Source organism: Leptodactylus fuscus, chromosome 2 (assembly GCF_031893055.1).
Source record: "Leptodactylus fuscus isolate aLepFus1 chromosome 2, aLepFus1.hap2, whole genome shotgun sequence".
NCBI classification, from domain to species: domain Eukaryota; kingdom Metazoa; phylum Chordata; class Amphibia; order Anura; family Leptodactylidae; genus Leptodactylus; species Leptodactylus fuscus.
The window spans coordinates 10,882,528-10,954,616 of NC_134266.1; the positions used below are offsets into that span (position 1 = coordinate 10,882,528).

Below are 72,089 nucleotides of genomic sequence, written 5' to 3' on the forward strand. Positions count from 1 at the left end.
TCCAGAAGAGCCTTGTGGCCTTGTCTTTTTGGCTAGAATTCTTTAACCAAATGGACACCACCAAGAATTTCATGATCCACCAAGCTCTGAAGGGATCTGCTCCTTCCCTAGATATCAGAAGACTGGTTTCATTTCAGTGAATGGAGGACCTCTCCCTTAAAGGGGTTGTCCGGCATAAATTGTAAATGAATCCCTATACTAAACCCCCTCTCCCGCCTAACGTCTATTTGACTTCATGAAAAAAAAATTATATATATATATATATATATATATATATATATATATATATATATATATATTTACCTATATACAGGGGCAGTCTTGTGACCACCTCAGGCAAATTTTCTGATGATCCGGTGACGTTCTGTTTCCGCATTTCCAGAAACAAATCATCACCAATACTCCCATCATACTTACTTATCTTCAGTCTTCAGCAATGACTACACTGCCTGGCCAAAAAAAAAGTTGCGAGTGTTAATATTTAGTTGAGCCACCATGAGCGTGAATAACAGCACGCATCTGTCTCAGCATGGAGTCTATAATGTTCTGTAGTGTAGACTCAGGGATTTTGATCCAATTCTCGAGTATCAGGGAGCCCAGGTTACGCAGATTTGTTGGGGGTGGTGACAGCGCAGGTTCCTTTCCAGCACATTCCAGTGTTTCGTGTGCTTTTCGTCGCACCTGGACATGACCATCACTCTGGAACAATGTGAAACGTGATTCATCTGACCACATGACCTTTCTCCACTGCTCTAGGGTCCAATCCTTATGGTCTCTTGCAAATGACAGGTGCCGACGTCTGTTGGTCTCTGTCACCAATGGCTTTCGTGTGGCGACACAACTGTTGAGACCCATTCCTTTGAGTTCTCATCGCATTGTTCGCTCCAAAATGTGTCGCTCCGCGAGTTGAACATCTGTGTGAGCTCAAAGGTGGTTTTCCGGTGGTTATTCTTCACCAGTCGCTTTAGGGACCTACGACCTCGAGTTTCGAATATAGTCTTACGCCCACACATTCCACGGTTGGAGGGGGGTTCTCCACCATCTCGCCATGCTCGTATGATACACTGAACAGTTCTCTGTCTGATACCAGTTACTTCGGCTATCTCCTTGGTCGATTTGTTGGCCTGATGCAATCCAATGACTTGCCCCTTCTTGAAGGCACTAACATCTCTTCCTCTGGTAGCTCTTCCGTTGGTAGACATTGCTTCGCACCTCTAATTATGATCTGCACTTGACAGGCTACAGCTCAATTATATATATTCAAGAATATATGCAAATTCCTGTCATGAACAGTTCATAATGTATCAGGGGTGGAACAGTACCTTGTTGCACAACGCAACTTTTTTTTTGGCCAGGCAGTGTATCACTTTCTTCGCTTCTGCCGGCGCCTGCGCAATACAGCTTTATTGTCCGTAGAAGAAGATGCTGGTGGGACCAAAGGAAATGATCTTCAGGACACAGAAGACAGGTAAGTATGATGAAGGGGGGTTGGGGTAGTTGGGGGCTGAGTTAGGTAGGTAGATAGGGCTAGGAGTCCGCGGGCTTGCTAGGGAAACCGGGAGGGGTTGTAAGAGGGGGATCATGGGAGCTGAAGGCTAAGGAAGCATGTAAACAAATGCACAAGATGCCAAGAGCTCCCAGAATAAGCCAAAAATCACTCAAAACACTGATAAAGGTATTTCGGTGCAATTAGTAACCCATGAATAACCCTAAAATGCCTTTTTTTTTTTTTTTTCATTCAAAGTTTTTGTGTCCAGAAAACCCCTTTAAGTTGTTAGAGGTTTGCAAAGTTGCTTACGAAGCCGTGTAACGCAGCATTTTCTCTTGCATCTTATGGGGTTTTCCAGGTTAGTGAACTAGTCAGCTCCTCCGGAATAGCTCATGATGGTGCGGGAGCATGTGACAGTGCAGAGACATACATTACTCGTCGCTCTCAACGTTGTAAAACTGATCAAGATGGTAAAGGGTCCATTTTTCGGCTATTTCAGGTTACAGGTTCATGGTCTTCCCCAGTTCAGTCAGTATGGGAATTCTTACCAATGCAGCACTATTATATTCTATACTATTATATTGACACATAATTCTGGCAGGGCCCTCTCCCATTTTCAATTTACTGCAGTTTTTTTGCAAAGTTTTGAGAACACTGATTATAATTCACACTCCTACCGCATTAGTTCAGAAACCGTGGCGGCTCGGTGATATTTCCCAGAGTCAGTGGTTATGTGGATTGGTCACCATGAGTCCAGGCAATATTGTCTTTATGTCCATCCTCAGTTGCTGTAACGCCATCCTCTTTTTTGTGTTTTCTGTTTGGTCTCCAGGTTGTCGGCTTCGTGGACCCTTTCTTTCAGATTCTGCCATGTGTCTGGATCCTAGGGCACTCCTATATTGACCGGGGAGCTATTGGGATGGATGTTAGGCCCAGCGATAGTCAGGCTTTTCTCGCAAAGATGCATTGCTATGTTGGATAGGAGTGAGGGGCAAGTTATGGAGGGGGTTATTCTCAACTAATCCACCCACTGATGTCCTGGTTATCCATGCAGGGGGTAATGACCTCAGCATGCATGCATCCCAGGAATTAATAAGGGACAAATGTGATATCCTTCTGGTGTGGTCACTGCACCCTGTCATTGTCTTGTCTGAAATTGTTGCTCTAATGTTCTGGTGTCACGTCAGAACAAATGAAACAAAGCCAGGTGCAAGATTAATAACGTATCCCGCTTTTCTGCAAGTAATGAGAGTTGGTTGTCCCTTCTGGCTGGACAGGATTATTCTCCTGGTTCTGATCTGCCCTGTAAGGTAAGTTCTGGTTCGGTTTCAGTTTGTAGAGAATTTATTACCTGTACAGTTACTGGTGGTGACAATTCAGACCGTCAGATTCTGCAAAGTCCATCTGGCCTTGCAGACAAGGCCCTCAATCCTATTGCGCCAGCTGCTCACTGTTTTGCATATTTTGTGTATTCTATAAACCCTCAAATGTACAAGTGAAAAAACTGTAAAAGTCCAAAAGCCACATCAAACAGCATCATGCATTTTAACTATACCATGTGAACGTGCCCTTACAGCTGCCTCTATGAGATACTCTGGCTCAGCACCAGATTACGAATTTCCCGACTTGAAACTGAGTCCCCGCGTGGCGTTACCGTCCCTGCAAAGTGGACACATTGTAGAAAAATCCGTGGTGTAGGAATGCTGTGATTTGTAACTGTTGCTTTCTTGGAAACTGCAGCATGTGCAATTATACAAGTGGAAACGCCAGTGGTTTCCTCTGTGGTTTTTCCCGCAGCACTTTTTCGCTGCCGCCTGCTACATGGGGTCTTAGGCTAAAGGCAATCAGGCTCACCTTTCCCCAGCGCTTGGTTGTGCATTCGCGATCGTGCCAGGGGCTCATTGCAGTCCTGGGCCTCATGTGACCGATTAGTAGAGGTCACCGATTGATCTCAGCAGTCATGTCAGGTGAACGACTTCCAACAAGGCCCCAGCACAAGCCTGAATGAACACTGGCGGACAACGGAGAGTGACAGGCAGGTCATTTTTTTTTCCCTTTACACAAGTTGCTCAAATGTCTAGAGAACCCCTGTAAATAAAGGAGACAAAACAAATTCCAGGACTATGAACATACTCTGATATAGTCATGAACTGCCTCACTATAGGACACCAGACAAACACATCTATCTATCTATCTATCTATCTATCTATCTATCTATCTATCTATCTCCTATTTATCTATCTATCTATCTATCTATCTATCTATCTATCTATCTATCTCCTATCTATCTATCTATCTCCTATCTATCTATCTATCTATCTATCTATCTATCTATCTCCTATCTATCTATCTATCTATCTATCTCCTATCTATCTATCTATCTATCTATCTATCTCCTATCTATCTATCTATCTATCTATCTATCTATCTCCTATCTATCTATCTCCTATCTATCTATCTATCTATCTATCTATCTATCTATCTCCTATCTATCTATCTATCTATCTATCTATCTATCTATCTCCTATCTATCTATCTATCTATCTATCTATCTATCTATCTATCTATCTCCTATCTATCTATCTATCTATCTATCTCCTATCTATCTATCTATCTATCTATCTATCTGCTATCTATCTATCTATTATCTATCTATCTATCTATCTATCTATCTATCTATCTATCTATCTATCTATCTCCTATATCTATCTATCTATCTATCTATCTATCTATCTATCTATCTATCATCTATCTATCTATCTATCTATCTATCTATCTATCTATCTATCTATCTATCTATCTATCTATCTACACACACTGTATATTAGGTTATTTACAAACACAACCATTACTGCCACCTGGTGGTCAGTGAGAACACTGCAGCTGCCCTCTGACGTCATCAGCACTATTACAGGGAAGATGAGGTCACAAGGGTTGTTGTCTGGGTTTCTGGCTGGGTTGGGCAGGTCTTCACCGCACCCTTTATGTGACAAGTTGTCGGTGCTCCTCTCGTGATGTTTCATGTGTCTCTCCATCCATACACGGCTCTGTGGTACTTGTACTCCCGGACAATGTCTGCCATGAAGGGTCCTCCGGGTTAGGTTCTGGATGTAGATGAGGACGGAGCACAGGTTCATGGCGGCTTCAGGATGTCCCGATGTATCCTGCCAGCCGTGTCTGTGTTCTGGTAGTAAATGGGGATCTCTGAGTGGTACGACCTCATAGGACGCCCAATGCACAGGAGCTGCGGCTCCCACTTCAGCTGTGACTGCCTCTGCTTCTCACAAAATGGCGGCTGATGAGAAGGACAGGTCCTGTCAAAAAGCCCGCCAAGCTGATCACGGGCAGCATGCGCAGTAGCACGCGGCTTCTACTACGGCTACTGCGCGTGCGCCCGGGCTATTTTTTTTTTATCAGTGTCCGCGAGCAAGCGCTGGAGGAGGACGGGACCCAAAGACGTCAGAGGAAGAAGAGGCGGGGAAGAAGATGAAGACACACCCAGAATGCCCGCCCAGGGTGCACGTTCCGCAAGTAGAGAACATTCTTTTTTAAGTTATTATTTTAAAACGGGGGGGTGGGTGGGTGTAGTTTAATTTAACTTTTACGGTGCCTGAATAGCCTTTTTAAAGGCTATGCACGCATATGTAGGGCTCTATCTGCAGGATTTTGCTGATAGAGCCCCTTTAAGTTAATTATGTTGGATTCAAGCCTTCTATTTGTATTTGCTATAAGAGAGACCATTTTATTTTTCACTTTTCTGATATTCTATCTTCTGATACATCAATAGGATAATGTCTTCAGTATGAAGGTGACCTTAAAAGAGTTGTCCCATCTCAAGGATCTTATCTATACTGCTAGTTTATGTGGATTCAAATCTTTTCCTAAATACTTTGCTTCAGCAAAACTGCTTTGTTTGGCCGCTATCTGAGATTATTCACTTCATTGTTTACACTGCGTTTCCATAACCACAGACCTGGGGATGATCTTATCTCTCCGGCCAGGACAAGTGACATAGCTCCCTGTTCTCAGGAGGGAGGGGGAGCTGAGTGCTCAGAGTGAGCTGCTATTTCTGAGCTGTTTATCTCCGGCTCTTCCAGCTATCAGGTTGGCTAATTGATTTTTTCGGATAAGGGCTGAGACAGGGAGTCCGTTACCTCTGTATGTAAGCACAGACCTAAAACGGAGTTTATTGCAAGCTGACTCTTGGTCCTGCAGCATGTAAGTTTGTTTTTCTCTCCCACCCTTCTCATTCTCATCACCTATCAAATCCAGCTCTGCTACATCAGCTTCATATTGTGCATCTTCCAGTGATACTGTGCTAATTCATTTACAACCATCCCTCGTTACTGACTGCAATCATGTACTGCTATGAAGAGAGCTAGCAGAGCTGGCTTTGTCTATGGGACTGCCCACCAATTTGCAGAGAAAACCAGGAAGTGAACAGAGCATACAGCCTGCATGTTGGTGAACAGGCGAGTTGGGAAAACCCCTTTAATGTTATGTATTTAAAGTGTGTGTGTGTGCATCAGGTAGATGCTTGGTAGCAGTGCAGGAAACGGACACAGAGGCTGGGTTGCACTCAAGTTTAGTATTTATTCACTTGTGCATAAACTGCCTTTGCAAAGGCACAAATAAACAAAACAAAAGCCTTCTTGGCTGAGAACTAACTATAACAAAAGAAACTGTTACCTGAGTATACAGGAGCCTGTTTGCCAGACTCTCTATCTGGTAACTACACGCAGGTTTCACAGTACCTGGTTTGTGGGTTCAGTTCACACAGGTCAGCTTTGTCAGTGTGGTGCCACTGCTTCTAGCACTAATACACAACCTAATATCAGGCCTTGATTACACAGCTGACCTCCTTGGTGTGGGTCTTTACCATACACCCTTTAGCTGCCTGGCTTCAGCTACATAACCATTTTCAATCAAAAGATGTCTGGACTGTTGTCCCAAACAAGCTCTCTGACCTCTTGTGTCTCCCCATCTCCTCATAGAGTGTACGCTCTTGTACCCAGGCCCTCACTCCTGGGCATCATTTATATCAGAAAACTGGCATAAATGATAAATCTGATGGGGCGCCTGTGACGCCTGTAGCGGTAGGGTGGGTCCCTACAATCAGTTCCACTGATGGGCCCAAGACATCCCATTCCGACACTGTATTGATATCAAATGAAATCAAAAAAAGCTTTATTGGCACGTCCGAATAGATATTTGGCATTGCCAAAGCTAGTAAAGTGTGTGTGTGGGGGGATTTGATCTCGGGTGGGTGAGTGGTGGGGGTGGGGTGGATGGTTTGGGGTATAACAGTCCATGGAGTCTCATCTTCCTCTTCGTTGGTGACCGTTATATGGGGAGGTGGGTCGATGCGGTTGGTTTGGGGTATAACTGTCCGTGGAGTCTCATCTTCCTCTTCGTTGGTGACTGCTATATGGGGAGGTGGGGTGGGGTGGGGCGGGTGTTTTGGGATAAATATAACAGTCCGTGGAGTCTCATCTTCCTCTTATTTGGTGACAGCTGGACACGTATTGGGCAGCGATCTCCACAGTGGCCTCTTCTTCTCCCAGTAGGATGTAGAGTTTCCTCTTCTCGTCTGCAGATATGAAGTCTGGGATGTGGGCAGAGAGTCTTTGGTAGTAGACGGCCCTCACAGCTGAGTATTTGGTGCAGTGTAGCAGGAAGTGGGTCTCGTCTTCTAGGGCCCCCTGGTCACAGTGCTGGCACAGTCTGTTCTCCCGTGGCTTGTACGTCTGCCTGTATCGCCCCGTCTCTATCTCTAGGTTGTGGGCGCTCAGTCTGTACCGGCTCAGGGTCTGTCTGTGCTTGGGGTGGCGTATTCTCTCCAGGTAGGTGGCCATGGTGTAGTCCCTTTGTAGGGATTGGTACACGGTGAGTTTCTTGGAGTTATTTATTTCGTTTCTCCATTCTTCAATGTACCGCTCTCTGCGGTCGCCTTTATTTCGGCCTTGGTTATTGTCTGTTGGTGTTTTTGGTTTGGTGGTTGGCTGTTGTTTGGTTGGTGAGTGTCTGGTTTGCTCAGGTGGCTTAGCCATGCTTGGTGGTGGTAGGAGTCGGGCTTGCTCCCCTGGATGTGTGCCTGGAAAGCTAGCACCCTCTTCTGTATGGTGAGCCATAGGGGGAGTCTGCCTAGCTCTGCCCTGCAGGCCATGTTGGTGGTGTTGCGATGGACATGGAGCAGGTATTTGCAGAACTCCAGGTGGAAGTTCTCTGTTGGGCTGGAATCCCACTTTGACTGGTCTGGGTAGGTGGCTGGGCCCCAAACCTCACTGCCATAGAGAAGGATCGGGGAGATGACAGCATCAAATATCTTCATCCAGACCCTCACCGGTGGTTTGAGGTGGTACAGTTGTCTTCTGATGGCGTAGAAGGTTCTGCAGGCTTTTGCTTTCAGGGTTTCTATTGCTGCTTTGAAGCTTCCTGATTGGCTGAGCTCCAGCCCCAGGTAGGTGTAGCTGTTGGTTTTCTCCAGTGTGGAGCCATTCAGTGTGAATTGTGGGGTGGTGGAGGCTTTATTGTGGCCCTTCTTCTGAAATACCATGACTTTGGTCTTCTTCTGGTTGATGGGTAGGGCCCATGTGGTGCTGAATTTTTCCAGCACTGACAGGCTTTCTTGGAGGTCTTTCTCGGTGGGGGCCAGGAGTAGGAGGTCGTCGGCGTATAGCAGGAACTTCACCTCTCGATTGTTCAGGGTGAGGCCTGGGGCTGGTGAGGCCTCCAGGGCTGTAGCCAGTTCATTGATGTAGATGTTGAAGAGCGTTGGGCTCAGGCTACAGCCTTGTCTGACCCCTCGGGCCTGTTGGAAGTATGCTGTCCTTTTCCCATTCACCTTCACACTGCACTGGTTTCCGGTGTAGGAGCTCTTGATGACGTCGTACGTTCTTCCTCCTATTCCACTCTCTAAGAATTTCAGGAGCAGGCCTGGGTGCCATACTGAATCAAACGCCTTCTTAAAGTCTACGAAGCAGGCGAATATCTTGCCTCTTCTGGTGTTGTGGACGTGCGTCTTGATGAGGCTGTGCAGGGTGTAGATATGGTCTGTGGTGCGGTGGTTTGGCATGAACCCTGCTTGGCTCTTGCTGAGGACCCCGTGTTGTGTGAGGAAGGTGAGGATTCTGTTATTGATGATGCTGTTGAACAGTTTCCCCGGCGTGCTGCTGACGCAGATCCCTCTGTAGTTGTTGGGGTCATATTGGTCCCCATTCTTGTAGATGGGGGTTATGAGGCCTTTGTTCCAGTCTTCGGGGAAGTGTCCAGCATTGAGCACGAGGGTGAATAGCTTTGCCAGTGCCGCGTGTATTGCTGGAGGGCTGTATTTGATCATCTCTGGTAGGATGCCGTCAGGGCCACTGGCCTTTTTGCCTTTCAGCAGGGCAATTCTTTCCTGTATATCTTTTATGGTGATTGGCGAGTCCAGAGGGTTCTGGAAGTCTTTGATGACTTTCTCCATGTCCCTCAGTTTGGTGATTATCTGTTGCTGTTCTGGAGTTAGTTCTTCTTCTGGGATGTTTTTGTAGAGACCTCTGAAGTAGTTGAGCCAGATATTGCCATTTTGGATGTGGAGAGAGTTTTTCTTGGGCTTTGTGCCCATGTGGTGCCAGGTCTCCCAGAATGAGCTGTCCTGGAGGGAGTCCTCTAGTTGCTCTATTTTGTGGGAGAGGTACCTCTGTTTCTTCTCTCTGAGGGTGCCCTTGTATTGCTTGCATAGATTGTTGTAGGCTTCCCTCGACTCTCTGTTGTTGGGGTCTCTGTGTTTCTGGTTGGAGGCTGCCCTTAGAGAACGGCGTAGAGCCTTGCAGTCGCTGTCAAACCATTTGTGAGACTGTTTGTTAGTCGGTCTCTTGGGCTTTGTCTGTTTCAGGCCTGCTAGTTCTGCCGTGGTGTACAGGATGTATATTAAGCTCAAAAAAGTTTGATGGTGGGACAATCCCTTTAAGCTCCTTCCAGTCTCCTCATGAGTGGTGAGTGATGTTTCCTCAGAGATTCCAGGAGATGATCCTTGTCTTCATTTCCCCAGGATTCAACGTAACTGAGGAGCTCCCGCATCTTCTCCTGAGAGGTCTTCAGGCTGCGCACTCTGTCATAGGCCTCACGTATCAGCAGCTTCCTCTGATAGAGATCATCCAGGATCGGATCCACCAAAGTCACCCGTCTGATCAGGTCAACGCGATGTTTGTCCACAAAATGCTCCTTCGACATCTTCGTGCTGCTCCCTCGCTCATATAATTTGTGTATCAGCTGATAGAATTGATATGAGATCGGAGTCATCATATTGAACAGGTCTTCAACAATCTTGTGAGCTGTAATAAGAACATAGAACATGTGAGATTTTCTATCATACGTGTTTTTTATAAGCAGCCTTTATCTATCTGTATGTGCAGACATCGGTCAGGATGGAGTTGTGCACCAGTCACCTGTAAACCTTCCACAATGATCTACAAGAGAATCTCAATAAATTAGATCATCCAAAAGTTTTTTTTAGTAATTGAGTCATTACAAACAGAGGTAACTTTTTCAAGTGTTTCTTTCTGTTCATGTTGAGGATTATTTGTTACAGCCAAGGAAAACCCAAAAGTCATTATCTCAGAAAATTAGAATAATTAACCCAAAACAGCTGCAAAGATTTCCTGAGCGTCTTTAAAGGTTCCTTAGGCTAAGGCCCCACGGGCCGTATCCGCATCACTAAAGTGCGGTGGGAAGAACCATCACTGATAGGACCTCCCCCAGACTCAATAACTCCTAAGCATAAAAACGACACAAATACATGTCAAGTTATACTGAATCTCTTGCCATAAAAGTATAAGTCAATCTGCTCGGCTCCTCCTGCTCTATAAGATACTGCCTGCTATTGCATTTTCATGGTGACCGGTTCTCTTTAATGGTGGGACAGTCCCTTTACGTACCTTCCAGAGACATGATGAGCAGCGGATTATGTCTTCTCAGAGATTCCAGGAGCTGATCCTTGTCCCGCATCTTCTCCTGAGAGGTCTTCAGGCTGCGCAGTCTGTTATAGGCCTCACGTATCAGCAGCTTCCTCTGATAGAGATCATCCAGGATCGGATCCACCAGAGTCACCCGTCTCATCAGGTCAACCAGATGTCTGTCCACAAAATGCTCTTTTGAGGTCTTCGTGCTCCTTGCTTGCTCATATACTTCGTACATCAGCATGCTTCTCTCAAAGTGATTCCACAAGACCAGATTCATCAGATGTAAAGAGTATTCAAAATTGTCAACTGTAATAAGAACATACAACACGTGAGATTTTCTATCATACGTGTTTTTTATAAGTAACATCAATTTATCTGTATGTGCAGACATCGTTCATGATGGAGTTGTGCACAAGTCACCTGTAAATCCTCCACAAAGATCTGTATATACAGTTCTGTGTAAATGTTTTAGGCAGGTGTGAAAAAATGCTTCAAAGTAACGGACAGTCACTAGTACAGGGAGTGAAGGGGACGTTGTAATAACATAGTCGGTTATTTTATACAGCTCTGCTGTCCGTCTGTCTCCCGCTCTACACTGTGGTCCCCACTGATGTGCCGTCTCCTCTTGGGGTCCTGACTGAATCCATCCCTGGCTGCAGCACAATACAGCAGAGGGGGAGTCAGGGTGGAAAAATACTTGGTACCCCACACACTGTTAGCTACATAAATTTAAAGGGATTCAATCATTAAAATTCAATTTTTTCTCCCTAACACATAGGAATGCCCTTTCTCTCCCCAATGCTGCAAGAAATCTCCTGCATCACCTCCATCTTCGCCTGGAATAGCCTCTCGCTGCGTCTTCTTCGGACACTGGCTTTGAACATCCAGGCATGTGCAGTCGGCTCTGTCGTCGGGTCTCGGGCAGAGCTGACTGCGCATTCCTGCGGCCATTTTCCTGTAGCAAATTACACAGTAAACTGGTGTAAGCGGCCATTTTCTTGTGGTTGCTTACATAGTAAGCTGGGGTAAGCGGCCACAAAAAAATGGCCGCGGGCATGTGCAGTTGGCTCTGCCCGAGGCCTGATGGAAGAGCCGACTGCTCATGCGTAGAAGTTTGACTCCCAGTGCCAGAAGAAGACGTGCTGGAGATTTCTCTTGCAGCATTGGGGACGCCCCCAGTGCTGCGAGATAACTCATTTGCATACCAAAGAAAACCGGGATTTCTACCGAACGACAGTGCGGAGAAGACAACTAAAGGTAGGAGAAGAATGGAGGATTATATACTGTAGATATTCTGTTTTCCCTTAGCCCAAACAGCAGCACAAGATGGAGTAGTCCTGCCCCTGTGTACTGTTAGGACAGATGGAAGTTTAATTAGCTAACAAGCTTTTCCCCCCCTATAAGAGGCCAGAGAGACCTCCTTCCCCCTCGTGTTAGTCAAAAAGTATAAAAATACATAGGCAATATAAACATACATCAATCACCATCAATACAGGGAGGGAGCCTTGTGCTGCTGTTTGGGCTAAGGGAAAACAGATTATCTATATAATCCTCCATTCTCCCTATGCCCAACAGCAGCACAAGATGGGGAATTAACAAGTAGATATCCCCTTAGGGATACAGCAGAGGCACGGTGATATGGTAGCCACTTAGGTCCTGAGCAACTCTCATGGTTAAAAACTTGATATGTTGGAAAAGGGTTAAAGTATATTACAATTTTTTTACTGTCACCTGTAGTATTGATTTGTGACATAAATAAAAATGGTAAATCTTTAAAGGGAACCTGTCACCATGAAAATGCAGTTTAATCTGCAGGCGGCAAGTTATAGAGCAGGGGGAGCTGAGCAGATTGATGTGTAGTATTATGGGGGAGGATTCAGTATAACTTCTATCACAACAATGACATTTATCCATCTATTTGTCTGTTCTTTCTATGCTTAGAAGGTGTAATGGAGTCCAGGGGGCGGTGCTAACAGTGACTGACAGCTTTCTCTGTATGCCCGGTCACAGATGGAAGGCTGTCAGTCACTGATAGGACCTCCCCTAGACTCGATAACTCCTAAGCATAAAAACAACACAAATACATGTCAAGTTATATTGAACCTTTTTGCCATAAAACTATAAATCCATCTGCTCTGCTCCTCCTGCTCTATAATATACTACCTGCTGATAGCATTGCACTTTCGTGGTGACGGGTTCTCTTTAATGGCAGGACAGTCCCTTTAACTACCTTCCAGAGTGTTGATGAGCAGCGGATTATGTCTTCTCAGAGATTCCAGGAACTGATCCTTGTCTTCATTTCCCCAGGATTCAACATAACTGAGGAGCTCCCGCATCTTCTCCTGAGAGGTCTTCAGGCTGCGCACTCTGTCATAGGCCTCACGTATCAGCAGCTTCCTCTGATAGAGATCATCCAGGATCGGATCCACCAAAGTCACCCGTCTGATCAGGTCAACGCGATGTCCGTCCACAAAATGCTCCTTCGACATCTTCGTGCTGCTCCTTTGCTCATATAATTTGTGTATTATCTGATAGAAATTATATGAGATCATATTGAACAGGTCTTCAACAGTGTCATCAACTGTAATAAGAACAAACAACATGTGAGATTTTCTATCATACGTGTTTTCTATAAGCAGCCTCCATCTATCTGTATGTGCAGACATTGGTCAGGATGGAGTTGTGCACCAGTCACCTGTAAACCTTCCACAATGATCTACAAGAGAATCTCAATAAATTAGATCATCAAAAAGTTTTTTTTTTTTTTTAGTAATTTGATTGAAAAAGTGAAACACACATATTACATTGAGCATACCTCCCAACTTTTGAAGAACCGAAAGAGGGACAAAATGTGCGGTGCGCATGTGTGCCCCCAGTTTCATGTCCCCCCTCCATCTCTGCCCCCAGATTCATGTCCCCCCATCTCTGCCCCCAGATTCATGTCCCCCATCTCTGCCCCCAGATTCATGTCCCCCCATCTTTGCCCCAGAATCATGTCCCCCCATCTCTGCCCCCAGATTCATGTCCCCCCATCTCTGCCCCAGATTCATGTCCCCTCCATCTCTGCCCCCAGATTCATGTCCCCACATCTCTGCCCCCAGATTCATGTCCCCCATCTCTGCCCCCAGATTCATGCCCCCCCATCTCTGCCCCAGAATCATGTCCCCCCATCTCTGCCCCCAGATTCATGTCCCCCCATCTCTGCCCCAGATTCATGTCCCCTCCATCTTTGCCCCCAGATTCATGTCCCCCATCTCTGCCCCCAGATTCATGTCCCCCCATCTCTGCCCCAGAATCATGTCCCCCCATCTCTGCCCCCGATTCATGTCCCCCCATCTCTGTCCCCAGATTCATGTCCCCTCCATCTCTGCCCCCAGATTCATGTCCCCTCCATCTCTGCCCCCAGATTCACGTCCCCCATCTCTTCCTCCAGATTCACGCCCCTCCATCTCTGCCCCCAGATTAATGTCCCCCATCTCTTCCCCCAGATTCATGTCCCCCCATGTCTGCCCCCAGATTCATGTCCTCTCCATCTCTGCCTCCAGATTCATGCCCCTCCATCTCTGCCCCCAGATTCATGTCCCCCCATCTCTGCCCCCAGATTCATGTCCCCCATCTCTGCCCCCAGATTCATGTCCCCCCATCTCTGCCCCAGAATCATGTCCCCCCATCTCTGCCCTCAGATTCATGATCTCCCATCTCTGCCCCCAGATTCATGTCCCCTCCATCTCTGCCCCCAGATTCATGTCCCCTCCATCTCTGCCCCCAGATTCATGTCCCCTCCATCTCTGCCCCCAGATTCATGTCCCCTCCATCTCTGCCCCCAGATTCATGTCTCCTCCATCTTTGCCCCCAGATTCATGTGCCCTCCGTCTCTGCCCCCAGATTCATGTCCCCTCCATCTCTGCCCCTAGATTCATGTCCCCCCATCTCTGCCCCCAGATTCATGTCCCCCCCATCTCTGCCCCCAGATTCATGTCCCCCCATCTCTGCCCCCAGATTCATGTCCCCATATCTCTGCCCCCGATTCATGTCCCCCCCCATCTCTGTCCCCAGATTCATGTCCCCTCCATCTCTGCCCCCAGATTCATGTCCACTCCATCTCTGCCCCCAGATTCATGTCCCCCATCTCTGCCTCCAGATTCATGCCACCCCATCTCTGCCCCCAGATTCATGTCCCCCATCTCTTCCCCCAGATTCATGTCCCCCATCTCTTCCCCCAGATTCATGTCCCCCCATGTCTGCCCCCAGATTCATGTCCTCTCCATCTCTGCCCCCAGGTTCATGTCCCCACATCTCTGCCCCCAGTGTCATGCCGTCCTCTCCTTCATCTGCCCCCAGTTTCACGTTCCACCTCCACATTAAACTTACCTTCTCCTCGTTCCCCCGCTGCTCTCTGCGCGCCTCTCTCTCTCACTGGCACACAGTTGTAGACGCGATGTGACGTCATCACATCACGTCTACAAGCCAGTAGCCGGCGGCGGCCGGCGGCTTGCTTCAGCCGCGTATGTGTTCAACTCAGATCTGCGTCCTCTGGACGAGGATCTGAGTTGAAATCGGGGCATACCTCCCTCCAACCGGGACCGCGGGACATGTCACCGGAATCGTGAATGTGCCGCGGAAAACGGGACGGTTGGGAGGTATGCATTGAGTCATTATAAGCAGAGAGAACTTGTTCAAGTGTTTCTTTCTGATAATGTTGAGGATTATTTGTTACAGCCAAGGAAAACCCAAAAGTCATTATCTCAGAAAATTAGAATAATTAACCCAAAAACAGCCACAAAGACTTCCTGAGTGTTTATAAAGGTCCCTTAGTCTGGTTCAGTAGGTGACACAATCATGGGGAAGACTGCTGACGTGACAGATGTCCACAAAGCCGTCACTGACACTCCACAAGGAGGAGAAGCCACAAAAAGTCATTACTAAAGAAGCGGCTGTTCACACAGCGCTGTATCCAAGTATAGTAATGGAAAGTTGAGTTAATACACAGGTACCTACTGGGCCTATTACTCTGCCTATTAATGTCAGGGATTTGGGGTTATTAATTTAGTTTTAGTAACTCCATGTGCCTCACATTAATAGCAGTTAACCCCATCATGTCCCTCATATTAACCTCTGTGTCCCCCATATAAGGGTTACTAATATGTGAGACATATGAGGGTACTAATGAAGGGCCTTAATTATAAAGATACCTAATTATTACCTCCATATGTCCCACATATCAGTAACTCTTAAGGCACACAGGGGGTTAATGTGAGGGACATGATGGGGTTAACTGCTATTACTATGAGGCACATGGAGTTACTGAGCTGTAATGTACATGACCAGACTTTATATCTGTAATGGTGGATTTCCTCCCCTAGGCTTATACTCGAGTCAATTTGTGGTAAAATTAGGGGCCTCGGCTTATATTCGGGTCGGCTTATACTCGAGTATATACGGTAATATAATATAATATGAATTAATATCTTTTTGATGATATTCTAATTATTGAGATGCACTTGTATATGTTATATATATATATATATATATATATATATATATATATTTGTTTATTCTTATGTGTAATCTGGAGGGGGGTGAGGTTAATTTTTGTTTCTTTTTTTATTTTGTGTATATATATATATATATATATATATATTACTTTTAAACTCCTATACTTCTATTACAGGCTGCTTGGCCTTCAATAGGCTCCAAACTGTCTAGGCAATGGATCACCGCCCCCAGATCTCATTACAAAGGATCGAGACCCTAGCCAAAATGGTGGTGCCATTGGCATCTATAGGGCTAGTGCTCACAATCAGTGTAGGCACTGATTACAGAATTGCTGCAGAGTCTGACCTGCAAAATACAGCAGAGGCACGGTGACTATGGTAGCCACGTAGGTCCTGAGCAGCTGTCATGTTTAACCCCTTCAGGATCAGGCCTAAATGTGCCTTAAGGACCAGGCCTAATTTTTCAAAACTGACATGTGTCACTTTATATGGCAATAACGCTTTAACTTACATAAGCGATTTTGAGATTTGTTTTCTCGTGGCACATTATACTTCATGTTAGTGGAAAACACAAATATTTTTGTGTTTATTTATAAAAAAAAAAAAATAGGAAATTTGATAGAAATTTGGAAAAAATGGCAATTTTCAAAACGGATTGGCCATTTTGGTGCCCAATACGTTGCACCCACTTTGTGTCATCAGAGACATGCACTCCTAAAACTATTAAGTGGGTTATCCCGGGTACAAAAAAATTATATATGTGGGTGTAAACTGCTGTTTGGGTACAAAGTAGGGCTCAGAAGGGAAGGAGGACTGCGCTTTTTAGTTTTCGGATAAAGATTTAACGGGACTTTCTGGGCACCATGTAGTTTTTACAGATCCTGCAGGTGTCAGTAAATTGGAATTCCCCAAAAAGTGACCACATTCTGTCGGGGCAATTTTAGGGTATCTTCAAATGTCCGAAAGCACATAGGGCTCCTTCACATCTGCGCCCTGTTATGTGCGAAAACGGCAGTGTATGCCCACATGTCTGACACTGATGTACCCAGGATAATGTACTTAATGCCATATGTGGGTATAAACTGCTGTTTGGGCACATAAGGGAACAGAAGGGAAGGAGCGCGATGAGGCTTTTGGAGAGCAGATTAAGGGTTTGGTATCTGGACGCCATGTCATGTTTGTCATGAGCCTGTAAGGTACCAGAAAAGTGGAATTCCCAAAGAGTGACATTTTGAAAACTGCACCCCTCAAAGAATTTATCGGGTAGTATAGTGAGTATTAGTATCCCAGACGTCACTGCACAGCGGACGGTGAAGAGGGAATATATAAGCAGTGCGGAGGAAATTGCAAACACCAAATTCCCTACTATGTCCCAGTAACTCCTATAAACAGGAAGGGGGGGGTCACTTCTGATATATTTTCCTTCTAAATCTGGGGTTCCCCCGATATACCACTTATATATTCGCTTCCTGCCGCAGCCAATTGTGTTCTAATGATTTAGTGATTTTTGGGGGTTTTTTTGTCTTCATATTGCTAGATGTTATATTTTTCTTAATTTTCTGGTGATGTGGCCATATAAGGTTTTGTTTTTTGCAAGATGAGATATATTTTGTAATGACACCATTTTTGCGTGCCTACAACTTATAGAATACATTTTATTAACTCTTTCTTGGTGGATTAAAAACCCCCCAGAAATTCTGGCATTGCTTTTTACCTTTTAATTTTTTTTGCCATGCAGCGTACAGTATAAGTAACATGTGACCTTTATTCTGCGGGTCGGTACAGTTACAGCGATACTTCATTTATATTATTTTTTTATGCGTTAGTAATTCTGCAGAAGAAAAACACATTTGGTGACATAAATCAATGTTTTTTGCATCGCCATCTTCCGAGATGTGTAACGTTTTTATTTTTCTGTTTTCAAAGTTGGTTGAGGGCTTATTTTTTGCGGGACAACCTGTGCTTTTCATTAGTACTGTTTTGGGGGTATATATGAATTTTTGATCACTTTTACAGCATTTTTTTGTAAGGCAAAATGTGCAAAAACCTTTATTTCTGGTGTTTTTTTCCGTTTTTTTTTCTTCCTGTCGTTCACCATGAAGGTTAAATATTGTTTCAGTTCTATTGTACAGGTTGTTACAGAAGCGGTGATACCAAACATGTATTTTTTTTTTATTAATATTTAGTGTTTTTTTTTTTTTTATATAATGCATTTTTTATAAGAAAACTGAATTTTTGGGGCTTTATAACTATATAATTTTTTTTCACACATTTTATTATTATTATGATTATTATTATTACTATTTATTTAACATTCTTTCTTTGTCCGATAAGGACACTAGAACCAGCAATCAGAGAGGATTGTTGGTTCTATACTAGACTCGCAGTACTATACACTTGTACGCATAGGCTCACTTCCTCCATTGCAAGGTAAGATCAACAGGTAACAGGAGGTCTTAGCAGCCTGGGGTCACTGGCCAGACCCTAGGCTGCAAATTCTAGCTGTTGGTACCCCCCATCTCGCTGTGGGAGGGTGTGTGTGTGTGTGTGTGTGTGTGCTGGCAGCAACAGACAGAACTCATTGGATGCCGCTGTCATGTTTGACAGAGACATCCAAGGGGTTAAATCCCCCAATCGGAGCAGAGCTCGGATGGGGGGTTAAGGAGCAGAATGTTAGCTGTAAGTTACAGCTAACACCCACTCCTGATGCCGCCGGCAGCATTCATTGTCACTGACAAACCCTTAAGATGCTGCAATCTCTATTGATCATATCATCTTACTAGTTAAACAGTGGGGATCGGTGTAATAACGGTCCCCGCTGTTGCAGCGGGAGCCTGACTGTCGGATACAGCCGGGCTCACATGGTGATCGCATGGGCTCTGAGACTGTGCGATCTCTCTCACGTACATGTACATGAGAATGCGTGAAGGGGTTAAAGACTCGATATGTTGGGAAAGGGTTAAAGTATATTACAAATTTTTTTACTGTCACCTGGTGACAGGTTCTCTTTAATGGTGGGACAGTCCCTTTAATTACCTAGCAGATTAATGATGAGCAGCGGATTATGTCTTGTCAGTGATTCCAGGAGATGATCCTTGTCCTCATTTCCCCAGGATTGAGAGTAATTGAGGAGCTCCCGCATCTTCTCCTGAGAGGTCTTCAGGCTGCGCACTCTGTCATAGGCCTCACGTATCAGCAGCTTCCTCTGATAGAGATCATCCAGGATCGGATCCACCAGAGTCACCCCTCTGATCAGGTCAAGGCGATGTCTGTCCACAAAATGCTCTTTTGAGGTCTTCGTGCTCCTTGCTCGCTCATATACTTCGTACATCAGCTTGCTTCTCTCATAGAGATTCCACAAGGCCAGACTCATCAGATGGCAAAAGTATTTAAAATCGTCATCTGTAATAAGAACATACAATATGTGAGATTTTCTATCATACGTGTTTTCTATAAGTAACATCCATTTATCTGTATGTGCAGACATCGTTCATGATGGAGTTGTGCACAAGTCACCTGTAAATCCTCCACAAAGATCTGTATATACAGTTCTATGTAAATGTTTTAGGCAGGTGTAAAAAAATGCTTCATAGAGGGGCCACACGGTGGCTCAGTGGTTAGCACTGCAGCCTTGCAGCGCTGGAGTTCTGGTGTTCAAATCCCACCAAGGGCAAAAATCCATCTGCAAGGAGTTTGTATGTTCTCCCCGTGTTTGCATGGATTTCCATCCCATATTCCAAAAAGATATACTGATAGGGAAAAATGTACATTGTGAGCTCTATGTGGGCTCACAATCTACATAAAAAAATTAAAAAAAATGCTTCATAGTAACGGACATTCACTAGTACAGGGAGTGAAGGGGATGTTGTAATAACATAGTCAGTTATTTCATACAGCTCTGCTGTCCGTCTGTCTCCCACTCTACACTGTGGTCCCCACTGATGTGCCCGTCTCCTCTTGGGGTCCTGACTGAATATACCCCTGGCTGCAGCACAATACAGCAGAGGGGGAGTCAGGGTGGAAAAAAATGCATGGTACCCCACACACTGTTAGCTACATAAGTATATGTATGGGGTAGATAAAAAAGATATGGGGTAGACAAAAAATGAACCCCAGATCGGAACCCTAAATTAATTTTAAAAAAGTGATTTAAAAATTCATAACAACCTGAAATTAAACAAAAACAATATTTGAATGGAATGGTGAATATTGTAAAAAAAAAATAAATAAAAAATAAATAAATAAAAAAAACGTCATAAGTAGTGATCAAACAGTGACTTATAACCAATAATGGGGCCAAATAAGTCCTAAGTCAGTTCCATAGAGAGAAAACAGAAAGTGAAGACGGTGATGCAAAAACAATTGCTTTTTTTTCACAAAATAGGTTTCTGTTTTCCAACAATTACAAATGCAGAGAAAATGTATAAATGAGGTATCACTGGAAAAACAGCTTCGAGAAATTTTTTAAAAAAATGTTAAAAAGCATTGCCAGAATTGATGTTTTTTTTTCTCCCTCAGAAAGAATGTAGTCAAGAACGTATAGGCAGCCCAAAACGGTGTCATTAGAAAACGCATCTCATCTGTAAAAAACAAGTCTTCCTATGGCTAGAGCGCCGGAAAAAAAAATACAGTGCAATGCAACAAGGACAAAAACAAAACCAAAATTGTCACTTTAAGGGCAAAACTGGCTAGAGAAGGAAGGACAAGGGGTTAACGGTGGTGCAAGTGTCTATCAGGTTATATCCCATATTTAGAGATTATGGGAGAAAGACCCCAGAATACAACCCCAACCCTAGCGCATTAACATCTGGGAAATGCTCAATACATCCTTGATAAATTCTTTAAGATTTTTTTTTTTTTTAAATAGGGTCACTCCATAGGGAATCCCACTTTACTGGCTCTTCAGAGGCTCTGCAAATAGGACATGGCTTCCAGAAACCAAAAATGTAAGTCTGTGCTCCAAAAGGTCCCTATATGGGGGTTAAATGGTCAAAACCGGAGCGTCTGCTGGGATAAGGCCCTTAGGGGCTGTTCACACATGGAAAATGAAGAATTCCTACTAATTTTCTGACCGCCATCACCCTGAAGAGCATCAGCGTTCTGTTTCAGCTTTCAGCAGCTGATTGGTCCCAGATGAATTCTCTCCCAATGACCCCAGCCACGTTTCCAGTGCCCACTTTCTCCTACGTACCCTCCACGAAACTAGCACCACTGTCTGGGTTAACCTGCTTGAAGATAGACTCAGCCTCCTTTTTCTGATCTTTGTCCAGGGCGTCTTGCTCTGTTTTTACCATCTACAAAAAGACATAGATATAATACAACGGGTGCAAAGGTGGTCACAATAATGGTGGGGGGTCTACAGCATAAAACATATCAGGAGAGGCTTAAAAAATATTGGTCATGCGGCAGGATTCCTTAATATAAACAAATCACTAATATATATCATGTTTAGCTGATTTATCTTCAGGCCACATGACCTCATGTGTGACGTTTCATCTGCAGGATCCACACAAACATTGAGGCCTTCAGTCGAAACGTCACTGTGGTGTGTGACCTGTGCTGAGCCATTGCCCTCTATTACATCATTTGTAACCACAAACAAGTATTCTCTAATTTCATTTATTAAACGCTTATAAAAACCCGTTTGCCTTCACCCCCTTATATTAACCCCTTCCCGCCATGGGCATTTTTCGATTTTCATTATCTGTTGTTGACTTCCTCCCCTTCCAAACCCTATAACTTTTTTTTATTTCTCCACTCTGAGTCATATGAAGTCTTAATGGGTGCGGAACCAATTGTTCTTCATGATGCCACCATTAATTATTCTGTACAATGTGCTGGGAAGGTGGAAAAAAAATTCGGAATGGGGTGGATTTGAAGAAAAACTGCATTTGTGCGACTTTCCTACGGACTTCGTTTTTACGGCATTCACTCTGCAGCCAAAATGACCTGTCACCTGTATTCTATGTTTCGTTATGATTGTGGGGATACCAAATTTGTATGGTTTTATTTACATTTTAACCCTTTAACAAAAATCTAAAACTTTGGCAATAATGTTTTTTTTCTTAAAGTCGCCATATTCTGACACCCGGAACTTTTCTATACTTTCGTGTACGGGGATGTCTAGGAAATGGTGTTCTACCATTTTGGGGAGTGTCTATTACTTTGATCACTTTTTATTTAAATTTTTATCAGAGGCAAAGCATTGAAAAAACGGTGGGTTGGCACTTTTGAACTTTTTTCCCGCTACGTTATTTATTGTATGGGACAAATATTTTTAGAGATATGTAGTGCGGGAGTTTTCGGACACAAGGATACCTAATGTGTAGGTGTTTCATAGTACTTAAGTACTTGTATATGTGTTCTAGGGAAAGGGGGGTGTTAAATGGTTATTTTTTTTTTTTACTTTTTTTGTTTTGTTTTGTATTTATTAGGACCCCCAGGGGTTCTGATCACTAGTGCAATGTATTACAATGCTAATGCGTTGCAAAAAAAACGTCATTTCTATTGCAGGTTACATAGAGTAGCCTGCAATAGAAAGCATAGAATGACAGGCTGGGAAGTCTTCACAAGGCTCCCGGCTGTCATAGGAAGGGGATGCAGGTCCCGGAGCTTGCTCCAGGTGCCTGTGATTGCCAGAAAAATGGCGGCTGTTGGTATAATGGTGCCTCAGTCAGCTTTGACTGAGGCGCCAGAGGGGCTAATGCCTGCCAACATTGTGGGCACTGACCGCAGGCATTAGCACATGGGGCTACTTCTATTAATGTCAGGAATTTGGGGTTATTAAACTAGTTTTAGTAACTCCGTGTGCTTCACATTCATAGCAATTAACCCCATCATGTCCCTCACATTAACCCCTATGTGCTTCACATAATGGTTACTGCTATGTGAGACATATGCAGGAACTAATAAAGGACCTCAATGATGAAGATAATTATTACCTCCATATGTCCCACATATCAGTAACCCTTATGTAAAGCACACAGGGGTTAATGTGAGGGACATGATGGGGTTAACTGCTATTAATGCGAAGCACATGGAGTTACTAAGCTGTAATGTACATAACTGTAACACCCCCTTTGGCCACACCCCCTGGTAGCGGGGCGTTCGGATAAGTATTAGTTGCCGTTCTACCTTGCTTAGCGCAGTGCCTCCACCCTTGTCGGTGATATTCTGGTGCTTCCGGGTTGACAGTACCTTTCTTCAGATCTCTGTCCGGGGCTTGACAAGGGAAAGCCCCGCCCACACCAACACGCCAGAGAGGATTGTGGTATAAACAAAGAAACCTTTATATGGAACTTAATAAAGTAATGATGAAGTACAATATGCAATAACATTCACAGCATCAGTAAGGTATAATACTTTAAACGATAAACCTATCTAGAAAATGGCAGGTCTATATGGCAAAGCCCAAGGACAATGTATAACAATCACAAAGCTCAGTCTTAATACAAGGCCTGTTGCCGCGGTTCTGGAAAGAATCTTCTTTCGTTGGTGCACATGAAATATGTCAGAAATGAACAATGCTCCTTTAATTCCTAGCAGGGTAATATTCCTTAGTCCAGAAGATTTGGTACACTGCAGAAAATCCAGTACTGGCTACAATCATCTATCAGCAGGCTCTATCCCTTACAATAGGACATGGCAGCACAGCAGGTGCCTGGATGCATCAAGTCTCTTTTACTCCTTCTGCAGTGCTCAGCTTAAAAAGTTATACTAGACAAGAACAACTCACTCCTGGATCATAGGATGCAGTCTAAATAAGAATGCTGGTGGTAGGTACACTTACAGTTCCAGAGGAATTAATGCTGTCCTGTCCAACAGGCTGCCAAAGGGTTAAGTCTGGAAGAAAGTTCCGGTGTAGCAGGGAGGCGCCTCCGTCGGTTGTGGAGAGTATGAATACCCTGTATTTTCGGCAAATCGTCCTGTGGAGTTGGTAACCTTTTCTCTGAAGGAATTAAATCCTCTTTCTTGTTGCTTTCAGCCTCTGGGAGCTCAGGAGATCTTATTCCTGCATCCACCTGTGATCCCTCTCTCCTGCAGACTGCCTGAGCACATGGTCTCTCCTGCCAAGCAGCCCCTCCCATCCTCCAAGGATTTGATAAACAATCACAATTGCTTTCATGCTGCATGCACAATGTTTGCAAACTGTTAACCCCTCGTTGCCTTGAACTGCACACAGGGGTTACATAACCATACTTTTTATTCACAACTAAGGATAAAAGTACGGACCCAGTGGCATGAGGGCGGCGGCTTCACACCTGCGCCCGGTCTCTGCTTTCAGGTTTCCGTCTTCTGCCCAAGAAACTGGACAGGAGATGGAAGCTGGCAGTCACTTTTTAAACCCATTCATTTGAATGAGTTTGCACAGTGTGCACTGGGGAGCGTCTTTTGGTCTGCGCAGCGATCACCCCCATGCTTAACCCCGTCCCCCCAACCACACCCCTTCCCCGCCCCCACTGGGCAATAAAAAAATTGTCTTGCTGAAACTGGTCCCTGGTGGAAAAAAGGTTGGGGACCACTGCCCTAAGGTATCCTACGACTTCCTGCTCTACCTGTGGTTCAGGGTTAGGTCGGGGCACTTATTCTCCGAACCAGAGGTATTTTTTATCACCTGCACTTGGTTCTCCCGACAGGACATCTGGATAAGATCACACAACGTCCTGTTACACACTGGCCCAGATTTACTATCATAGGTAAGACTAAACACAGAAACGTAGCACTTCTTTTTGTTTCTAACATACAGTACTTGTACAGATGCAGCCTTCAAGAACATGGACCCAAACAGGTGTCAAAAAAATAGTCAACAACTTGGTGTCCTCTCACCTTGAAGAGCTCAATGTTGCGTCTCTCAGTTGGAAGACAAGTTAAAGGGATTGTTGAGCTTCAGGCCACATCGACAGCATCAAATCTCCATCCAGGTGGTTCCCATGGGGCTTTGTGAGAATAAATTCTGAAAAGAAAGTGACAACTTGTGCCAGCGCCGCTCAGAGATACCAGATACAGAAGAAACTTGTCAGGGAGTGAGTGAAGTGAAGGGTTCTGTATATACTGTATATGTGTATATAGTAATGGGCGAGGGAGCGGAAAACATCATAAAAAAACACAATGCACACTGGTGAAAAGCAATCAATAAATCCATAAAAACTGTGATAAGGATATAAAGGTAGAAGAGAATAGATACATGACATGTAATAAACAAAAAACTTCATGCGTACTTTAACCTCTGTCCTCCATTGACTTCTGCAGACAAATAGACGTCATCATTGACCTCATTCACTTTCACTTTTATGTTTGTTTCAATTTCAATGTTTATTCCATTTCTCTAAGCTGTATTTTTTTCTTGTTACATTTGTATACACATTTGAATCATTCATGCGGGCAGTGTGCTGCAAGGACACGGACCCCGTTATAGTCTATGGGGTCCATGCGCTTTAACTGCACAGCGCTTGTAGTTGCACTTGTATTCTGTCCGGGGGGGGAGGGGGGGGGGGTCTTCATGCGGACTCCTTCTGGACGGAACACATAAGCTACTGTGAACCGGGCATGAGGCAAAAGATTTTAAATGCATTTTGCAAAAATGGTCACAATCAGGTCTTATAGGGTATATCCACACAGAGTTTTTTTGCAGGCTGATTTTGCGGCGGAATCCGCCTCAAAAATGCCTCCTATTCATTTCAATGGAAGTCAGTAGAAGTTTTTTCCTCTACTTGATTTATTCAGCTAGAGCAGGGGTGCCCGATAAGTCGATCGCGATCTACCGGTCGATTGCGGAGGACGTATGGGTCGATCGCAGGATGCAGCCTGGGATCCCTGGTATCTGCTTGTTCACAGTGCAGGATGAGAGTCGACTATCAGCCTGCGCTGTGAACAAGCACTCCGGACACTTGCAGGCCGGGCAGCAGCAGCTCCGGGGGATGAGGCCACAGCCCCAGCCTGACAGTGTTCAGAGATAACTCTCAGCCTGCGCTGTGAACAAGCAGACACCGGGGATCCCTGGGTGGCCACAGAGCGCCGCTGTCTCCTGTAATAGTACAGCGCATGTCGGGTCTGTAACTATGGCGACCACCCGGGAGCCGGGCGGCCGCCATAGCCGCCAGGTGTCTACTGCTTTAAGCAGTAGACAACCGGCTCTAATGCCTCCGATCGGTCCCCGGACCGATCGGAGGCATTAACCCCTCTGGCACCGCGATCAAAGGCGCCGGAGGCGCCATTGCATTTTGTCCGGGATCGCCGGCTCCTGGAGCATGCTCCAGGGCCGATGTCATGTTGCCATGACAGCCGGGAGCCTGTACAAGGCTCCCAGGCTTGTCTGCAAATCCTCTCTTTTGCAGGCTGGTCTATGCAGCCTGCAAAAGAGAGGATGATTTTTTGCAATGCATTGCAATGCATTAGCATTGTAATGCATTGCATTAGTGATCAGACCCCCTTGGGTTCAACACCCCTAGGGGGTCTAATAAATGCAAAAAAATAAAATAAAAAAAAAAGTAAAAAAAAATATAAAAAAATATAAAAAGTATTAAAAGTTCAAATCACCCCCTTTCCCTAGAACACATATAAAAGTAGTTAAAAACTGTGAAACACATACATGTTAGGTATCCCCGCGTCTGAAATTGCCCACTCTACAAATCTATAAAAATACTTTTCCTGTTCGGTAAACGCCGTAGCGGGAAAAATAGTCAAAATTGCCAAACCGCCGTTTTTTCACTGTTTTGATTCTGATAAAAATTTGAATAAAAAGTGATCAAAGCAATAACATTTCCCGAAAATGGTAGAACTAAAAAGTACACCCGGCCCCGCAAAAAAAGACGCCCTATGCATCCCCGTACACTTACGTATAAAAAAGTTACGGCCATCGGAATATGGCGACTTTTAGAAAAAAATTTTTTTAACACAGTTTTGGAAATTTTTTAAGGGGTCAAAATGTAAATAAAACCATATAAATTTGGTATCTCTGAAACCGTACCGAAACACAGAATACAGGGGACATGTCATTTTGGCTGCACAGTGAACGCTGTAAAACCAAAGCCCGTAAGAAAGTCGCAGAAATGCATTTTCTCTTCAAATCCACCCCATTCTGAACTTTTTTCCTGCTTCCCAGTACATTATATAGAATAAATAATGGCGGCATCATGAAGAAAAATTTGTCCCAGGAAAAATTAAGACCTCATATGGCTTTGGGAGCGGAGAAATAAAAAAGTTATGGGGTTTAGAAGGAGGGGAGTCAAAAATGAAAAACGAAAATCAAAAAATGCCATCGGCGGGAAGGGGTTAATTGCATAAAATTTAATTGAGTGTGAGGTGCAACACGGTGGCTCAGTAGTTAGCACGGAAGCTTTGCAGCACTAGAGTCCTGGGTTCGAATCCCCCCCAGGAACAACATCTGCAAGAAATTTGTATGTTCTCCCGATGTTTGCGTTGATTTCCTCCCATTCTACAAAGACATACTGATAGGGGAAAATTTTATATATGGGGCTCACAATCTACATAAGAAAAAAAAAAAAAAAAAAGGTATTTTTTTAACTTAGTGTCTAATAACAGGCCCACAAATGTTGCAAGCGTGTAAACAAGAGCCAAAATACAACTAGCTCAAGATGCCAAGGCAACAGGCATACAGAAAAAACTTCTAAAACTCCTTTTGTCTGTCTTAATAGATGAAGTTATTCAGAACTTTTTCTGTATACTTGTTGCCTTGGTGAGCCTCATCAGGATTGTTTAGATGTTCTTTTGCAAACTTCTGACTCTGAATTTTATGATGAGGAGGTAGGAGAGGTTTTCTTCCGATGACTCTTCCATGAAGGCCATATTTGTGCAGGTATCACTGAACAGTAGAACAGTGTCCCACAACTCCAGAGTCTGCTGAATCTTCCTGAAGGTCTTTTGCAGTCATGCGGGGGGTTCTGATCTGCTACTCTGGCAATCCTAAGAGCAGCTGTCTCTGACATTTTTCTTGGTCTTCCAGACCTTACCTTGACCTCCTCTGTTCCTGTAGCGGCCACTTTTTAATTACACTTTGAACTGAGGAAAGTGAAACTTGAGAACACTTTGCTACTTTCTTAAAGCCTTCTTCTGCTTTGTGGGCTCCACCACGTTCATTTTCAGAGAGCTCGGCATAATACACTGATATTGCTTACAATTACAGAGAGATGAGTTTCATCTTTAACTTTACAATGTAATCTTCAACTTGCTTAACTCTGTCATTTTGACCAGGGGGTCTAAACTTTTGCATGCCACTGCCAACTATTCACACACATACATTCATATACAATATATACACACATACACACCTGTCTACAAGTGTACAGTATTCACACCGTATATAAGACACTGTAAACAGATATATATTTATTAAATATATATATTATACCCAAAAATACACTCACATTTGGCTGACTTGCTGGGTGCAGCGGACATGGAGGAAGCTCATGTGCAGCTGTGGCCGGCAGTAGCGAAGCTCTTACATCGGAACAGACTTCCTCTTACATATTAGGATGTGCGGGATGACTCACTGCTTATCACAAAGAGGGCGAGAGGGGAAGTTAGGGCCGTAGCTGCTTGTAAGTGCCTGCAACTACATAAGTAGTGATAACCAGGCTGTGTATCTCTTAATGCTTTTATTTACTTCCTTGCTATGCATCTTCTTGTATATAGTGATATGGGCCATGCTGGTATAACCTGGGTATCTCCTGTATATAATTCTATATGTACAGCTGGTATAACTCGGGTATATACTGTATATAATTCTATATGTACAGCTGGTATAACCCGGGTATATACTGTATATAATTCTATATGTACAGCTGGTATAACCTGGGTATATACTGTATATAATTCTATATGTACAGCTGGTATAACCTGGGTATATACTGTATATAATTTTATATGTACAGCTGGTATAACCGGGGTATATACTGTATATAATTTTATATGTACAGCTGGTATAACCGGGGTATATACTGTATATAATTTTATATGTACAGCTGGTATAACCTGGGTATCTCCTGTATATAATATACTAGAGGGAGGACCCGGCTTCGCACGGGTATATTACATTTTATGTTTGTGTAGTGAAACATAAAGACATAAACATAAGAAATTTCTTAAACATAAGAAATGTCCAATTTTGCACTGGTGTATTTTGTATGTTGTTTGTGTGTATGTCCATAAGCGTCATGTGATTGTGTGTATCTCATTTTAGATATCAGTGAAAAACCTATGATCAGTTGTTATGGATACCTGGAGTAAAGCTGCATCTAATCCTTCCCCGTGTAGTACTGTGTTTAGACGCAAGTATCTAATCCTTGTTGGTGTGGTACTGTTTGCAGATGCACATATCTAATCCTCCGGCGTGTGGTACTGTGTGCAGATGTGTGTATCTAATCCTCCCCTGTGTGGCATTGTGTGAAGAGGCACGTATCTAATCCTCCGGTAAATGAAACTGTGTGCAGACGTGCATATCTAATCTTACGGCATGTGGTACTATGTGCAGATGCGCGTATCTAATCTTCTGGCGTTGTGGTATCGTGTGCAGACAGGTGTATCTAATCCTCTGGCGTGAGGTACTGTGTGCAGATGCGCGTATCTAATCCTCCCCAGTGTGGTACTGTGTGCTGAGACGCGTATCTAATTATCTGACATGTGGTACTGTGTGCAGAGGCATGTATCTAATCCTCCAAAGTGTGGTACTGTGTGAAGAGGCGCGTATCTAATTCTACGGCGTGTGGAACTGTGTGTAGACACGCGTATCTAATCCTACAGCATGTGGTACTGTATGCAGATGCATGTATCTAATCCTATAGCGTGTACATCTGTGTGAAGACGTGCGTATCTCATCATCTGGCATGTGGAACTGTAAGCAGACGTGTGTATCTAATCCTACGGCATGTGGTACTGTGTGCAGACGTGCTTATCTAATCCTCTGGTGTGTGGAACTGTGTGCAGATGTGCGTATCTAATCCTCCCTTGTGTGGTATTGTGTGAAAAGGCGCGTATCTAATCCTACGGTGTGTGTAACTGTGTGTAGACGCGTGTATCTAATCCTACGGCATGTGGTACTGTGTGCAGATGCGCGTATCTAATCCTCTGGCGTGTGGTACTGAGTGCTGAGACGCGTATCTAATTCTCTGGCTTGTGGTACTGTGTGCAGAGGCATATATCTAATCCTCCAAAGTGTGGTACTGTGTGCAGACACACGTATCTAATCCTGCCCTGTGTGGTATTGTGTGAAGAGGCACATATCTAATCCTGAGGCATGTGGTACTTTGTGCAGATGCGCGTATCTAATCCTCCCCGTGTTGTACTGTGTGCTTAGACACGTATCTAATTCTCTGGCTTGTGGTACTGTGTGCAGACACACATATCTAATCCTCACCTGTGTGGTATTGTGTTAAGAGGCACGTATGTAATCCTGTGGCGTGTGGAACTGTGTGTAGACGCGCGTATCTAATCCTACGGCATGTGTTACTGTGTGCAGACACGTATATCTAATCCTCTGGCGTGGGGTACTGTGTGCAGACGCACGTATCTAATCCTCCCTGTGTGGTACTGTGTGCTGAGACGCGTATCTAATTCTCTGGCTTGTGGTACTGTGTGCAGAGGCATGTATCTAATCCTCCAAAGTGTGGTACTGTATTCAGGCACACGTATCTAATCCTCCCCTGTGTGGTATTGTGTGAAGAGGCGTGTATCTAATCCTATTGCGTGTGGAACTGTGTGTAGACGCGCGTATGTAATCCTACGGCATGTGGTACTGTGTGCAGACGCGCGTATCTAATCCTCTGGCGTGTGGTACTGTGTGCAGATGTGTGTATCTAATCCTCTGGCATGTGGTACTGTGTGCAGATGTGCGTATCTAATCCTCTCCTGTGTGGTACTGTGTGCAGATGCGCGTATCTAATCCTCTGGCATGTGGTACTATGTGCAGATGAGCGTATCTAATCCTCCCCCGTGTGGTACTGTGTGCTGAGACGCACATCTAATTCTCTGACTTGTGGTACTGTGTGCAGAGGCATGTATCTAATCCTCCAAAGTGTGGTACTGTGTGCAGACACACGTATCTAATCCTCCCCTGTGTGGTATTGTGTGAAGAGGCGCGTATCTAATCCTACGGCGTGGGGAACTGTGTGTAGACACACATATCTAATCCTGCGGCATGTGGTACTGTGTGCAGATGTGCATATCTTATGCTCTGGTGTGTGGAACTGTGTGTAGACACGTGTATCTAATCCTATGGCGTGTATAAATGTCTGCAGACGCGCGTATGTAATCCGACGACATGTGGTACTGTGTGCAGACGTGCATATCTTATGCTCTGGTGTGTGGAACTGTGTGCAGATGCGTGTATCCAATCCTTTGGCATGTGGTACTGTGTTCAGACGCATGTATCCAATCCCCCGGGGTGTGGTACTTTGTGCAGACACGTGTATCAAATCCTTCAGTGTGTGGAACTGTGTGCAGAAGCGCATATGTAATCCTCTGGTTTGTGGGACTGTGTGCAGACGCGTGTATCTAATCTTCTGGAGTGTGACACTGTGTGCTGATCTGTGTATCTAATCCTCTGATGCGTGTATCTCAGTTTGGATATCAGTGTTGTATTGTGCATGTGGAGTGACCGTGTGTATTGCAGTTGGAATATGAGTGAAAGACTTGCAGGTTTGTATTGGCTAAGGGGGGGGGCACTGTGTTTGGAATGCTGTATCTCAGCAACGGTACGTCCGAGTGAGTTGGAGTCTCGTCTTAAACCTTCCCGGATACCTGAAGTATCTCTGTACCAAATTTGGTGAAGATCGGTCCAGCCGTTTGGTTCGCATTAGAGCACAGACAGACAGACAGACAGATAGACAGACAGACAGAAATTCATTTTTATAATATAGATATGTACAGCCGGTATAACCTGGGTATACACTGTATATAATTGTATATGTACAGCCGGTATAACCTGGGTATCACCTGTATATAATTATATATGTACAGCTGGTATAACCTGGGTATATACTGTATATAATTGTATATGTACAGCCGGTATAACCTGGGTATCACCTGTATATAATTATATATGTACAGCTGGTATAACCTGGGTATATACTGTATATAATTGTATATGTACAGCTGGTATAACCTGGGTATATACTGTATATAATTGTATATGTACAGCTGGTATAACCTGGGTATCACCTGTATATAATTATATATGTACAGTTGGTATAACCTGGGTATCTCCTGTATATAATTATATATGTACAGTCGGTATAACCTGGGTATATACTGTATATAATTCTATATGTACAGCCGGTATAACCTTGGTATATACTGTATATAATTATTTATGTACAACTGGTATTCTATTCTTGCACGTATATATTGATATGACCATGCTTGTGACAACAAAGGAAAAGTCTTTTTGCAGTGATGTTAGTAACAGTTGCAGCCATTGTGCAGTCCCAACATTCAAAAGTCTACCAGGAGCAGAACTAGGGGAAGTTCGCGGGGCGCAGGTTGTAGACAGTTCTGTTGGTATCGGCAGCAGCAGTTACATGCAGGAATTTTTTTTGTACATTGTCAAATAAAAGATCCATGGCAGTTTGCAAGATCTAGCAGAAACCTAGCCATGGCCATGTAGGAATAAATGTAGGAATGACATCTCTACGTACTCACATGAGAAGGCATCACCATAATAAAAAAGATTTGGCAGAGGCAATGGCAGGGGAAGTGATCAAGACTGTTCTACTTCTCCCTATGATCTATCTTGTAGGCAGGCCACATCTACACCTTGCACATGATTGTTATTATCATCATCATCACCAACTGTTTCTCCTACCCCTCTTCTTCAACGCCAACAGCACTCATCCATAAGGGAATATGCGCTCAGGTGTGCAGCTCAACTCACACATGGCCAACCTGCTGGCAGTGCAGTTGCTGCCTTACTGCTTAGTTTTGTTGCAGCGGCTCGCTACGTTGGGCCTTAGCTTTAAAGATGCTGGAACATGTATGTGAGCAACAGTAGGCGGTGCTTGATTATTACATACAGCTGGCCACAGGGCCAATGTGCTATTTTGAGATGCGTCATTGCAGGTTCATAAGGAAAGTGTGTTAGCTTCTCAAGCCCTTTGAAGGGGCCACCAAATTTTTCAGTAGGCATGATTGCATCATCGGCAATGTCATCACTTTATTATAAATGTAATAAAGTATCTATATATTATACTTTAAAAAGTTTGGGCACACCTTCTCATTCAAAAAGTTTTCTGTATTTTCATGACTATATAATTGTAGATTCACACTGAAGGCATAAAAACTATGAAGTAACACATGTGGAATTATATACAAAAAAGTGTGAAACAACTGAAAATCTGTCGTATATTCTCGGTTCCTTTTGCTTTGATTCCTGCTTTGCACACTCTTGGCATTCTCTTGATGAGCTTCATGAGGTAGTCACTAGAGATGAGCGAACAGTGTTCTATCGAACACATGTTCGATCGGATATTAGGCTGTTCGGCATGTTCGAATCGAATCGAACACCGCGTGGTAAAGTGCGCCATTACTCGATTCCCCTCCCACCTTCCCTGGCGCCTTTTTTGCTCCAATAACAGCGCAGGGTAGGTGGGACAGGAACTACGACACCGGTGACGTTGAGAAAAGTAGGCAAAACCCATTGGCTGCCGAAAACATGTGACCTCTAATTTAAAAGAACAGCGCCGCCCAGGTTCGCGTCATTCTGAGCTTGCAATTCACCGAGGACGGAGGTTTCCGTCCAGCTAGCTAGGGCTTAGATTCTGGGTAGGCAGGGACAGGCTAGGATAGGAAGGAGAAGACAACCACAACAGCTCTTGTAAGAGCTAAATTCCAGGGAGAAGCTTGTCAGTGTAACGTGGCACTGACGGGCTCAATCGCCGCAACCCAGCTTTCCCAGGATCCTGAATGGAATACACTGTCAGTGTATTCCCGTATACCCGATATATACCCCCGATACCCGTTCCAACGGTGTGCCCCCCCACCTTCACCCCAGAAATACCCTGCAAGTCCCCTAGCAATAGAATTGGGGCTATATACACCCACTATTTTTGCTACTGCCATATAGTGCCATTGTCTGACTGGGAATTCAAAGAATATATTGGGGTTACGTGCACCCACAATTTTTACTACTGGTATACAGTGGCAGTTTCTGACTGGGAATTCAAAGAATATATTGGGGTTATAAATACCCTCATTTCTTGCTACTGCCATATAGTGCCAGTTTCTGACTGGGAATTCAAAGAATATATTGGGGTTATAAATACCCTCATTTCTTGCTACTGGTATATAGTGCCATTGTCTGACTGGGAATTCAAAGAATATATTGGGGTTACGTGCACCCACAATTTTTACTACTGGTATACAGTGCCACTTTCTGACTGGGAATTCAAAGAATATATTGGGGTTACAAATACCCTCATTTCTTGCTACTGCCATATAGTGCCAGTTTCTGACTGGTAATTCAAAGAATATATTGGGGTTACGTGCACCCACAATTTTTACTACTGGTATACAGTGCCATTGTCTGACTGGGAATTCAAAGAATATATTGGGGTTATAAATACCCTCATTTCTTGCTACTGCCATATAGTGCCAGTTTCTGACTGGTAATTCAAAGAATATATTGGGGTTATAAATACCCTCATTTCTTGCTACTGGTATATAGTGCCATTGTCTGACTGGGAATTCAAAGAATATATTGGGGTTACGTGCACCCACAATTTTTGCTACTGGTATATAGTGCCAATTTCTAACTGGGAATTCAAAATGCGCAAGGCTCCCGGAAAGGGACGTGGACGAGGCCGTGGGCGAGGTCGGGGGAATGGTTCTGGGGAGCAAGGTAGCAGTGAAGCCACAGGGCGTCCCGTGCCTACTCCTGTGGGGCAGCAAGCATTGCGCCACTCCACAGTGCCAGGGTTGCTTGCCACATTAACTAAACTGCAGGGTACAAACCTTAGTAGGCCCGAGAACCAGGAACAGGTCTTGCAATGGCTGTCAGAGAACGCTTACAGCACATTGTCCAGCAGCCAGTCAGACTCTGCCTCCTCTCCTCCTATTACCCAACAGTCTTGTCCTCCTTCCTCCCAAAATTCCCAAGCTTCACAGAACAATAACCCCAACTGTCCCTGCTCCCCAGAGCTGTTCTCCGCTCCTTTCATTGTCCCTCAACCTGCCTCTCCACGTCACGATTCCACGAACCTAACAGAGGAGCATCTGTGTCCAGATGCTCAAACACTAGAGTCTCCTCCATCTCCGTTCGATTTGGTGGTGGATGACCAGCAACCCACCCTCATCGACGATGATGTGACGCAGTTGCCGTCAGGGCATCCAGTTGACCGGCGCATTGTGCGGGAGGAGGAGATGAGACAGGAGTTGGAAGAGGAAGTGGTGGATGATGAGGACACTGACCCGACCTGGACAGGGGGGATGTCAAGCGGGGAAAGTAGTGTGGATGTTGAGGCAAGTGCAGCACCAAAAAGGGTAGCTAGAGGCAGAGGCAGAGGTCAGCAGCTTAGGCGAAGCCAGGCCACACCCGGAATCTCCCAAGATGTTCCAGTTCGTACCCAGCCCCGAAAAACTCCCACCTCGAGGGCACGTTTCTCGAAGGTGTGGAGTTTTTTCAAGGAATGCGCCGAGGACAGATATAGTGTTGTCTGCACAATTTGCCTCTCGAAATTGATTAGGGGCTCTGAGAAGAGCAACCTGTCCACCACTTCAATGCGCCGTCATTTGGAATCCAAGCACTGGAATCAGTGGCAGGCAGCAACGGCAGGACAAAGGCCGCCTGCCGTTCACGCCACTGCCACTGCCTCTGCCACTGCCTCTGCCTCTGCCACTGCCACTGCTGACTGTGCTGGCGATGCACTCCAGAGGACGAGCCAGGACACCACTTCATCTGCCTCCGCCACTTTGTTGACTTCTCCCTCATCCTCCCCTGTTCCTGTCTTATCTCCTTCTCCTGCACCATCAAAGGCACCATCAGGCGCTTCTTTACAACAACCCACCATCTCTCAGACATTGGAGCGGCGGCAGAAATACACTGCTAACCACCCACACGCGCAAGCCTTGAACGCCAACATCGCTAAACTGCTGGCCCAGGAGATGTTGGCGTTCCGGCTTGTTGAAACTCCCGCCTTCCTGGACCTGATGGCAACTGCGGCACCTCGCTATGCCGTCCCTAGCCGTCACTACTTCTCCCGGTGTGCCGTCCCCGCCTTGCACCAGCACGTGTCACTCAACATCAGGCGGGCCCTTAGTTCCGCGCTTTGCACAAAGGTCCACTTGACCACCGACGCGTGGACAAGTGCATGCGGACAGGGACGCTACATTTCACTGACGGCACACTGGGTGAATGTAGTTGAGGCTGGGACTGCTTCCCAAACTGGCCCGGTGTACCTCGTCTCCCCGCCTAACATTCCTGGCAGGGACACGAGAAGAACACCCCCCTCCTCCTCCTCCTCTACCGCCTCCTCCTCCGCCACCGCCTCCTCCTCCGCCACCGCCTCCTCCTCCGCTGTTAGATTGACCCCAGCTACGAGTTGGAAACGTTGCAGCACTGGCGTTGGTAGACATCAGCAGGCTGTGCTGAAGCTGATCAGCTTGGGGGACAGACAGCACACTGCCTCCGAAGTGAGGGATGCCCTCCTCGATGAGACGGCAATATGGTTTGAGCCGCTGCACCTGGGCCCAGGCATGGTCGTTTGTGATAACGGCCGGAACCTGGTAGCAGCTCTGGAGCTTGCCGGACTCCAACATGTTCCATGCCTGGCCCACGTCTTCAACCTAGTGGTGCAACGTTTCCTAAAGAGCTACCCCAATGTTCCAGAGCTACTGGTGAAAGTGCGGCGCATGTGCGCCCACTTTCGCAAGTCGACAGTAGCCGCTGCTAGCTTAAAATCTCTCCAGCAACGCCTGCATGTGCCACAACACCGGCTTTTGTGCGACGTCCCCACACGCTGGAACTCAACGTTTCAGATGTTGAATAGAGTGGTTGAGCAGCAGAGACCTTTGATGGAATACCAGCTACAAAACCCTAGGGTGCCACAAAGTCAGCTGCCTCAGTTTCTCATCCATGAGTGGCCATGGATGAGAGACCTTTGTGACATCCTACGGGTGTTTGAGGAGTCCACAAGGAGGGTGAGCTCTGAGGATGCGATGGTGAGCCTTACAATCCCGCTCTTGTGTGTTCTGAGAGAATCCCTGATTGACATCAGGGATAACTCAGATCACACAGAGGAGTCAGGGATAGCATCCGATCCGTCACAGCTGGAGAGTAGGTCCACACATCTGTCCGCTTCATCGCGTTTAATGGAGGAGGAGGAGGAGGAGGAGGAGGAGGAGGAGGAAGAAGAATTGTCCGATGATGTGATGGTGATACAGGAGGCTTCCGGGCAACTTCGAATCGTCCCATTGTTGCAGCGCGGATGGGTAGACATGGAGGATGAGGAGGAAATGGAGATTGAACTTTCCGGTGGGGCCAGAGGAGTCATGCCAACTAACACTGTGGCAGACATGGCTGAGTTCATGTTGGGGTGCTTTACAACCGACAAGCGTATTGTCAAAATCATGGAGGACAACCAGTACTGGATCTTTGCTATCCTTGACCCCCGGTATAAAAACAACATCTCGTCTTTTATTCCGGTAGAGGGGAGGGCCAATCGCATCAATGCTTGCCACAGGCAATTGGTGCAGAATATGATGGAGATGTTTCCAGCATGTGACGTTGGCGGCAGGGAGGACAGTTCCTCCAGTAGGCGACCAAGTTCTCACCGGTCCACACAAACGAGGGGCACACTGTCTAAGGTCTGGGACACCTTGATGGCACCCCCTCGCCAAAGTGCCGCCACAGAGGGTCCTAGTGTCACCAGGCGTGAGAAGTATAGGCGCATGTTGCGGGAATACCTTTCCGACCACAGCCCTGTCCTCTCCGACCCCTCTGCGCCCTACACGTATTGGGTGTCGAAGTTGGACCTGTGGCTTGAACTTGCCCTATATGCCTTGGAGGTGCTGTCCTGTCCTGCCGCCAGCGTCCTATCTGAGAGGGTGTTCAGTGCAGCCGGTGGCATCATCACTGACAAGCGCACCCGTCTGTCAGCTGAGAGTGCCGACCGGCTCACTTTGATAAAAATGAACCACCACTGGATAGAGCCTTCATTTTTGTGCCCACCTGTGTAAAGCACCCCAACATGAAACTCCATGTCTGTACTCAACCTCTCCAATTCCTCCGCATCCTCATACTCATCCACCATAAGCGTTGCACAATTCTGCTAATACTAGGCTCCCTCCAACATGATTTCCCCCAACTCTGCTGGTTAGAGGCTCCCTCCACCCTGATTTCCACCAACTCTGCTGGTTAGAGGCTCCCTCCACCCTGCTTTCCCACAACTCTGCTGGTTAGAGGCTCCCTCCACCATGAATTTGCCCAAACTGGGCTGGTTAGAGGCTCCCTCCACCATGAATTGGTCCAAACTGGGGTTTTTAGAGGCTCCCTCCACCATGAATTTGCCAAAACTGGGCTGTTTAGAGGCTCCCTCCACCATGAATTGGTCCAAATTGGGGTTTTTAGAGGCTCCCTCCACCATGAATTTGCCCAAACTGGGCTGGTTAGAGGCTCCCTCCACCATGAATTGGTCCAAATTGGGGTTTTTAGAGGCTCCCTCCACCATGAATTGGTCCAAATTGGGGTTTTTAGAGGCTCCCTCCACCATGAATTGGTCCAAACTGGGCTGTTTAGAGGCTCCCTCCACCATGAATTGGTCCAAACTGGGGTTTTTAGAGGCTCCCTCCACCATGAATTGGTCCAAACTGGGCTGGTTAGAGGCTCCCTCCACCATGAATTGGTCCAAACTGGGTTTTTTAGAGGCTCCCTCCACCATGAATTGGTCCAAACTGGGGTTTTTAGAGGCTCCCTCCACCATGAATTGGTCCAAACTGGGGTTTTTAGAGGCTCCCTCCACCATGAATTTGCCCAAACTGGGCTGTTTAGAGGCTCCCTCCACCATGAATTGGTCCAAACTGGGTTTTTTAGAGGCTCCCTCCACCATGAATTGGTCCAAACTGGGGTTTTTAGAGGCTCCCTCCACCATGAATTGGTCCAAACTGGGGTTTTTAGAGGCTCCCTCCACCATGAATTTGCCCAAACTGGGCTGTTTAGAGGCTCCCTCCACCATGAATTGGTCCAAATTGGGGTTTTTAGAGGCTCCCTCCACCATGAATTGGTCCAAACTGGGGTTTTTAGAGGCTCCCTCCACCATGAATTTGCCCAAACTGGGCTGTTTAGAGGCTCCCTCCAGCATGAATTGGTCCAAACTGGGGTTTTTAGAGGCTCCCTCCACCATGAATTGGTCCAAACTGGGGTTTTTAGAGGCTCCCTCCACCATGAATTGGTCCAAACTGGGGTTTTTAGAGGCTCCCTCCACCATGAATTGGTCCAAACTGGGCTGGTTAGAGGCTCCCTCCACCATGAATTGGTCCAAACTGGGTTTTTTAGAGGCTCCCTCCACCATGAATTGGTCCAAACTGGGGTTTTTAGAGGCTCCCTCCACCATGAATTGGTCCAAACTGGGGTTTTTAGAGGCTCCCTCCACCATGAATTGGTCCAAACTGGGGTTTTTAGAGGCTCCCTCCACCATGAATTTGCCCAAACTGGGCTGTTTAGAGGCTCCCTCCACCATGAATTGGTCCAAACTGGGTTTTTTAGAGGCTCCCTCCACCATGAATTGGTCCAAACTGGGGTTTTTAGAGGCTCCCTCCACCATGAATTGGTCCAAACTGGGGTTTTTAGAGGCTCCCTCCACCATGAATTTGCCCAAACTGGGCTGTTTAGAGGCTCCCTCCACCATGAATTGGTCCAAATTGGGGTTTTTAGAGGCTCCCTCCACCATGAATTGGTCCAAACTGGGGTTTTTAGAGGCTCCCTCCACCATGAATTTGCCCAAACTGGGCTGTTTAGAGGCTCCCTCCAGCATGAATTGGTCCAAACTGGGGTTTTTAGAGGCTCCCTCCACCATGAATTGGTCCAAACTGGGGTTTTTAGAGGCTCCCTCCACCATGAATTGGTCCAAACTGGGGTTTTTAGAGGCTCCCTCCACCATGAATTGGTCCAAACTGGGCTGGTTAGAGGCTCCCTCCACCATGAATTTGCCCAAACTGGGCTGTTTAGAGGCTCCCTCCACCATGAATTGGTCCAAACGGGGGTTTTTAGAGGCTCCCTCCACCATGAATTTGCCCAAACTGGGCTGGTTAGAGGCTCCCTCCACCATGAATTGGTCCAAACTGGGCTGTTTAGAGGCTCCCTCCACCATGAATTGGTCCAAACTGGGTTTTTTAGAGGCTCCCTCCACCATGAATTGGTCCAAACTGGGTTTTTTAGAGGCTCCCTCCACCATGAATTGGTCCAAACTGGGTTTTTTAGAGGCTCCCTCCACCATGAATTGGTCCAAACTGGGGTTTTTAGAGGCTCCTTCCACCATGAATTGGTCTAAACTGGGGTTTTTAGAGGCTCCCTCCACCATGAATTTGCCCAAACTCTGCTGGTTAGAGGCTCCCTCCACCATGAATTGGTCCAAACTGGGGTTTTTAGAGGCTCCCTCCACCATGAATTGGTCCAAACTGGGCTGGTTAGAGGCTCCCTCCACCATGAATTTGCCCAAACTGGGCTGTTTAGAGGCTCCCTCCACCATGAATTGGTCCAAACGGGGGTTTTTAGAGGCTCCCTCCACCATGAATTTGCCCAAACTGGGCTGGTTAGAGGCTCCCTCCACCATGAATTGGTCCAAACTGGGCTGTTTAGAGGCTCCCTCCACCATGAATTGGTCCAAACTGGGTTTTTTAGAGGCTCCCTCCACCATGAATTGGTCCAAACTGGGTTTTTTAGAGGCTCCCTCCACCATGAATTGGTCCAAACTGGGTTTTTTAGAGGCTCCCTCCACCATGAATTGGTCCAAACTGGGGTTTTTAGAGGCTCCTTCCACCATGAATTGGTCTAAACTGGGGTTTTTAGAGGCTCCCTCCACCATGAATTTGCCCAAACTCTGCTGGTTAGAGGCTCAATCCACCCTGATTTTCAAAACAAATGTTGGTGCCAACCTCAACTTACTACAAGGGCCAAATTCACTGCTGATGACAAGCTCTCCTCACTGCAAGTGCCAAATACACATGTTTCAAGGTGTTTTCCTACTGTCAGAGAGGTGGTATTGAGTGTGTAAAGTGTGTAGTTGTTAGGCTGTGATGTTGGAGTAATAGAGGGTCTTTGGTGTGTTAGATGCCCCCAGACATGCTTCCCCTGCTGTCCCAGTGTCATTCCAGAGGTGTTGGCATCATTTCCTGGGTTGTCATAGTGGACTTGGTGACCCTCCAGACACGGATTTGGGTTTCCCCCTTAACGAGTATATGTTCCCCATAGACTATAATGGGGTTCGAAACCCGTTCGAACACAAGAACAGTGAGCGGCTGTTCGATTCGAATTTCGAACCTCGAACATTTTAGTGTTCGCTCATCTCTAGTAGTCACCGGAAATGTTTTTCACTTCACAGCTGTGCCCTGTCAGGTTTAATAAGTGGGATTTCTTAACTTATAAATGGGGTTGGGACCATCAGTTGTGTTGTGCAGAAGTCAGGTGGATACACAGCCGATAGTCCTACTGAATAGACTGTTAGAATTTGTATTATGGCAAGAAAAAAGCAGCTAAGTAAAGAAAAACGAGTGGCCACCATTACTTTAAGAAATGAAGGTCAGTCAGTCAGAAAACTTGGGAAAACTTTGAAAGTGTCCCCAAGTGCAGTTGTGCTACAAAAAAACTGGCTGACATGAGGACCGCTCCAGGAAAGGAAGACCAAGAGTCACCTCTGCTGCGGAGGATAAGTTCATCCGAGTCACCAGCCTCAGAAATCGCAGGATAACAGCAGCTCAGATTAGAGAGCAGGTCAATGCCACACAGAGGTCTAGCAGCAGACACATCTCTACAAGAACTGCTAAGAGGAGACTTTGTGCAGCAGCCGGCCTTCATGGTAAAATAGCTGCTAGAAAACCACTGCTAAGGACCGGCAACAAGCAGAAGAGAACACAAGGAATGGACATTAGACCAGTGGAAATCTGTGCTTTGGTCTAATGAGTCCAAATTTGAGATCTTTGGTTCCAACCAACGTGTCTTTGTGCGATGCAGAAAAGGTGAACAGATGGACTCTACATGCCTGGTTCCCACTGCTAAGCATGGAGGAGGAGGTGTGATGGTGTGGGAGGGGCTTCGCTGGTGACACTGTTGGGGATTTGTTCAAAATTGAAGGCATACTGAACCAGCATGGCTACCACAGCATCTTGCAGCGGCATGCTATTCCATCCGGTTTGCGTTTAGTTGGACCATCATTTATTTTTCAACAGGACAATGACCACAAACACCTCCAGGCTGTGTAAGGGCTATTTGGCCAAAAAGGAGAGTGATGGGGGGCTACACCAGATGACCTGGCCTCCACAGTCACCAGACCTGAACCCAATCCAGATGGTTTGGAGTGAGCTGGACCGCAGAGTGAAGGCAAAAGGGCCAACAAGTGCTAAGCATCTCTGGGAACTCCTTCAAGACTGTTGGAACACCATTTCAGGTGACTACCTCATGAATGCCAAGAGTGTGCAAAGCAGGAATCAAAGCAAAAGGTGGCTACTTTGACGAACCAAGAATATAAAACAGATTTTCAGTTGTGCCACACTCTTTTGTTAAGTATATAATTCCACATGTGATACTTCATAGTTTTGATTCCTTCAGTGTGAATCTACAATTATATAGTCATGAAAATACAGAAAACTCTTTGAATGAGAAGGTGTGTCCAAACTTTTGGTCTGTACTGTGTGTGTCTAGTTATGTTTTAATTTTTGTGTGTATTGTTGTAGTGGAATTTTCACTTCAGTAGGTATGTGCTAAACTAGTATATTTCCCATGTAAAGTAATAATAACGAGCCATCTGAAGCCCAGGTAACACGGGAAGGATAAAGTCACAGGTCTTACCTCAATTGTGGTCATTCTAGGTAACAAATACGTTTTGCAGACAGTGCAACTCTGGATAATCTGAAAGCATGCTGATCAAAAAATTATAACAGTCCTCTCAAAGGTGGGAGGTTATAGAAAGTAGGTAGGCGTGAAGGGGTCCATAAAAAGTCATGAGGCACAGGAGCTCTTGGTCAGATTTTGGAAATACTATTTAAAGAAGATTTTTCATGTCCTAATGAATATGAGGTTTTATATACCGCTAGAAAGCCGACTGTGCTGAATTCAGTGATTTCCGCCATCTTGTTAGTGAGACTTCTGGCATTAGTATCCATGTATTTTATATGTTCTTATCCCTAATCCTTCTCTCCATGCTGACTGTCCTCAACCCAACCCCCGCTCCACCCCCAGTTATAGTATTAAGCCCTAGTACCCCGTCCACACTATCTTGCCCTCTACATCTGTTATTCCCCACCTCCATTTCTAGTCTTTCCTGCCACCGCCATCTTTTGATTTTCATTTTTATTGCCTTTCAAAAGCCGTAACTTTTTTTATTTTCCATCTATAGAACTTTATGAGGTCTCAGTTTTTGTGGGGCAAATAGTACTTTGTAATGGTACCATATAATATTCCATATGATGTAAAGGGAACCTGAAAAAAAATCAGAATGGGGTGAAATTAGAGAACATCTGCTTTTGCTTGACTTTCTTAAGGCTTCCTTATTAAGCCGGATTCACACAGAGTTAATGTAGATGGTGAGCCCCACATAGAGCTCACAATGTACATTTTTCCCTATCAGTAGGTCTTTTTTTTGGAATATGGGATGGAAATCCATGCAAACACGGGGAGAACATACAAACTCCTTGCAGATGGTTTTTTGCCCTTGGCAAGATTTGAACACCAGGACTCCAGCGCTGCAAGGCTGCAGTGCTAACCACTGAGCCACCGTGTGGCCCCCAATATGTATTTAGTTTTATGGACAGATTAAATGTTAACTTTTAATTCAACCTTTTAAATCAGATCCCTTATTGGACTGCTGGATTATTGAGGTAGTTTGTTCCTTTGCTGCACACTTTGCTTCCGGCTGAGGAAACGCATATCCGAGTACCAGAGGTGGATTATACTTCTTGGACTGTATTACAAATGAGTTTGGGCTGTGTGTTGCCATATTGTTGTTTGTTTTGGATCCCATAATAGTCTGGGGTCTGCGGGCGTATCACATTTTTAGCAGACGGGCTCTCCATCCTTTGGGTCCCCATGCGGACCGATCTGAATGACAGAGACAAATGCTAGTGTGGACCTAGTGTAAGTAGGCTACTCCATGAACATCAACTGCTCCATGAACATCAACTACTCCATGAAATCTGGTGTATATGATGCTAGAAATCTATATCTGGCTTAGATTTCTCTCCAGTCACATGGCCCGGCAGCGGGTTCACCTCATTTATTAGGACTGCTCCTCATCACAAATAAGATGCCCCCTAGTCTGCATACATGTCTCATATTGTTGACTATTTTTAATACACTAAGCACCGCCATGTTGACGTGTTTTACGGATTCCAATATCATGACCATTGAGAACACAGTGACTATTTGAGGATCTTCGTTGGGCTGTGCCGCACTTTAAAGGGTGAAAAATGCCCTAGAAACGGCAAGATAAAAATGGCAATGTGTGTTCAGGGCTTTATATTTAGTAATACAGACTAACCTGTAATATCTTCTCATCTTCTCAATAGAACAGGATTGGATGTGACATATTAAGAATATGTAGAAAAGACACAGCGTCACATGGGTTAAATCCTCTTTATTATATTTGCGGCACAACTAATAATTGTGTCCTCAGGAAACCTCACATTCTGGTGACATTTCTATGGAGTTTAACCTCGACCACATGGTAGAACTGGAATGCCTGTATAATGTATTAAATTTTTTATACTACGGGGTCCACTTCTCACGGCTTCCTCAGTTCCGTCTTCTTCTCCCTCTCTTTTCCTGTGTAAGGAGACAATGGACACTTAATCACACATGACACTAAATCTTCCTTCCTGATCTATCAATAATATCTCATTACTAGCCCCTTCCCATTGATGGCATTTTTTGATTTTCGTTTTTCGTTTTTGACTCCCCTCCTTCTAAACCCCATAACTTTTTTATTTCTCCGCTCCCAGAGCCATATGAGGTCTGAATTTTTACGGGACAAATTTTTCTTCATGATGCCACCATTAATTATTCTATATAATGTACTGGGAAGCAGGAAATAAATTCAGAATGGGGTGGATTTGAAGAAAAAATGCATTTCTGCGACTTTCTTACGGGTTTTGGTTTTACGGCGTTCACTGTGCAGCCAAAATGACATGTCCCCTGTATTCAGTGTTTTGGTACGGTTCCAGGGATACCAAATTTATATGGTTTTATTTATATATTGACCCCTTAAAAAAAATCCAAAACTGTGTTAAAAAATTTTTTTTCTAAAAGTCGCCATATTCCGACGGCCGTAACTTTTTTTAATACGTAAGTGTACGGGGATGCATAGGGTGTATTTTTTTGCGGGGCCAGGTGTACTTTTTAGTTCTACCATATTTGGGACATGCTTTTGCTTTGATCACTTTTTATTCAAATTTTTATCAGAATCAAAACAGTGAATTAATGGCGGTTTGGCACTTTTGACTATTTTTCCCGCTACGGCGTTTACCGAACAGGAAAAATATTTTTATAGATTTGTAGATCGGGCGATTTCCTACACGGGGATACCTAATATGTATGTGTTTCACAGTTTTTAACTACTTTTATATGTGTTCTAGGGAAAGGGGGTGATTTGAACTTTTCTTTTTATATATTTTAAAAAAATAAAATAAAAAATTCTGCATTTATTAGACCCCGTAGGGGTGTTGAACCCCAGGGGGTCTGATCACTAATGCAATGCATTACTATGCTAATGCATTGCAATGCATTGCAAAAAAATCATCCTTTCTTTTGCAGGCTGCATAGACCAGCCTGCAAAAGAGAGAATTTGCAGACAAGCCTGGGAGCTTGTACAAGGCTCCCGGCTGTCATGGCAACGTGACGTCGGCCCTGAAGCATGCTCCAGGAGCCGGCGATCACCGGCAAAATGGCGGCGCCCATGCGCCGCCGGGAAAATGGCCCCTCCGGCGCCTTTGACCGTGGCGCCGGAGGGATTAATGCCTCCAATTGGTCCCCGGACCGATCGGAGGCATTAACCCCTCCGGCGCCACGGAGCTTAAAGCAGTAGACACCCGGCGGCTATGGCGGCCGCCCGGCTCCCGGGCGGTGGCCATAGTTACAGACCCGACATGCGCCGTACTATTACGGCGCATGTCGGGAAGGGGCTAGAATAAATGTGTTTATTGGATCTACTCCCCACGTGTCCAGGACGCCAATCCACGCTAAGTCTGATACACTTTGGAAACATGAAATCTCCTGTCCTAAGCAGCGCCGCACCTGCCATGAGGTGACCTGAAGCGACCGCTATGCCAGGGCCCTGGAGGGGGGTGGCTTGGACTGGCTTAGTGTCACTGTCTCGGCAGCCCGGCACAGGAAGCGAGCGGTGGATTGGGGGGGCCCTGTGGACGCAGCACTGCTCCAGTGGCCTCCCCTCACGCTCAGGCAGAGAGAAGGTCCTCTCCCTGCCTGCTCTCTGCCTGCTAACGCCGCTCCTGCACGCACCCCTTCGCTTTGCCCTGCCCCGTCCCCTCCTCCCGGGGGTGGGGGGCTTTCTGTCGTCCGCCTCGGGTGGCAAAAAAGGTAGGTTCATCCCTGGTCCTGAGCAGCGCTGTGGAGGGTCCGGCCTTACCTCTAACACTTATCTTTAATTTGTGGGTATTCTCATTCTAATTGGAGGAAGGTGTAGGAATTACACCACATAGTTAATTGGACAATTATCTCAAAAGCTATATGATGGGCTACATTGGCTGTTCCCTCAATAAGCCATCCTAAATTAAGCAGAAATATATCTTTGTACCGTCTTAGCCAGTGGAGCTAACTTAAAAAAATGATGACATGTTGCGAGCTTTCAGGATACTAAAGCGATCCCTTCATCAGGCCGGTATAACACAATATCTGAAGGCAGGTATATTTATACAGGAATGGAGTGTTACATGCAAAATAGATGGAAAGCAGAACATGCAAATAGACAGTCTAAAAACCATATATATCAGTTCACGTAGTTCATGGACAAAAGAGTAAAATTGGTTTCCAGATACACAACTATGTATTGTAGGGCGTCAGTGATGAAAGCTCCGGTATAGTCAGAAATAATGACAATCTTATTATCAGGCGGTTACCCTACCCTGACCAATATGGCTGCACAGTAAGGCTGCTACACTACAGTAACACTACAGTCTATGGGCTGTGGATTCTACATCTCCATAGACTTCTATGGAGCCTGCAAAATTCACAGCTTTGTGCACAAAGAAGTCTATGGAACTGCCAAATCCATGCCCTGAAGGCTCGTGAAAAATACTGCAGTGTACAAGCAGCCACTAAGGATAGCAGACATGTTTTGTCAGTACATGTGTGCATGTACATGTGTGTGATCCACGTGTATGTATGCGTGTGTGCATGCATGTGTGTGGTCCGTGTATATGTATGTGTGAAGACAGCTGCAGACACAGCACATGGAGAGCTGAAAATGGCAGCCAATTCTGAGAGTACTTCCAACAAAGATGTCTTTTCCTCTGTATTCAAAATTCTCCTCAGAGAGTGTTTTCCTCTCAAGCTCCAAGCCTAGAAGCACTAAAGTTGACGGACCTGTCTTTTCCATACATCTAGGAACCTCACACGTATCTCTCTATTCAAGTAAGTCTTTGGGACAAATCTATTTTTAAGAAGCCCATAGCTAGTCCGGCAGAAATTGAGGGTCTCCCGCTGCTGGCACTTCTAGTCACTACCCTACATACGTGTACCCAGTTGTTGAGGACTAAGCCCCTGGATACAGGCCATCTTTACAAGTATATACAAGTTAACTACCCAAGTAACTACTAATTAATCTATCCAAAGCATTCTGCCTCCATCACCTGCTAACTGGACACTACCTACAAAGATCGCTGTATTGTATGTGAAGAATTCCTCCATATGTACATTTATATTACTTTGTCCTGCTAGTAAAAAGAGCAACGGCTACCCCCGAAGCCTGTTTGTCTGTTGTCATTGTCAGATATCAGAGCGGGGGTGGGTAGTCGGGGACATCAAAAAGGAGATTTCGTGCACATTTGGGACCCAGGGACCCCTGAAAGCCAGCCACATCTGATATATTACCCGTGATACCAGCCCTGGCCCTCCTGAGTGTTGCATCTCTCTTTTCCTTTTCCATACCCACCACTCACCCACCCGAATCCAACTCCCCCCCACTTTACTAGCTTTGGCAATGCCAAATATCTATTCGGACGTGCCAATAAAGCTTTTTTTTATTTGATTTGATTTGATTTCTGTGTGTGTGCACGAGCATGTGTGTATTTGTGTGCGTGTGCATACGTGTGAACCCTGTGTATGCATGCACGTTTGTGGTCTGTGTATATGTATGCGTGTATGTGCGCATGTGATCCATGTATTTCTGCGTGTACAGAGCAATTGCCCATGCGTGCAGTAGTTGTGTGTGAGTTTGCATGTGCTCTGTTCGTCCGTGTATGTAGTGTGCATCCATCTGAGTGTGTTTGCATGTGTGTGTGTGTGTGTGTGTGTGTGGTCCATGCGTGTGAGTGTGTGGTGTACATGTAGTATTTGTGGGGTGGTGTTTGTGTTGTGTGTGTCTAGAGTGGTCTGGTGTTTTTGTGGTGTGTTGTGGTATTTGTGTGGTGTGCTTGTGGGTTGGTGTATGTGCGCTGTCTGTGTGATGTTTATATGGTGTTTGTGTGTTGTGTGTGGTGTTGCGGCCCCTTTAGCAGCGACTCTTTGGCGCCGTCGCTATAATCTGTCCCTGTCAGTCACAACTGTTGTTTTCCCCTCAGCACTTTCACATTTCCCCATTATATGCATAGGGCCTAAATTTAGCGGCCCCAACCTCATGACGGGGGGACGCTAACAAGATGTAACCTGCGCAGTATTCTGCTCCTGTGGGTGGAGAGGGGGCGTGCCAAATTTCACCCAAATCTGTGAGAACTGTGGATTTGTATAGAGCAGACTACTACAGATACTATGCAATGTAAATAGTGAAGGAGTTACGGCGCTCACAAAAGCACCACAGTATCTACAAACAGCTGACCAGCAGGGTCTCCAGGTGTTGGACCCCACTGACTGATCCCTTACATCTCTTAGGGTAAGTTGACACAGTGAATGGTGGGGCGGATTTGGGCACCGAAAGAGAGAGCCACGTCACTCTTGGGTCAAAAACCACCTGCCACAATTGTCACGGTCGCAGCCCCCCCCCCTTACCGGAGTTGGTTCAAATGAATGGGCCGACTCCGGAGGCTACTGCCACCAGGCGGACGCCGCTCATGGAAAAAAGTAGCCTGGCAGTCTACATAGACCACCATTGTGAGGGGGGGGGGGGGAGTATGACGTGAAGTACGCGCCATAATCCGCCTCCTCTGTGGCCCTTAGACTGATAGGAACCTGCTGACCAGCCTTTTGCCACAGCACGCAGCTCCCAGTATTGTTCACATGCCGGGCGCCGCGCTGCTCTATCACTTTCGAGTATTCGAGATATTGCTACAGCACCTGTAACCATCACTATCAAGAATTCGGTGTAAGGAGGGGGTTGTGGCCCTGAACCAAATTTTGCACCAGGGTCCACAAGAGTTAATTAACGCCACTGCTTTCTACCCTCAGCGCTTTCCTGGATGGAGGCATAGTGAGGGATATGGTATGGCCAGGACCACCAAATCTTCAGGATTTATGATCCTTTACACCAGATTACTGACATAAATGAAGCCTGAGATCTATAGTACCTGTGACCTGGTGTAGATTTCGGTGCAGGTGTACAGTCCGGTACAAGATTCACCTCCTCATAAATCAGGCGCACCCTCCGCCATCGCAGGAGAGATAAAGACTGGTGTTGACAACGATTCTTTATAAATCCGTCCCCTTGAGTTCTCTGCACCACTTATCTTATAGGGGACATGGTAGGGGCAGGGCCATTGACCCCACAAAATTTATCATAGTTTACGCCTGGAATAAACGATGCTAGAAATCTACACCAGTAAGGAGCTTGTATATTCCTATGTAGGTGCACGGACCCCCGAGGACACCCCTAATTTATCATGAGACAGGCGCCTTGTCATAAAGTAGGTGCAAACTGCAGCGGGCCAGCAAAGACAATGCAAGTCTTGATAAATCAGCCATATTGAGTTTTCGTTGCATTAGTACTTTGGCACTCAAGAAAATTTCCCAGGTAAAAGTATAGGAAATTTAGGAACATAAAGTATCTAGAAGAAGCTGCGACTGATCACGGCGACTTCTGACCAATACTAAGAGACAGTAAGAGAAGACATTGTGTATCCCGGCCCATCTAGTACTGTATTAGAATGGGGCGACATGTGATGGGCTCCATTCCCAGTAATCCCTGAGGCTTTGTGTTGTAGGAATAATCCGTCCTATAATAGTCATGTCTTATAGGTTCTTTAGTCTAATTGTTACAGGTTTACATAGTGACGGCCTACCCTAGTAATATCAGATGGAATATCCCTTTAATTCACTCTCCGGACATATAGGATGAGTACTTACTCTTCATCACAGATGGAAAGGGAGACCAATCCAAGGAAGAGGACGAGGAAAAGAGATTTCTTCAAGAAAGTCATGTTCCACCTGTCAGACATATATTAATAAGTCAGAAAATAAATTTTGTTTTTGTGATTTTTTTTTGTCCTTTTTTTGCTTATACTTACTAAATCCGGGGTCCCCCATTACTTATCTGCAGCCGCTAACCCACTGCGAGGATACAACGTGTGTCCCCAAACTTAGTAAGTTCTTATACATGAGAAGAGGATCCATCATGGAGATGACGGTATCACGTAGACTGAACCTATAACACTAGGCCGATGGTCTCTATAGCGCTCTATGGATAGTCCTATAACTATTTGCAGATTTGTAGAATTTCCCATCACCCTATAACATGTCTCTGTACAGGGGATTGTGCGGATATAAAGTACATGATACATAAAATAACAGTAAGAAGCAGTAACAGTATAAATGAAGATACGTACCGTGTGATTCCCAACGTGCTGAGTACAGGGGGGCAGAAGGCGACTTTTCGGGGTGTGTGCGCTGCTTTATATACCATTGGGTAATCTGTAGGGCAGATCGTTGTGTTTAATGTTCTCATATACATTGTGTTTATTCTGCATCTTGTGCTATAGAAATAATGAATATTTTTGTTGACTGAGAACACAAACACTTGTCAGGTCTTATGATGTTCCTCATGAGTCGGAGCCTTCAGCCCAAGTTACTGACACCAGGTTACTATGATTTATAGTATAGAACAATTATAGGGGCAAATTCTGACCTGGAGATTTCAGGATCAGGTTATAACTACTGATATAACATTATTATTCTTATCACGTGTGTTGCGGATCCGCTCTGCCACCCAACCAGGTTGGCTTCGGGCCAAACCCAAGGATGTTGTGTAAGGTGATGGGCAGCCAGCGGCCGGAGGAGACACCAATGTGCAGCCCCTGAGGGTCAGGTAATAGTATAGACAGAAACAGACTAAAGGTCAGGACACAGAAAATGTCAGGACAGGCAGTAAGGGAGCAATTGTCTGGAACAGGCTGAGTCAGCAAGGAGAAGAATGGAGGTTTAACTTAAGGCGCATTTACACAGCGTTTTTGGTGCGGATTTTGCTGTGGAATTCACGGCTACATCTGCGCATAAAAAATGCTTCCCATTGACTTCAATAGGTTCCTTTTTCCGTGAGCCGTGTGAATGCACCATTAAGGTTCAGGGGCAGTGCCGTACCTCCCATGAGGCAACCTGAAGCGACCGCTTCAGGCGGCGCTATGCCAGGGCCCCGGGGAGGGCGGCATTTTTGCTTACCTAAGCCAGTCCAGGACAAGCTGTCCTAGACTGGCTTAGCGTCACAGAGCGGTGGATTGGGGTGGCCCCGTGGACGCAGCGCTGCTCCCCTCACGCTCAGGCAGAGAGCAGGTCTTCTCCCTGCCTGCTAATACTGCTCCGCCACGCCCCCTTCGCTCCACCCTGCCCACCCTTCGCTCCGCCTCGCCCCCTCCTCCTGGGGTGCGGGGGCGGCTTTCTGTCGTCCGCCTTGGGCAGCAGAAAAGGTAGGTTCACCCCTGTTCAAGGGTCCTGGTGCAAAAGCTTAACTTGGTCCACGTCTCGGCACACCTGTCAGTCACGTCCCATCTGTACATTTTAGTTGGAGAGCAAGGGCTCATTGTCAGCAGAGACTGGAGATAACAAATATCTACAAAGTTTGGCCTCCGATTTCATTTTGGGCTGATCTACAATTGTTATCATTTGTGAATCTATTACATGGTCTTATATACTGTAATGTCGGTGATATTGTAGTCACTGAAGAAAAGGAGACATCAAGAAGAAAGATGGATCCATGTCAGTCACCTGAAGGGGCGCGCTAGAAAACATTGTCCTCTCTCTGTCTGTCCAGAATATCCCGACCATATGTTGTCCTCATCTCCTGCACTGAATGTGGTCTGGAGACCTGGACTCCTTGTATCATAGAGATCTACCATGGTAGGGGTCCCTGCCTCCTGGTGGCTCTACTATCTCCTACAATATATAGTATAGGAGTCCAGGACAGTAGAGTCACGAGGAGGTAGAGACTCCGCCATGATAGATCATGACATTGGCATCTGAGGATGAATGGCCTTTGCTCTATGACCAACAACCCTTCCCCCCCTTTTACTAAGCTGTGACCCCCATCTTTACCCCTAACATACCATCCCAACCTTCACCCCACATCAATTAAACCCCAAGAACGACACACACAGTGAGGTTGGATTAATTTTGGCCACAGCAGCCATTTTATTAAACAAATAACAAACAGTTCTTTAAAATACCAAAATATGTAAATACCTTTTAAATAAATAACCAATTATACGGTTAATTAATTATCAAAACATACCCCCCAAATATTAATTATCCTAACTAGCTAACTAATCAGAAGGAGAACCAATGAGGGAAGGTCCTTGGAGCTCCAAAATGTCTGGCCGCCAATCTGTTCACCACGCTAACATTACCCCCAGCCGTTTGTAATGGCTCTGAGGCACCATACTCACAGATTGACAGTTAAATGTAAATTACTCCTCGGGATACCGACCCAGCAGGAGTCCAAACACCACCAGACTACAATCTGAACTAAACACAGGGGGGAAAAAATATTACTACTAAGTTTCCCCCAGCACTGCAATTTAACATCAACTCCAAGGACCCCCACCCGCCACAGTGAGCATCACTTGAACACCTCAAGTATGCTCACCCCCACCAACAAAAGAGCCCGCTCAATCCTCCCTTGCAAACCTAACACCCACATATCAATACCCACAGCGTTCAAGTGCACCCCATCAGCTAACCAAAACCCACCCTCCAGGTCTTCCAACTCCGAATGCCGAACACACACCCCCTCATGACGGACCACAAACGCACTAACCACCCGATTCACTTTCGACCGGGCTTTATTAACTTTAGGGACCGACCAAGCACCACGCCAAGCATGCCGCGGCACAATATCGGACCACACAACAATCAGAGACGGATAGTCCAACCACAAACGAAGCAAGTCATGCTTCACATCTTGAATCAGCAAACGAAAAGGCCGTGCAGCAAGATCATTACCCCCAAGATGTAGAACCAAGACATCCGGGGGACGATCCAACCGGACAAAGCGGTGAAACTCACGCATCATACGCCCCCAAACCAAACCCCGAAACCCCAACCATCGCACCTGCACGGCCAAACGAGGAAAACCGAGCTGACGGCCATCCGGACGCAAATCAGCCCGGACCGCACCCCAGTGGACATAAGAATGCCCCAATATCCAGACCAGTCGAGGAGACGAATTTGCAAAAGAAAAAAAAAAAACAAGGAAAGAAACCAACAGTAGAAAAAACTACAACAAATGCGGACGAACATAAGACAAAAAACGACTAGACTCCCATCTACCTATGCGCCGAACCACATCCGGGCCCAAACCCCAAACAACCGCCTCTGTAGCCGCCCCTATTCGAAAAGAATGAGGGGCGAAGCCCCGGGAATCCAAACCCAGCCGATCCAGACACCTACGAAAAACCGCCGTGAACTGATAGCGGGACATGCAATCCCCGTTAAGGTGGCGCAGGACTGGGCCGGAAGAAAAAGAGCACATCTCGCGAAACCGACGACCACAACCAACCGGGCACATCGAGGAACCCACAACAGGACCCAAGCGAATCACCCTACCCCTACCCAACTGATCGGTCTTAGACCGACGAATAACAAACTCCACCCCCGAAACCCCAAAAGACACATCCTGCCAAAGAACTCCGCCAGGACGCGACCGAGTAGGAGACACCAGCTCCCCAATGCGAAGAGCCCCAAAAAATGCCCAAGAGAAAGCTAGCCGAAACAACTCACACTCAAAAGGAGACTCACAAACATCACCCAAAACCACACCCAACCTATCTAGCAAGCCAAAGGAGACAGGCCGCCGTCTATCCGGCTGCGACCTGCCCCTCCGAAAACCCCGCACAGCCTGGCGAACCAAAAAATCCTTCGTGACATCACACACCCCCCCGAACACGAAAACCAAAAGCCAGACCCGCCAGCAGACGAGAAAGCCGAGACACAGACGACCCACTTAAGGAACCCCGACCAATCAGAACCAAAACCGCCGTCCGACAAACCTCCACAGACAGCGAACCACCCAACTCACCCAACACCAGCTCAAACTCCCGCCACGCAGACTCGTAGGCCGAACGAGTACCTTCAGCCAAGGAGCAACGGATCAATTCACCCGCCGCCTGGAGACCACGTCCCATAGATGCGCTGGGCACGGATGACCCTCCACGTCCGCGTCCGGAGCCACCGCATGAAATCTCTCCCACTGAAACCGAGACAGAGAATCAGCGATAACATTCGACACCCCAGGGACGTGCACAGCAACAACCCAAGCATTCAAAGACAAACATTTCAGAATCAAATAACGAAGCAAACAAACAACCGGAGGAGAAGAAGCAGTGAGACTGTTAATAGCCGAGACCACGGACTGATTGTCGCAGTGAAAACGCACCTTCCTGTCCCGAAAGCGATCCCCCCAAACCTCCACCGCCACCACTATGGGAAAAAGCTCCAGAAGACAGAGATTACGAACCCACCCCAGCTCCACCCAGTCCGACGGCCACCGCCCTGCACACCAAGCCCCCCCAAAATATGCACCAAAACCCACCGAGCCAGACGCATCGGTGAACAACTCCCAATCCACCGTGCTAACCGCAGGAGACATCAACAAGGAGCGGCCGTTATAAAGCTCCAAAAAACTGGCCCACACCTCCAAATCATCGCGATGGTCCCGCGTCAGACGAATAAAATGTCGCGGAGAGGACACCCCAGCCGTTGCGCCCGCCAAACGCCGACAAAAAACCCTCCCCATAGGCATAATCCTACAGGCGAAGTTGAGTTTCCCCAACAACGACTGCAAGTCCCGGAGCATGATCTTACGCAGCCGACAGGCACGGCCCACTTCAGTACGAAGCGAAACCAGCTTATCCTCCGGCAAACGACATTCCATACGTACAGTGTCGATGGTAATACCCAAAAAACTAAGGCAAGACGAAGGGCCCTCCGTCTTGCCCGGCGCCAATGGAACACCAAAACGAACGGACACCCACTCCAAGGTCCGGAGCAAACTAAGGCAAAGCGGAGAGTCAGCTGGGCCAACACACAAAAAATCATCCAAGTAGTGGATGACGGATCCGACACCCGCCAGATCCCTCACCACCCACTCCAGGAACGAGCTGAAAGCCTCAAAATAGGCACATGAGATCGAACACCCCATAGGAAGGCAGCGATCCAGATAGTACGCCCCATTCCAAGTACACCCCAAGAGCCTCTGACTCTCAGGATGCACGGGAAGGAGGCGGAAAGCCGACTCGACATCCGACTTGGCCAGAAGAGCGCCCCGACCGTACCGATGAACCCACTCCAACGCCGCATCAAAAGAAGTATAAACAACAGAACTCAAGTCAGACGGAATACCATCATTAACCGACCCACCTTTTGGATACGATAAATGAGGAATCAATCTGAACTTGTTAGGCTCCTTTTTAGGAACAACTCCCAACGGGGAAACAACCAAATCCGGAACTGGTGGAAAAGCAAAAGGACTCGCCATACGCCTGAGCGCCACTTCCTTGTGCAACTTCTCCGACACCACGGCAGGATACTGCCGGGTGGAGACCAAATTACGAACAGACAAGGAAGAACCAACCTGAGACGAAGGGATACGAAAACCGACCGAAAAACCCTCCTCCAAAAGACGAGCCGCTACACGATCAGGGTATCTATTTAGATACGGTACCATCTCGTGCAGAATCACCGGCGTCAGACCCATGACTAGCGGACCCCCCTGACAGCTTCCCTTTTCCCCTCCTAAAGCAGCGGGAAGAGCCATGGGTGGCACCCCCACAGACGGAGCAGGAATGTTTAAACTTACAGGAGGCACCGAACTTACAGTGGCCCTCGTTGTACTTCCAGCACACCCCTTTTTGGTCCCCGCCGCCCTGGCCGGAGGAACCCTGGCCGGAAGAGCCGGACGAGCCGGCAGCTTCGGGAAAGGACTGGGAAGAACGAGAAGGGGCCGTAACCCTGAGCCACAAGGCAATGTCCTTCTGATCCCAGCGGATAGAAGGACGGATGGCCCGGCGCTGACGAAACTGTTCGTCATAACGCAGCCAAGACTGCCCACCGTACACCCTATAAGCCTCCCCAATAGAATCCTGGTAGCAAAACAACCCCGAGCAATGCTCAGGGAACTTCTCACCTATGACACTGGCCATAATAGAGAAGGCCTGCAACCAGTTCGTGAAGGTCTGAGGAATAAGGCGCCTACGCCTCTTCTCCTCCTCCTTCTTGGTATCATCCCGCTTACCCTTATCCAGATTAAACTTGGCAAGGGGGAGAAGAGAAAAAATCTCGACGTATTCGTCCTTCCAGATTTTTTCCCTCACCTCTTTTTTCAAATGCGCGCCCAAGGGGCCCTCATAACAAAGGTAAACCTCCCCCCTTGCCCTGTCGTCCAACCGAACACCGTCCCCCTCGCCCTCAGTCTGCACGGACACCGCCACCCCCGCTTCCTTACGCAACCGAGCATCAGACGGCAACAAAATGACCGGGGGAGAAGGAGAAGAGCCCACCCAAGCCGGAACAGGGGATCCCCCAGACCCGGGCCCACCCCCGGAACGCGCAAGGACCTCCCTCAAACTGCCCAAAAGCTCCCGCAGTTCCACCCCAACACCCTCCGTCGCGGCACCACCCCCGACCCCACTACCTCCACCGGCTCAACAACCACCCCCGACCCCTGAGTACGAAAGATAGCAGGTGTAGATGAGGACAAAGACAAACACTCACCTGGCTGCGCAGAAGCTGTGATTCCGCCAGCCGCCAATCCGGAATCCAGACGCAGGGGGCCCGACTGGCCCTCATCATCAGACAAGCCAAGATCCGCCACCGGTGAAGCAGGACGCGCGCCAGAGGAACAGGAGGGGCAGCCATGTCCGGAGGAGGGGAGACGATCAGTAGTGGACCGGCCGGACAACCGTCCGCTGGAAGCAGCCCCGGAGGCCCGAGGCGCCGACCCACGCCCAACCACACTAGCCAGCCGGTGTGCAGGACCAGGAACTCCAGTAGAATCATGCACATGCAGGCAAGGGGCCCCACCGACCGGCGCATCGCCAGGTGGGGTCCCCGGAACCACGTCGGAGGAAGCAGGGGGCGTGTCTGGCACGAAGGAGGCGGGCCGCAAGGACCTGTGACTCCGCCCCCTCACTGCCGTGGATCCGGCGGTGTAGGATGCCTCCCAGAGCGCGTGCGGCTACCCCTGGAGGTGGGGAGCGCCCGACGCTCTGGAGGGCCCCCAGAGGGGCTCCTTAAGCGTGGCCTGGATCGGGGAGCAGCATCAGGGCTCAAACGCTCCGGGGGCCGCGTCCGCCGCTGCACGCAAGACGAGGCCCCGCCCACCGGAGCGCATGGAGAAGTCGGAGCCGGAGCAGGCGCCGGCAGCAGGGGAGAGGGAGAGCGCCGAGACGCAGAGGCGGGAGCCTCAGGAGCAGCAGCCACAAGGGCCCTCACCTGCTCAGCAAGCCATGCAGGATCCGTGGAGCCAGCGGCAGCCCGAAGTTGCCCTAGGAGGAGGTCCAATTCAGCCATGGCGACGCAGGTACTAGGCGCAGCACCCACAACTTCTTCCCTGCGGCGGTCTGACCGCCAGGAAGGAGAACGGGAGATAAATAACCTCCCATAGCAACCCGCGCCATGCTAGCCCCTCCCCTAACTACCAGGACTAGTAGTAGACAGAGGGACAAAATGTGCGGCGCGGTAAATTTGGATTCGCCCACTTTTATGTTGACTCCGCCCATTCTCATTCATTTTTCACGTGCTCCCACACAGTATAATCCTCCTACAGTCACCAGTAAATTATATGTCCCCCCTCTATCTCTCCCCCAGTTTCATGTCTCCCCTCCATCTCTGCCCCCAGTTTCATGTCCCCTCCATCTGTGCCCCCAGATTCATGTCCCTCCATTTCTGCCATCGGTTTCATGTCCCCTCCATCTCTGCCCCCAGATTCATATCCCGCCCATCTCTGCCCCCAAATTCATGTCTTCCATCTCTACCATCGGTTTCATGTCCCCTCCATCTCTGCCCCCAGTTTCATGTCCCCTCCATCTCTGCCCCCAGATTCATGTCCCTCCATCTCTGCCATCGGTTTCATGTCCCCTCCATCTCTGCCCCCAGATTCATATCCCCCCCATCTCTGCCCCCAAATTCATGTCTTCCATCTCTACCATCGGTTTCATGTCCCCTCCATCTCTGCCCCCAGTTTCATGTCCCCCATCTCTAACCCCAGATTCATGTCCCCCCCATCTCTGCCCACAGTTTCATGTCCCTCCATCTCTGCCCACAGTTTCATGTCCCCCATCCATCTCTGCCCCCAGATTCATGTCCCCTCTATCTCTGCCCCCAGATTCATGTCCCCCCATCTCTGCCCCCAGAATCATGTCCCCTCCATCTCTGCCCACAGTTTCATGTCCCCCATCTCTAACCCCAGATTCATGTCCCCCCATCTCTAACCCCAGATTCATGGCCCCCAATTTTTGCCCCCAGATTCATGTCCCCTCCATCTCTGCCCCCAGATTCATGTCCCCCCATCTCTGCCCCCCAGAATCATGTCCCTCTATCTCTGCCCCCAGATTCATGTCCCCTCATCTCTGCCCCCAGATTCATGTCCCTTCATCTCTGCCCCCAGATTCATGTCCCTTCATCTCTGCCCCCAGATTCATGTCCCCTCCATCTCTGCCCCCAGATTCATGTCTCTCCATCTCTGTCCCCAGATTCATGTCCCCTCCATCTCTGCCCCCAGATTCATGTCCCCTCCATCTCTGTCCCCAGATTCATGTCCCCCATCTCTGCCCACATTTTCATGTCCCTCCATCTCTGCCCCCAGTGTCATGCCGCCCCCCCTTCATCTGCCCCCAGTTTCATGTTCCACCTCAATGTCTCGCTAACACAGTTGTAGGTGCGATGTGACATCATCACATCGTGTCTACACAGACACTAGCCGGAATGCAGCGGCAAAGCAAGGAGCTGAGTTGTGACAGCGCCTTGCTTTAGTCGCGTATGTATCCAACTGAGATCTGCGTCCGGAGGACCGCGGGACACGTCACCGAAATCGTGAATGTCCCGCGGAAATCGGGATGGTTGGGAGGAATGGATAGGTAATGGGGGACCCCAGATTTAGTAAGTATAAACAAAAAAAGAACAAAAACAAAATTTATTTTCTGACTTTATTAATACTGTATATGTCTGACAGGTGAAACATGACTTTCTTGAAGAAATCTCTTTTCCTTGTCCTCTTCCTTGGATTGGTCTCCCTTTCCATCTGTGATGAAGAGTAAGTACTCAGCCTATATGTCTGGAGAGTGAATTAAAGGGATATTCCATCTGATATTACTAGGGTAGGCCGTCACTAGGTAACCTGTAACAATTAGACTAAAGAACCTATAAGACATGACTATTATAGGACGGATTATTCCTACAACACAAAGCCTCAGGGATTGCTGGGAGTGGAGCCCATCACATGTCGCCCCATTCTAATATAGTACTAGATGGGCCGGGATACACAATGTCTTTTCTTACTGCCTACTATGCAGTATTTTTCACGGGCCTCCGGGCCATGGTTTTGGCGGTTCCATAGACTTCTTTGTGCACAAAGCTGTGAATTTTGCAGGCTCCATAGAAGTCTATGGAGATGTAGAATCCACGGCCCGTAGACTGTAGTGTAGCAGCCTTACTGAGCAGCCATATTGGTCAGGCGAAAACTACTTCATAGTAAGATTGTCATTATTGCTGACTATACAGGAGCTTTCATCACTGAAGCCCTACAATAGATAGTAGTGTAACTGGAAACCAATTTTACTCTTTTGTCCATGAACTACTTATAAATTACACTGGAGAGAGGGGGAAGGGTTGCACTATGTTATTAATTGGGTGTAAATCAGTGGCATAACTAGAAATGGCGGTGCCCCGTGGTGAACTTTTTGGCACATGGGCCTGCCGCGCCCTCCCCCCAGTGCTGAAGACCCCGACCGACCCGCCCGCCTGCATTCCTGCACACTATTATACCCTATAGTGGCCCCTGCACACAGTATTATACCCTATAGTGGCCCCTTCACACAGTGTTATCCCCCATAGTGTCCCCTGCACACAGTATTATGTCCCATAGTGGCCCCTGCACACAGTATTATACCCTATAGTGGCCCCTTCACACAGTGTTATCCCCCATAGTGTCCCCTGCACACAGTATTATGTCCCATAGTGGCCCCTGCACACAGTATTATGCCCCATAGTGGCTCCTGCACACAGTATTATGTCCCATAGTGGCCCCTGCACACAATATTATACCCCATAGTGGCCCCTGCACAAAGTATTATGCCCCATAGTGGCCCCTGCACAAAGTATTATCCCCCATAGTGGCCCCTGAACACAGTATTATGTCCCATAGTGGCCCCTGCACACAGTATTATACCCCATAGTGGCCCCTGCACACAGTATTATGCCCCATAGTGGCCCCTGCACACAGTATTATCCCCCATAGTTGCCCCTGCACACAGTATTATGTCCCATAGTGGCCCCTGCACACAGTATTATACCCCATAGTGGCCCCTGCACAAAGTATTATGCCCCATAGTGGCCCCTGCACAAAGTATTATGCCCCATAGTGGCCCCTGCACACAGTATTATACCCCATAGTGGCCTCTGTACACAGTATTTTGTCCCATAGTGGCCCCTGCACACAGTATTATCCCCCATAGTGGCCCCTGCACACAGTATTATCCCCCATAGTGGCCCCTGCACACAGTATTATCCCCCATAGTGGCCCCTGCGCACAGTAATATACCCCATAGTGACCCCTGTACACAGAATTATACCCCATAGTGGCCCCTTCACACAGGATTATGCCCCATTGTGACCCCTGCACCTAGGATTATGCCACATTGTGACCCCTTCACCCAGGATTATGCCTCATTATGGCCCCTTCACCCAGGATTATGCCACATTGTGACCCCTTCACCCAGGATTATGCCACATTGTGGCTCCCTACTCTGGGGGCTTTTGAGAACCCAGAGCATAATACAAACATAAAAAAACACTGTTACTTACCTATCCCTGGCTTCGCTGCACTTTCCGCTGATGGTGGCAATCTTCAATGATGTCCATGACGTCACGTGACCCAAGGGGCCTGCGCCTTTTGCATTGCAGTCATGTGAAGTCAGGGACGTCACACATGTAGGCCCGAAGCCTGCCCAGAGAGGTAAGTAACACAGTATTTTATGTTCTCTTACCTCTCTCGGGCCTCCAATCATTATACTCGGGGGTCTTTTCAGACCCTTGAGTATAATAATACTGTTTGTGGGGCCACGGTGTCACTTCCGCTGCCAGGATCGGTAAGTAAATAAGTAGTAACTCCAGCCACTAACGCCCTAAAAAAACAAAAAACAAAAAAAAAAAAAAACACAGCGGTAGCGGCTGTCGCCGGGCCCTTAATGTCCCGGGCCCTGTGGCAGCCACTACCCTGGTAGTTACACCCCTGGTGTAAATATTTTATATGTTTGTGTAAGGGGCATAAACTTTAATTTTTGATAAAAAATAGTTAAAAAAATAGTTGTAATAGATTATACTACATAATATGTATTGAATATATAAAATCAACAAAATTGTTGAAACGAAAAAAAAAGTTCTCATCAACGTTACGACAAATTAGTAAAATGCCAAAATAATAAAAATGTAAAGTGGAAAAAAAGATTTACTGTAGCTCTGAAAATATCAATTGCACTGTCACGCTGAAAATTTTACGTTAGCATAACCAATAATTTAACAAATTTTCCGCGAGCGAAGCCGCCGGGTATTCTACTGGTCTGTTTTATAATCACCATGCAATGTTATTACAGACTGTAATAATAGTGCACGGTTGCTATAAAACAAATGGTGTGTGATGTGAATATTGAAGGGGCCCCATACAATACAATATGCTTCGCAGTGTCCACCACACAATATAATATGCTCCACATTGACCTCACTCATTCTAATATGCTCCACAGTGACCCCACACAAAGTATAATATGCTCCCCTCAGTGGTCCCACACATTATAAAATGCTACCAAGTGCTCCCCTAGAACCGCATTAGGTGAACCCCTTGAAATTCAACGAATATTCGTGAGATTCGGCCCTCTACTCCGGTACTATTATTACACTCTGGAGTCTACTCAGCCACTCAGACCATAATAAGTAGAGGCCCAGGAGAACTGATTAAAAATAACCAAGACTTATACTCACCTTACCTCACCTCTCCTGGGTAGCCTTGCTCCTTGCAGCATCTTCGGTTCTCCTTTACTTGGCGACTGAAGGGAGGTGCACCAGACGTCATTGCTGGGGCTTGTGATTGGGCCACACCACATGACCTTAGTCACAGTCTGGAAGAGCCCTTGGAGAGGATGCTGAGGACAGTTAGAGGCCCAGGAGAGATGAGTTTAAGTATTTCTTATTTTTAGTCACCTCCACTGGGCTGGCTATTTCTGGGCTCCTTTCCATTAATAATATGTATAGCGGTTGGAGAACCAGGCTATTTCTCTAGATGACAGCGAACCCCTGGGACCACGATTGTTACATCACTAACGGGTCATACTCACCTTCTGTTACCTCTCTTAGGCCTTCTTCTTACGTCCAGTGCTCTTCTGTGACATCATTATCCAAATTCAGTGCTGAGGGCAGTGATTGGGCCTCAGTGGTGACCTGGGGGTGCCCATATGACAGCTTTTGGCCCAATCACAGGCCTCAGCTGTCACCCATGGACTGATGATGTCACATATGAGTGCAAGACATCACAAGGAAAGTGTTAAATGCTGTGAGGAGGCCCTAGAGAAGTAACAGATGTAACTTTTCACATTGACATAACTGTGACTACGTTAGAGAGCAAGACATTGGTAAAAAGATTCCTATTAGCCTTAAGAGGGTTCTATACTATGTTTTATAGATAGGTTCCTAGGAGCCCTGACAGTGTCATACACTATGTATTATAGATAGGTTCCTAGGAGCCCTGACAGTGTCATACACTATGTATTATAGATAGGTTCCTAGGAGCCCTGACAGTGTTATACACTATGTATTATAGATAGGTTCCTAGGAGTCCTGACAGTGTTATACGCTATGTATTATAGATATGTAGTCCTAGGAGCCCTGACAGTGTTATACACTATGTATTATAGATAGGTTCCTAGGAGCCCTGACAGTGTTATACACTATGTATTATAGATAGGTTCCTAGGAGTCCTGACAGTGTCATACATTATGTTTTATAGATATATAGTCCTAGGAGTCCTGACAGTGTTCTACACTATGTTTTATAAATATATAGTCCTAGGAGCCCAGACAGTGTTATACACTATGTTTTATAGATAGGTTCCTAGGAGCCCTGACAGTGTTATACACTATGTTTTATAGATATATAGTCCTAGGAGCCCTGACAGTGTTATACACTATGTATTATAGATATATAGTCCTAGGAGCCCTGACAGTGTTATACGCTATGTATTATAGATATATAGTCCTAGGAGGCCAGACAGTGTTATACACTATGTTTTATAGATAGGTTCCTAGGAGCTCTGACAGTGTTATACACTATGTTTTATAGATAGGTTCCTAGGAGCCCTGACAGTGTTATACACTATGTTTTATAGATATATAGTCCTAGGAGGCCAGACAGTGTTATACACTATGTTTTATAGATAGGTTCCTAGAAGCCCTGATAGTGTTATACACTATGTTTTATAGATATATAGTCCTAGGAGCCCAGACAGTGTTATACACTATGTTTTATAGATAGGTTCTTAGGAGCCCTGACAGTGTTATACACTATGTTTTATAGATAGGTTCCTAGGAGCCCTGACAGTGTTATACACTATGTTTTATAGATATATAGTCCTAGGAGCCCTGACAGTGTTATACACTATGTTTTATAGATAGGTTCCTAGGAGCCCTGACAGTGTTATACACTATATTTTTATAGATAGGTTCCTAGGAGCCCTGACAGTGTTATACACTATGTTTTATAGATATATAGTCGTAGGAGCCCTGACAGTGTTATACACTATGTTTTATAGATATATAGTCCTAGGAGCCCTGACAGTGTTATACACTATGTTTTATAGATAGGTTCCTAGGAGCCCTGACAGTGTTATACACTATGTTTTATAGATATATAGTCCTAGGAGCCCTGACAGTGTCATACACAATGTATTATAGATATATAGTCCTAGGAGCCCTGACAGTGTTATACACTATATTTTTATAGATAGGTTCCTAGGAGCCCTAACAGTGTTATACACTATGTATTATAGATATATAGTCCTAGGAGCCTTGACAGTGTCATACACTATGTATTATAGATATATAGTCCTAGGAGTCCTGACAGTGTTATACACTATGTTTTATAGATAGGTTCCTAGGAGCCCTGACAGTGTCATACACTATGTTTTATAGATAGGTTCCTAGGAGCCCTGACAGTGTTCTACACTATGTATTATAGATAGGTTCCTAGGAGCCCTGACAGTGTTATACACTATGTTTTATAGATATATATAGTCCTAGGAGCCCTGACAGTGTCATACACAATGTATTATAGATATATAGTCCTAGGAGCCCTGACAGTGTTATACACTATATTTTTATAGATAGGTTCCTAGGAGCCCTAACAGTGTTATACACTATGTATTATAGATATATAGTCCTAGGAGCCCTGACAGTGTCATACACTATGTTTTATAGATAGGTTCCTAGGAGCCCTGACAGTGTTCTACACTATGTTTTATGGATAGGTTCCTAGGAGCCCTAACAGTGTTATACACTATGTTTTATAGATAGGTTCCTAGGAGCCCTGACAGTGTTCTACACTATGTTTATAGATAGGTTCCTAGGAGCCCTGACAGTGTTATACACTATGTTTTATAGATAGGTTCCTAGGAGCCCTGACAGTGTTATACATTATGTTTTATAGATAGGTTCCTAGGAGCCCTGACAGTGTCATACACTATGTTTTATAGATAGGTTCCTAGGAGCCCTGACAGTGTTCTACACTATGTATTATAGATAGGTTCCTAGGAGTCCTGACAGTATTCTACACTATGTTTTATAGATAGGTTCCTAGGAGCCCTGACATTGTTCTACACTATGTTTTATAGATAGGTTCCTAGGAGCCCTGACAGTGTTATACACTATGTGTTATAGATAGGTTCCTAGGAGTCCTGACAGTGTCATACACTATGTTTTATAGATAGGTTCCTAGGAGCCCTGACAGTATTCTACACTATGTTTTATAGATAGGTTCCTAGGAGCCCTGACATTGTTCTACACTATGTTTTATAGATAGGTTCCTAGGAGCCCTGACAGTGTTATACACTATGTATTATAGATAGGTTCTCAGGAGCCATGACAGTGTTATACACTATGTATTATAGATAGGTTCCCAGGAGCCCTGACAGTGTTATACACTATGTTTTATAGATAGGTTCCTAGGAGCCCTGACAGTGTTATACACTATGTATTATAGATAGGTTCCTTGGAGCCCTGACAGTGTTATACACTATGTATTATAGATAGGTTCCTAGGAGCCCTGACAGTGTTATACACTATGTATTATAGATAGGTTCCTAGGATCCCTGACAGTGTTATACACTATGTTTTATAGATAGGTTCCTAGGAGCCCTGACAGTGTTCTACACTATGTTTTATAGATAGGTTCCTAGGAGCCCTAACAGTTTTATACACTATGTATTATAGATAGGTTTCCAGGAGCCCTGACAGTATTCTACACTATGTATTATAGATAGGTTCCCAGGAGCCCTGACAGTGTTATACACTATGTTTTATAGATAGGTTCCTAGGAGTCCTGACAGTGTTCTACACTATGTTTTATAGATAGGTTCCTAGGAGCCCTGACAGTGTTCTACACTATGTTTTATAGATAGATTCCTGTGAGTGCAAAATATCAAGCCAAAAAAGTGTTAAAAGTCATGTTAATGAATTATGCATTTGTATGTTGTAGACTTGCCCAAAAATTGATATATTTTGGAAAGAAGTAATCGAGGTACTATGGATTTATAAGATGGAAATACCTATAGATCATGTCCTGTTTTTCTAGTTGAGAGGTGTAAGGGGTTTGGGGGGCTCCTGGCAAGGAAGAGAGAATAGGCCAGGGGAATTAAATGATTGATGATTTTTTTTTCTTATAACATAATGTTTTTTACTTTTTGATACAAATGAAGAAATAACAATAAAAAAAGTACAGCAACTGCCACTTGATATTCCTGACGTCAGTTGATCCTTTGGTACCACTAAGTGGTCTTTAGTTTCAAAACCAAGTGCAGTGGAGACTTAAAGCGGCTCTGTCCAAGAGATTTGCATTTCACGCTTACAAAGTGGATTGGACTTGGCTTAGGACATGGATTGGACTCCTTGGCACCCGGGAACAAATCCAATGAAGACACAAACAGAGCAACACTTTATTATTCTAGTAATGAGGTATTATTGATAGGAAGGAAGATTTAGTGTCATGTGTTATTAAGTGTCCATTGTCTCCTTATACAGGAAAAGAGAGGGAGAAGAAGACGGAGAAGGAAAAGAAGAAGAAGAAGAGGAAGTAGAGGAAGAGAAGAAAAGTGATGATAAAAAATCTTTACCGGTGGCTTGGTTGTTTCTTGGTAAACAATGAGATTAAACAACATATAGATGTCACCAGAATGCAATGTTCCCTAAGAAAGCCCAATTATTAGCTGTGCCATAGATATAATAAAGCACATTTAACCCTTATCACGCTGTCTTTTTTTTGTAGTGTATAATTAATATGTCGCATCCAATCCTGCTGAATAGAGAAAATGCCGGCTTAGTTTCATGCCTTAGCCAATTTTCGTTTTTTCATTTCAGTCTTTCCCGCTCCCCATTCCGAGAGCCATATTTTTTTTTATTTTTCAGTTCACAGAGTCACATGATGGCTTATTGGAGGGGGTCGACAAACCCTTATACACGTGCCAAGAGTGGCGTGCTTGGTACATTTTATTGGCACAGCAGCCAGCATGGGTCCTGCAGAAGAGGGAGCGTCCCTTTAGTGCTCTGCCGCAGGACTGGTCTAGGACAGCAGAGGAAGCATGCCTGGGGGCATCTAACATGCCCAAGTCCCAGTATTACCCCAATATCACAGCCTAACAACTACACACTTTCCACACTCAATAGAACCTCTATGAAAGTGGAAAAATACCTGGAAACCTTCTTTCCTCCATAATAGTATGAACAGAAACACAAATTTACAGCTAAAGAAACATTAACAAGCACCCCTTTAAATCACATTGCCCATGACAATCACAGATGAAATAGGCAATGGGAAATCCAAAAGCCCCCACCCTTAACTGTCATTGTTGATGTGTGTGTGTGTGTGTGTGTGTGTGTGTGTGATGTGGTGAGACCTCCAAAAATTACTTTTCTGGCCCTTCACGTGAGCTCTTCCAAATTAAGTTAGAGGCCCTTAAGCTGAGCTACCAGCAGAGATTGAGGCCCTTGAGGTGACTTGAGCTTTTTACCAGCAGTGTTTTAGGCCCTTTAAGTGAGTTCAGCCTTGTACCAGCAGTGCTTTTGGCCCTTGGGGTGAGTTGAGCCTTTAAACAGCAGAGATTTAGTTTTTGGCCCCTTGGGTGAACTGAGCCTTGTACCAGCAGTGTTTTATTTTTTTGGCCCTTGGGGTGACCCCTAAAAAAATATATATTTCAGGCCCTTGGGGGGAGCCCTAAAACATTAATGGGGTTTTTTAACTATTTATTTACAGTGAAGGTGGTGGTGTTGGAGGAGGAGGACGAGGAACTTGAGTGCTAGCACAGACACATGGAACTGTGTCTCGTCCGTGCTATGGACGGGACATGCTGGTTGCGGGTCCACAATATCTGCTATCCACCCTGGTATGGGTTCCTGGTGCTCGGGCCTCGTCAGCACTACACCCTGCACCCCGCTTGATGTTGTGGCACTGATGGCTGCCCCTCTCCAGTATATAATTGGAGTCGAGCTACTGCGGCCTGAATCCCCTCGCCCTCGTCCCCTTGTGCTACTGACGAAGGGTACTTCTGGCAGCTCCTCTCCAGTACCCGGACTGTAGACTGGATTTCCACGTCCACGTGCCCGCCCCGTCCCTTGATGCTCCCTGGACGCATCTTTGGCAGGTTCACTGTATGTGTGCACTGTTCCTGCAGTGTAACTCTGAGAAGAGCTGTTGATTGTAATGTTTTCCTGCCTAGCAGTGTCTAAACTCTATCTCACCCTCAACACAACGTCTCTCCCTATCTCAGCAAAACGCATCTGACACGAATATGGCTGACACTATTCTTATAAATCCGAGGTCACCTGATTTCGCCAGCCAATGACTTTTTCCTATTTTATTTTATGCCTACGTTTTCCTGCTTCCTGTCCCACCTTCTCTGCACAGTTAATGGTGCAAAAAATGCACCAGGGAAGGTGGGAGGGGATACAAAATTTTACTGCGATTACCGTTTGGTAATTGGAAACGAATATGTTGAATACCTTAATATTCCATCAAATATCTACTCGATCGAACGGTATTCGCTCATCTCTAGTAAACACGTCCTCCCTGTGACAGGAGATCACTCGCAGCCATTTACTTTATCATATGAAATATTCCATTTACAAACAGAACGATGTGAATGCGACGCCTCAGATAAATACACCGAAGCCTAAAGGCAATGTGAACAATCCCTAATCAGGAGCCATTTACTGATGGAAATATTCCAGGAATTATAAAAATAACTTCCCATTCTGATGATTTATAAGTTTTGGTTTTCTGGCAGCTTTTGTGTCATTCATAAATGCTGGAATATAAGAAATTAACTCCTTCCTGCTACAGCCAATTTTTGCATTTTTGCACTAGCAAGGTGAGCTCACTATTATAGCAATAAGTCAATGGGTAAAGGGAAAAAAGGAAATGATACTCAGCCCAACTGCAGTCACATATCTTCTGGTTATACTCCAATTTGAACTTCCTTTGCACAGCCTTGCTCGGATATGCACTCCCACGGCCCGGAGGAGAAACCAGTAAATCCAAAGGTAAAAAAGTATCCAGCACAGCCGTGTACGTTGTAAAAAAAAAGTCTGGACGCACATTTTAAACGACACGTGTGTTTGATGTATTCATTTTATTTGGAATTTTGTATGGAATAAAGAATCAAGAAAAGTTTTTTTTACAACGTACACGGCTGTGCTGGATACTTTTTTACCTTTGGATTCACTATTATAGCAGTCTAGTTCAGGGTAGCTCACTATTATAGTAGTCTAGTTCAGGGTAGCTCACTATTATAGTAGTCTAGTTCAGGGTAGCTCACTATTATAGCAGTCTAGTTCAGGGTAGCTCACTATTATAGCAGTCTAGTTCAGGGTAGCTCACTATTATAGTAGTCTAGTTCAGGGTAGCTCACTATTATAGTAGTCTAGTTCAGGGTAGCTCACTATTATAGCAGTCTAGTTCAGGGTAGCTCACTATTATAGCAGTCTAGTTCAGAGTAGCTCACTATTTTATCAGTCTAGTTCAGGGTATCTCACTATTATAGCAGTCTAGTTCAGGGTAGATCACTATTATAGCAGTCTAGTTCAGGGTAGCTCACTATTATAGCAGTCTAGTTCAGGGTAGCTCACTATTATAGCAGTCTAGTTCAGGGTAGCTCACTATTATAGCAGTCTAGTTCAGGGTAGCTCACTATTATAGCAGTCTAGTTCAGGGTAGCTCACTATTATAGTAGTCTAGTTCAGGGTAGATCACTATTATAGCAGTCTAGTTCAGGGTAGCTCACTATTATAGCAGTCTAGTTCAGGGTAGCTCACTATTATAGCAGTCTAGTTCAGAGTAGCTCACTATTTTATCAGTCTAGTTCAGGGTATCTCACTATTATAGCAGTCTAGTTCAGGGTAGATCACTATTATAGCAGTCTAGCTCAGGGTAGCTCACTATTATAGCAGTCTAGTTCAGAGTAGCTCACTATTATAGCAGTCTAGTTCAGGATAGCTCACTATTTTATCAGTCTAGTTCAGGGTAGCTCACTATTATAGCATTTTAGTTCAGGATAGCTCACTATTATAGCAGTCTAGTTCAGGGTAGCTCACTATTTTATCAGTCTAGTTCAGGGTAGCTCACTATTTTATCAGTCTAGTTCAGGGTAGCTCACTATTATAGCAGTCTAGTTCAGAGTAGCTCACTATTATAGCAGTCTAGTTCAGAATAGCTCACTATTATAGCAGTCTAGTTCAGGGTATGTCACTATTATAGCAGTCTAGTTCAGGGTAGCTCACTATTATAGCAGTCTAGTTCAGGGTAGCTCACTATTATAGCAGTCTAGTTCAGGGTAGCTCACTATTATAGCAGTCTAGTTCAGGGTAGCTCACTATTATAGCAGTCTAGCTCAGGGTAGCTCACTATTATAGCAGTCCAGTTCAGAAATAGCTCACTATTATAGCAGTCTAGTTCAGAAATAGCTCACTATTATAGCAGTCTAGTTCAGGGTATGTCACTATTATAGCAGTCTAGTTCAGGGTAGCTCACTATTATAGCAGTCTAGTTCAGAGTAGCTCACTATTTTATCAGTCTAATTCAGGGTATCTCACTATTATAGCAGTCTAGTTCAGGGTAGATCACTATTATAGCAGTCTAGTTCAGGGTAGCTCACTATTATAGCAGTCTAGTTCAGAGTAGCTCACTATTATAGCAGTCTAGTTCAGGGTAGCTCAATATTATAGCTGTTTAGTTCAGGTTAGGTCACTATTATAGCAGTCTAATTAAGGGTAGATCACTATTATAGCAATCTAATTCAGGGTAGATCACTATTATAGCAGTCTAGTTCAGGATAGCTCACTATTATAGCAGTCTAGTTCAGAGTAGCTCACTATTATAGCAGTCTAGTTCAAGGTAGCTCACTATTATAGCAGTCTAGTTCAGGGTAGCTCACTATTATAGCAGTCTAGTTCAGGGTAGCTCACTATTATAGCAGTCTAGCTCAGGGTAGCTCACTATTATAGCAGTCTAGTTCAGAAATAGCTCACTATTATAGCAGTCTAGTTCAGAAATAGCTCACTATTATAGCAGTCTAGTTCAGGGTATGTCACTATTATAGCAGTCTAGTTCAGGGTAGCTCACTATTATAGCAGTCTAGTTCAGAGTAGCTCACTATTTTATCAGTCTAATTCAGGGTATCTCACTATTATAGCAGTCTAGTTCAGGGTAGATCACTATTATAGCAGTCTAGTTCAGGGTAGCTCACTATTATAGCAGTCTAGTTCAGAGTAGCTCACTATTATAGCAGTCTAGTTCAGGGTAGCTCAATATTATAGCTGTTTAGTTCAGGTTAGGTCACTATTATAGCAGTCTAATTAAGGGTAGATCACTATTATAGCAATCTAATTCAGGGTAGA

General features: G+C 45.9%; 1 protein-coding gene across 1 annotated transcript; it reads right to left on the bottom strand.

The window, feature by feature from the left end:
- Positions 1-9,360: 9,360 nt before the first annotated feature.
- On the bottom strand, positions 9,361-42,945 carry LOC142194011 (uncharacterized). The gene is made up of 6 exons (XM_075263039.1): positions 42,931-42,945; positions 21,118-21,220; positions 18,963-19,328; positions 12,662-13,012; positions 10,408-10,737; positions 9,361-9,804 (listed from the first exon to the last, which is right to left on the bottom strand). Exons 1-6 carry the CDS (start codon positions 42,943-42,945, stop codon positions 9,437-9,439), a joined length of 1,533 nt encoding a protein of 510 aa, XP_075119140.1. The 3' UTR covers positions 9,361-9,436.
- Between the last annotated feature and the right edge of the window lie 29,144 nt (positions 42,946-72,089).

What these genes read in the sequence shown, in the direction of transcription:
- LOC142194011 (XM_075263039.1), bottom strand. An exon ending in TGGTGCTAGTTTCGTGGAGG is followed by an intron (nt 19,329 to 21,117) that starts GTACGTAGGAGA and finishes TTCTTATTACAG; the next exon opens with ATGACGATTTTAAATACTTT. An exon ending in GCTCATCATGTCTCTGGAAG is followed by an intron (nt 9,805 to 10,407) that starts GTACGTAAAGGG and finishes TTCTTATTACAG; the next exon opens with CTCACAAGATTGTTGAAGAC.